This window comes from Phoxinus phoxinus, assembly GCF_949152265.1.
Source record: "Phoxinus phoxinus genome assembly, chromosome: 19".
In the NCBI taxonomy this organism is placed as follows: domain Eukaryota; kingdom Metazoa; phylum Chordata; class Actinopteri; order Cypriniformes; family Leuciscidae; genus Phoxinus; species Phoxinus phoxinus.
The window spans coordinates 6,195,201-6,248,311 of NC_136894.1; the positions used below are offsets into that span (position 1 = coordinate 6,195,201).

The 53,111-nt window shown below is 37.8% G+C and overlaps 1 protein-coding gene across 1 annotated transcript; it reads right to left on the minus strand.

Moving 5' to 3' along the window:
- Positions 1-22,507: 22,507 nt before the first annotated feature.
- On the minus strand, positions 22,508-51,322 carry nxph1 (neurexophilin 1). Its single transcript, XM_079591287.1, has 2 exons — positions 50,932-51,322; positions 22,508-24,402 (listed from the first exon to the last, which is right to left on the minus strand). The coding sequence occupies exons 1-2, from the start codon at positions 50,983-50,985 to the stop codon at positions 23,638-23,640; spliced, it is 819 nt and encodes a 272-aa protein (XP_079447413.1). The 5' UTR covers positions 50,986-51,322; the 3' UTR covers positions 22,508-23,637.
- Between the last annotated feature and the right edge of the window lie 1,789 nt (positions 51,323-53,111).

A 53,111-nucleotide genomic window follows, 5' to 3' on the forward strand; every position in this document is an offset into this window, starting at 1 on the left:
AATGGGAGTGGGGGAACGGATTCCGACAGCTGTTTATTTTACAGGGGGAACAGAATCCGACGGCCAAAAAACAGCCGTCGAAATCCGTTCCCCCTGCATTTCTTACACAAGGAGGATCTTCTAATATCTATCAAAGTGCTTTATTTACAATGTTGCCACAGCCTAGTGGTCCAGTTACTGACATTTAGAGCCAAAGATTTTTAGGTGACCCAAGTTCAAGTCCCGGCTCGCTGGCTTTTTTTTATCCAATATTTTCCTTTCACAATAAAAGGTAAAAACTCGAAAATATATTTCTTGAAACTGGTGCCAGGTAAGCTCCATCCCCACACAAAATAAAATAAGATTTTTTTAAGCCACTACAACGCCTCTCATAATGGGAGTGGGGGAACGGATTCCGACAGCTGTTTTTTTTTTTCAGGGGGAACAGAATCCGACGGCCAAAAAACAGCCGTCGAAATCCGTTCCCCCTGCATTTTTTACACAAGGAGGATCTTCTCATATCTATCAAAGTGCTTTGAATTCCAAGGTTGGCACAGCCTAGTGGTCCAGACATTAAGAGCTGAAGATTTTTAGCTGACACAAGTTCAAGTCCCGGCTCGCTGGCTTTTTTTTATCCAATATTTTCCTTTCACAATAAAAGGTAAAAAAAACGAAAATATATTTCTTTAAACTGGTGCAAGGTAAGCTCCATCCCCACACAAAATAAAATAAGATTTTTTTAAGCCACTAAAACACCTCTCATAATGGGAGTGGGGGAACGGATTCCGACAGCTGTTTATTTTACAGGGGGAACAGAATCCGACGGCCAAAAAACAGCCGTCGAAATCCGTTCCCCCTGTATTTCTTACACAAGGAGGATCTTCTAATATCTATCAAAGTGCTGAAAATTATTAGGCCTCCACAGCCTAGTGGGCAATGCACTGACTTTAAGAGCTGACAATTTATAGGTGAAAAAAGTTCAAGACCTGGTTTGCTCACTTTTTCTGATTCCATATTTTCCTATCACAATAAAAGGCAAAAACTCTAAAATATATTTATTTTACACTGGTGCCAGGTAAGCCCCATCCCCACACAAAAATATAATCAGCATTTTTTAAGCCACTACACCAACACCTATTATAGTTGGAGTGGGGGAACGGATTCCGACAGCTGTTTTATTGCCGTCGGATTCTGTTCCCCCTGTATTTCATACACAATGAGGTTCTAATATTTATTAAACTGTTGCTGATACATTGACCCCTATAGCCTAGTGGTCAGTGCACTGGTGTTAAGAAGTGTAGGGCTTTGGGTGACCCGAGTTCAAGTCCCAGTTTGTGAATTTTCTTGATCCTGTACTCTGCTCTCAAAAAAAACTCCATAAAATTATTCCTTAAACTGATGCACTTATTTAAAAGGTGAAACTAATATATTATATAGACTCATTACATGCAAAGTAAGACATTTCAAGCCTGTATTTGTTTGGATGATTATGGCTTAAGTTAGGCCTACAGCTTATGAAAACCCCAAATAAAAAATGTGAATATTGTGAAAAGGTTTTCATAGTAAGCCATAAATAATCATAAAAATTATAACAAATAAAGGCTTGAAATATCTCACTTTGCATGCAATGAGTCTATATAATATATTAGTTTCACCTTTTAAGTTGAATTCTTGAAATAAATGAACTTTTGCACGATATAGTCTAACTTTTCGAGTTTCACCACTCAATTTTTTGGCGAAAATATAGGCTTATATTAAATTATAACTATAGGCTTACCATAGTGAATCAGGGTAAGACAAAAAGCACATTTGGGAAGAAGGATTGATGATGTACCGACTTGTTTTGCTGATTTTGAACAAAATAAACGCTATAGCACAGCTACCTTTAAAAAACTTAAACCAAAAGCGTTGAAACCCTGAATAAATAACAAACCTGGTCCTCAATGGTATAAACAACCGAGCTGCACAAACAGACTGTGTTTAACAGTGCCGTGTGAATGTACGGTCCACAAGAGGAATGATGTCCCTTTCAGGCACAGGTCTTCGAGAGGGCAGGTCAACATCCTTATCGATCCATTCCACACAGTGGGCTGTTTTCTCAGAGGGTCTTCCATGCCTCACACACCTCGAATGATGTACAGTATCAGACTTGCACAGGCAGGTTGAGACCAAAGGCACAGTTACCGTGGTGATTAATTAGGTGCTTGAATGGTGATGTAGAGACTATGAAGGAACATGGTGTAACAGAAGGGGTCAATAAGCTGGTGTAGTATACTATACAAATGGCCAAGTAAAGTCTGTTATGTAGCCTAGATCTATATTTTAGATCCCATGTGATGGAATTCATCCCATTTTTCAGTGTTTGCTTTTATATTTGTCTGAGCTAAAAATGAGGCTGAGATGCACAAAAGCTTGTTTATTTTCCTGGTTTCATTTGAACATTTAATTAAGTTGAGAGATCTAGCTATTTGCAATCGGAGAAAGATAGAGAGGGATAAAAAAAACTAAAAAACATCATCATTACATATACCTCCAAACTGGGGGTTGAAGCACACCTTTTTCTAATTAGAGAGAGGGATCAAGAAAATGAAATCTCAATCTCATAAAGGTTAAACTTTATTCTCTGTTTGGCAAAGAGATGAGAGACGTGAGTGAATCCCAATGTGCTCTTTCATTACCAGACAGATTGATCCACTGATGAGTCGAGTCGCAAAGATTAATCAGAAGGATTCCCCAAAGCTAATATTCTCCAACTCAGGTAATGTATTAATGCTGAAGTCACATTTTAATTGGACTGAATGATTCAACTCTTTTTCCTGTTCAGGAAAAATATGTAATAATATGCTAGTAATACATATAAGCCAGCCGCTATCGCAAAATATACCCCGATATATACATATACTGTATGTGTTTAATGACACTACAAGTTTGATCAAACCATCAAAATATGAGGAAATGTTTTAGATTTTTTGAATATTTTCAATATGGTTGAGTTATTCATCTGACTAAATTATTTGTCAAATTATTTTATATATATATAAAAAAAAATGCACAACAAAATGCTCACAGGAAAAAAAACATACATTGACTAGAGCAAAACAAGTTATTTTATTGTATCTCTCTTGTTTTTGCATGTGTTCATAATTTCTGTGCATTTTACATTATTTTATTTACATTATTTACATTATCACAAAAAAAAGAATATTGACTTTCTGCACAACTACACAATATCTTTAACAAATGTATTTGAATAAAGGGTGTGAAGACATCTATTTTTATACATTACTTCTGGCTACATAATTATATATATATAATATTTAAAAATGTATACAGAAGTCTATGGTAGCTGGTATTCTGACATGGACAATGATCAGATAAACGGTACTGTTAAAGTTTCAGTCATTATACAAAAAATGTGATTGACCAATCAGAATCAAGCATTTGAGAGCCATGGATAAAATAATCATTTGTAATTTTACTGCAATGTAACTGCCAAGTATTTAGCCATGTCTGTATTTCATGGAAAAAAAAAAAAAACGGATAATATACCCACACAAAAATTATCTCATAATGAATTGCTTCAAACAACTGAAACACTGGTGAAAATCCAAATGTTGCTCATTCACCATCAGCGAATTATAATGAAGAGCCTGCAATATTTCAGCACTTGCAGAGGAACCAATGTCAGCCTGCCTTTGATAATCATTTAGCAACAGAATGTAATTATAATCTATTCATACAATGAGAGCTTTATTTGCTTTGTTTCTGGGCATCACATTACAGCATGGATTTTTCCAATATGTGTTAATTATGCAAAGAAACAGACTAAGAGCCGCCTGCAGCCAGAAAATCAACGACTACTTAAAGCCGAACGCGTTTTAATCTGTGGCACGTCTTGAATGGCGGGCTGATCCTCCTCAGCCTTTGGTTTGCCTGCAGTCTCTGAGATCCTTGCCGGCTTTGGGCCCTGTTCCCTCTAAGTGACTTCCTGTGTCTCATTTCCTCCTGAAGCGAGAGTGGCTTTGGCAAACGCAAATACAATTAATCAGATGATGAGGATTTTTCATTTCCTGTCATGCCAGTCTGGCCGCAGTACATGCCTCCATATTAATAGGCTCGAAGTGATGATTCAATATCTTAATTCCTGAGTAATAAAGTGAGAAAGTCCTCATCTCTGTCCAGCATCTTGTGTGACGATGTGTCTGTTATCTGCTGGTTCTAGCTCACGTTTCAGAGTATTTTAAAAGCACTGTGGTTTAACCGGAGCAGGTTGCATGAAAAGTTTATGTAATTTTGACAAAAATTAAGATAAAACAACGTTTCAGCCATGTTCACCAGGCAGAATCATGTAGAATATAACAGCTATAATCAATTGTGACCTGGTTTCAAACAGTAATTTTTCTTCACAGTCAAAACTTACTTAAAAATTACTAACTATTAATTATAACAGAAATATATTACTACTGGATTCTGTGGATGCAGTCTCTACCAGATCTTAGGCTAGATTCATAGTGTGTGTGTGTGTGTGTGTGTGTTCATATTTTTTATAAAACCTGGCCAAAAATTATGTCATTATCACAAATAAAACAATTGACTCAAAGCACAGCTACGCAATATGCTTACACATATTTTAATCACTTTATTCAAACAATATTTGGAAAAATGGTATAGGGCTGTTAAACGATTAATCGCATCCAAAATAAAAGTTTGTGTTTACATAATAAATGTGTGTGTACTGTGTATAATTATTTTGTATATATAAAAACACACGTTCATGTATAGCCTATATTTAAGAAAAAAAAAGATTTATATATAAAATATTTAGAATTTATATATAATCTAAATTATATAGAGGCTAAATCTATATACAGTATATACATGCAAATATTTCAAGCATGTGTGTGTATTTATATACATAAATAATTATACACAGTACACACACATTTATTATGTAAACAAACTTTTATTTTGGATGTGATTAATCGCGATTAATCGTTTAACAGCCACATATATATAGGCCTACATATGATTTAGGTAAAGCGAGCAGTGGCAGAGATGAAGATAATACATGTAATGTTGGATAGTACTTTATTTTACAGTCAGCAACATCTAGCAGCAAGAAGCAGGTGAACAAATAAGCAGTTCCTGTCTCAGAGACAGGAGGAGAAAACATGCAATTAACTCACAGTGAAGAGAGGGAAAAACAGATGCGAGGAAAACACAGTGTTCTCAGCAGGATCTGGCAGCATCCAGCTGTCTGTTTGCTGGATCTAAATGGCTGAAATTATTAGTATCACTGTCCACTGATAAATGGGTTTTTCACAGGACTTTCATGTTGGCTTCCTTCACACATCGGAGCATCATCACCAGTAACATGTGACCGTTTTTATGCTTATGAGTACAATAAGTATGTTAAAGGGGTGGTATAAAATGCCCTTTTCACAAGATGTTGTCCCGAGAGTGTGTATGTGAAGTTTTAGCTCAGAATATCACACAGATATTTTTAAATACCATGTTAAAATTGTCATTTTTTGAGGGTGAGCAAAAACACGTTTTTGTGTCTGTCCCTTTAAATGCAAATGAGCTGCTGCTCCCGGCACAGAGGGCGGAGCTTCAAGAGGTCGTGTCCTTTTACCTCCCACATGCACTGAAAATGTAAAAATTTAGCCTTTTATGTTCAAACCGGAGTCAGACAAAGATGGAGAGACTCAAGAAGAAGTGACAATGTAGACAACAGTTCTAAATGGTTAGTTGATGAATTTATGTAGCTCATAGTTATCTTTTAGCATATTTTGTCATGGTCATTTATAAATCGTGTTCCCGGGGGCGGGGTTTATGTAAATTTTAGGGTTGATGTCACTAACCCGGGAGGAAGCTTGTGGAGTCCCTACCAGCCGTTTGTTGTAGTCCTTAAAAAGCAATTTCTTTAAAATAAAATATCTCCCTTTGCTTTGAGCGTCGTAACTTTGCAGATGTTGTTTATGCTTAAACAGCAACATTACACACTAACTAAAGTTAGAAAAGGGAAATCATAATCAACCACCCCTTTAAACAAAGCAATATGCAACAGAATAATGTTAGGGTGAATATTGCACTGCTTTGAGGAATCAGTGCCATTATATTTCACTTATATATCAGCAACAAGAGAATTTCATTTCATATTTATATTTAGATTAGCACCAAGCAACTGAACCATGTTTAAATCACCTTTTACACCGATATGTGAAACCTACATAATGGAGCACTAAGTGATGGCTTTTATATTCAGCTCTTATGTTACTGTGACACAATAATTATGTTTGCTTTATGTTGCTTGTGTGAGTCTGGTAAGGCAACAAGACAACAATATTTGAGAGTTTAATCTAAACTTTGTAGAAAAGTAAATAAATGCAGATAGACCAGACCCACTTCAGAAATGACTGCTGGCTTTGACATTTCAAATACTTTCCTATTTCTTATGCTACGTGCTCAACCCTGTCCAGTTTAAGGAGACTGACAAACATTTTACATTATCTACAGTACATATACACAATCCATTTACACTTACATTAAATGTGTCCAAATGGGGAACAGAACAGCATAAGCAAACATGACATGAGATAAACACCAAAAATAAAATGCAGGTGGATATGTGTCAAATCAACCAAATTTCGAAAAGTTCCGCAGCTCAAATTTTTTATTTTGTTCACATTTTTTTCTGAAGATAGACAAACATCAATAGAGATGAAAGCCAAAATATTAAATTCCTTGGATGAATATTTAAAATTGTGAGTGACAATTTTCACTCAAGATTTGGAGCCAAATTACAGGTGGGTGAAAATGGCTTTAAAAAGATGGCAACATCATTATTTTTTTTTTACACATAGATAGGTAGGCCTATCATTAAAATCTGTTTACTTAAGAAATCCTTGTTGCATAATATGCCAACAGTGACAGTTTAAAAATGGCACTTTTCATGTTTTTTTTCACCCACCTTTTCGGTTTTTGGCTCTCAACAAACCTTTATTTTGGTATCTTCAATATAAAGGCCCAATAGGGTTCAATTCGAGAGATGTGGGATCTCAACGTGGCTCAATGAGTAAATTGTTAAATTGTACACATTTTCAGTGGTAAAAAACAAAACAAATGCAAGTTTACATACAAGCTGATACTTTTTTCTTTCAATGCAATAAAAATGGCAAGTTGAGGCACAGATTTGTAGAATAACATTTCGGAAACACAAAAGTGAAAAACGAACTGAACCAGCTACATAGCCATGCTTTCCCTCATTCGTATATTATATAATAAGTATATATATTTTTTGGACTCACAAAATTTTATATGTTGAGTTTTTATAGTGAACAACTATAGGCACATGTTCACTTTTAACATTATTTACTCTTCAGAGGTTCCTCTTCCAATTCAATAAGTACCAGCTCTTTGCAAAGACACCTTTATTTGGTTTTCAACCATTGAAAATTGGTAAAGTTAAACAAATTTTAGGATCTCCATATCTCTGGGAATAAACCATATAGGGCCTTAAAATACTTCTTGAGTTACAGGCATGCCAACTTTGTGGGGAAAAACATTAAAAGTGCTTCACCCCATTTTAGAACTGTCACATAATGCAGGGATACTAAATACAATAGAATTTACTAATATATACTTATCTGCAAATATTAAATTACAATTCTGCCATCTTTCTAAAGTGATTTTCATCCACCTGTAATTTGGCTTGTTGACCCCCCTGAGACTGGGACCTCTGGTTGAGTTGACAATGACTTTCAAAATGCAAGACAACAAATTTCAAAACAAAAGACTGGCCTAAACTAAAAGACATGAAACACTAAGCAGCAATGGCCATTGTTGGTTAAACAAAGGATAAATAGCTTTAGCTTTAGTCGTTTTTTTCCTGGACTTTGCATTAGTGCATGAAACTCTTTGCCGTTTTGTATTCATTTATAATTGTAATAAAGAGGTGGGCCTGCCAGTATCTTCCAATAATGTGCATATACATTTAACACATATACATCTCAGAAAGAACATATCCAGATCATATTTCACCTCAAAATCCCAACAGAAAAAGAAAATATTTTGGATAAAATTTTTAAGCCAATTATCTTATTATTTTTGCACTGTTACATTATTTTTATGAAAATCATGACATCAATAGACAGGCATTAGACAGAATCTGTGCCAGAGCACAAGACAATACATTTCTATATTATAACGGTTGATCCAGTTTAACCTTGTTGTACAAGCAATGGATATGAGCTGAAACGCACAATTATAGAACAAAGAGAGCTGACAAACTAAATGGAGTGAGAGTATAACACAATATGTGAGATGTCCAGAATATGCTATATTCATATTATACACATAATATGTACAATATGCTGTGAATTTACAACAGAATTTTTTTTATTTACCTAGTGCCTAGTCTCTGCTTGTTTTCCTTTGTTCCTGCCACTCTCTCTAATCAGCACTCCTTCATCCTGTAACCTGCAGAGATGTGTCCAAAGCCTGCTTTAGACCAGCGCTTGTCTTCAATCCCCCCCATCTGCAGCACAGCACACTGCCACCATGCACTAACCCGCTCTGCCACAATCACTTTGCCTTCATAATATCCAATTAACCACATCAAGCTTAGGAGGAAAAAAGCCTATACAGTGTTCACATTTGCGAACAAGGCAGATGTGTGTGTGGACCACAGGCGGCTTTATATGCACAAGACCCTGTGACTGCTCTGTGGCACTTCAGAACATGGCATTGCTTTTTGATGTGGATATGCAGGATAATATAGAATCAACAGCAGTAATATCAGCTAATGACTTTTAAGACACACTTTAAAGGCACAGTTATCAATCTATGCAAATGAATATTACTCATGCATACTCATACATTGCTTAAGGAGATAAGCACTATCTAGATGTGTTTTAAAGATTCACTCATACTGGAACAAAAATCTGTAAATTAATTTTTTATCATAAACTTGCAGTTCCTATACAGACACTATAGATAATTATGATGTGTCTATTATAAAATGGATGTTTTTTTTTTTTGTTAAGTCCAAAAATATACAATATTCTTAAAGGGATACTTCAGGATTTAGCATTAAGCTTGGTATCAGTAGAAAAGTATTATTTTGAAATTACCGTGCTTCCCTGCCTCATATCCCCCTGAGACAAGAGATTGATGTATTTTTTGTCTGTAAAAAATCCTCAGATGACGCAAAATGACGATTTTTGCGTCATCTGAGGATTTTTTACAGACAAAAAATACATCAATCTCTTGTTTTTTGGCCAGAGGCTAAAACCTACAGCCAGTAGAAGGCGCTAGATCCGAATGTTTTCAACTCACCCATAGAGGGAGGGATCTCACTCACAGAATAAATAGTGTCAGCCATCTTTTATTTGGAAGCTAAGCTAACAGTTTCTTATTCTGTGGAGAAAGAGTAGTAGGGGTTACCATCCTCGTTTTCCTGGACATGTCAATGGTCATTCATTGGTCCTGGTGGCCAATTTTCACAGATTTTACATTCCAACAGTTAAGACCAGAATGTGAAGGTTGAATTAACAGAGCAATAGCTAAACACAATATGAGACATTGTCAGAGTTCAGAAGAGGACAACCTGTTGGTGCACGTCTCTCTTGCTCATCCGTGACCAGGACAGCAAGTCTTTGTGGTGTGTATCAGGGCTATGGTATCCAGGGTAATGTCAGCATACTATCATTTAGGAAGAACCACATCCAACAGGAGTAACTGTTGACGCAAGAGGAAGCCGTCTGAAAGGGATGTCCGGGTACTAACTCGGATTGAATCCAAAAAACATCAAATCAGCTGCTCAACTAAAATACTCTCCTGTTTCCATCAAAACTGTTAATCTGGTGCTCCATAGGGTCAATAATCTTGGTCGGGCTGCTATAGCTAAACCTTTGGTCACTCGGGCTGCTATAGCTAAACCTTTGGTCACTCGATGGTGCCAGCAGTGCAAATCTTGGGCTGTGGACAATGTGAAACGTATTGTTCTCTGATGAGTCCACCTTCACTGTGTTTCATCTGTGGGAGTTATGGTATGGAGAAGCCCCAAAGAGGCGTAACACCCGGACAGTTACTGCCCAGAGTGAAGCATGCCAGTGGATCAGTGATGGTTTGAGTTGCAATATCATGGCATTCCCTACTGTGCTTGAAGGGCACAGGACTACCAAATCATTTATTTATTTAAATTTATTTTTAGGACTATGTGTACCTAATGGTTCAAACATTTTACCCTGAAGGGGGTGCCGTGTATCAGCATGATAATGCTCCAATACAAACAGCAAGACTTGAGACTGAATTGTTTGATGAACATGAAAGTGAAGTTAAGTAACCAGATTGAAATATTTTTGATCCACTTTGGGATATTTTGGAGGAGCAAGTCAGGAAACGTTTTCCTCAACCATCAACACAAAGTGACCTGGCCACTGTTCAGGAAGAGCAATGGCTCAGAATCCCTCTGGCCACTGTGATGGACTGTCATTCCCATTCCCAAGACTAATTGATGCTGTATTGGCCACAAAAGGAGATCCTGCACCATAATAACAAATTATTGTGGTCTAAAACTAGGTGTTTTCGTTTCATTGTCCAACCCATGTATATCATTTATTTACATTTTATAGAAATTATATTTATTTACATTTTATTGAATTAGTTTTTAATTTATATACTACCCTTCAAAAGTTTGAGGTCAGTTTTTTAAAGAAATTCATATTTTTATTTACAAAGGATGCATTAAATTGATCAAAAGTGACAGTAAAGATTTCCAGTGTTAAAAAAAATTCTGAATTTTTTTTTTTTTATCATTTAGGTTTCCACTAGATTCAGGTTTTTTATTTTCTTCAGACATGGCCTTACATTACATTTACAGGGGAGCCGAGTTATAAATCCAGCACAAATATAAGTTAAGTAAAATATAAGTTTTACTCTGAGATTTGTATTAAGGAATCTACATGAATTACTGTACCATTGCTTCAGACTGTCCTTAACTGGAGAAATGAGGCTCAACTTCTATCACACTCGAAGTCAGTTTTCATTATTAGTCATAAATGAGAGTGAATGCAGATCTGCCATTCCAGTGCTCATAACCTCAGACTGCTGATTAAGACCTCGCTGACAACTGATGTGCCGCAGCTAGACGGAGCTAAACGCCCTGGGTGGTTTTTACACTGCAAATACACAAGCTTTCTGGGTCCCTCCCCCCTCCCTAGTATGACCTTTCATATGGTTTCTTCCAGCCCTAAGGAAGACATACAGTATAAGACACTAAGATAGACTTAAACCCATCTGCCAGTGGTCCTCTCACTTTAATTACACTGCTCTCCAGCCAATTGTATTAATTTCCAGAAAGTATAAATTTCCTTAATGTGAAACATCCCATAACCACAGAGACTGTGGAAGCTTAATGAACCTTTGGAATTACAACTGCTATGGCCATAGAGTTACTTGGCCATACTGATATTACACACAGGCGTCTGTCCCCTGTGAGACAGCTCAAGGAAAAGCAAAGCAGATGAAATGTTTTCATTATGCAAAAACGTCTCCTTCAGGCATAAATAGGTAGAAAGGCATTATATCGTTATCTGCTAAAAAAATGAAGCAGTGAAGCCATTACGGCGCCGCCAGTCGAGCAACATTTTAATAAACTAATGTTCTCCCTTCTGCTTTTCATTGGATTTTAATGTCCACAAGTCACTACAATAATGAAATCTACCCCTGAAGTAACACAAATGGTGCCCCAAATAACAAAACAAGAAAAAATGACATTACAGGGTCTGCATGCGAATCCGTTTTTGGAAAGAAGTTAATGCCAGATCATATTTAACAGGTGTAAACACTGCAAAGCTGCAATATAATACTAGTAATAACTAGACAATGGAACTAGACAGCTGTTAAAATGTTGTGTACTCTTCTAAAATGTCTTAACCTTTAATAGTATGATGTTGCCTCAAGCAAAAAAATAACTATTTTCTTCACTTACCATCACAATTTATACAAGATGAAAATAAAATGGTTAATAATGAAGGGATGACTTTGAATAAATAGCTTTCTTTTGGTCACATTAAAACCTGGCAGTGTTCTTAACACCCTTTTGTGGCAAAGATAATTTCCCCCAAAAATTATTTTTTAGCCATGAAAAAAAAAGTTAGTAAGTAAACTTAAAAATCAGTCAAATTATTTGTATGTTATGAGAATTTTCTTTTAACATTTTAACTTTCTCCCTGCCATTGAGATAAATGTCCGTGTTTTTACTGTTATACGGTAAGGAGGTGCTATGAGTCTTCTGAAAGAGGTCAGCATCTCCGGATCAAAACACAGCCGAAAAAAGCAGAAACAAGCAATGCAAGCAGATGCATATGTAAAATAAAACCGCATATAAATCTGCTTAACTGTTACCAAATGATATGCGACCCAGGACGAGGTATAGGACTGTTTAAACTGTGGGAGTGTTAATGGACTCAATCTACAAAACCGCATTTTTCTCATCTTTTTACTCAAAATGTTGCTTTTTTATGAAACATCCGCATTCAAGTGAAAATGATCAAAAATACTGATGGTTGGCAACTTTTTTAAACACGCTGGCGGGGAAAGAGTTAACTTAAAAAATGGACTTAACTTCACTGTTTCTAAAAGAGGTGAGCTATAAATTGCTACGGATAACCAAATTACCACTAAATTAGAAAATAAAGAGGCCATAGAAGTTGAATGCACTGAAATCATCGGGGAAATCTTCTGCTCAAGTCATAACCTCTGATTCAGTAATTACAGAAGATCAATCTTTGACACAATTAAGTGTCAGAATCCAATAGAAAATGTTTCTAGACAGAGGAAATCAATCTTTGCGTAACTAACTTACACAGCTGACAGGCCATTTCCATCAAACACATTGTAAATAAAATGCCAAGTGAGAGGTGTGGATGATGTAACATGAAAAATATCCAGTTTGGGGCCTCAGTTACCCAACATCTCCTCTCAGAGTTAACCGTCCCCTCATCGAACGACAGAGGGAGGCACAGAGAGAGAGAGACGCTTTGACGGGTTGTCATAGAACAATGTGTCAACTCCACGGCGGCTCTCCACTGATGCTAATTACAGGTGACAGGGCTAAGTACAAGGGTTTACACATGATAACGATGACTCTAGAGGAAGTTCTTCATGGTCTCCTTTACAGCCAGGCTGACAGCCGCCATTATGCATGCTGGGATTTTGTCGGGATTCACTGATGAAGCTGGGCACTCGATGAAAGAGGAGAGAAGGACACACTTACTGTATCGCCTGAGCTGTGCAGACACTGTGAGCCTGTCAGCTCTTCAGGGTACTGTAAAAGAAAGCTTCGTTTAATATCACGATGTTAATATTATCATTTCGATTGATGTGTAGATTAGATAAAAAAACATGTATTTCTTCATCACTGAGAATTAAACACTTTCCACACTTACAGTTAAACACAGACAAAATACCACAGTCATTTCAAATGCGCATCTTGTAGAGTTCTGAGATTTCAACAATGTCTCACTCTATATGCTCAAAATTGCCCAAATACCAAGATACTAAAGTCTGCGCTCAAAAGTCCACTCAAAATTCAGTCTGAGCTCAAACATATGCTGTTCAGATTACTTTTAATCACCTCTATTCACTGTAAAAAATAAAAATAAAAAATGCTGCCTTTAATTCTGAAGCACAATCAACTTTATTTTTTCATTTAATTTATTACTTTAAACTGACTTAAAAAAAATTAGTTAAATCTCATACAACTTAAAAAATAGAGTTTAAAATGTCATTGAAGTAATGTATGTTATCATATATGTTGTCATGACTTATTGATCATGCAATTTTTTAGTGTTCTTAATGTAAGAGCGGATTCCACCAGCGTAACTTGATTGTGTCGAGGCTTCCGGTCTTGTCTGCTTTCATTTATTTTAGCTGTACAAAAACTGTCCGTTATGCTGCTTGATATTGCAAACTCTTACTTATCATATTCTTTCAATTTATTATTGTAATACTAATCATAAACACTGGTTTGTAGAGCAAATTATTTGACTTTTTAGAGCATTTTTTTTATTCTTCCTGTTGTTTCCCTATAGCAAATGAATCAGAAGTCTCCACACATTCACAGAAAATAGCTTACTTCCATGTTGAAAAATAAAGTGATTACTCTTGCTGTATGTCAACAATGCCAATTTTCATTTATCCTAAAGAAGTTTAAGACATCTGAGACATCTCAGCAAATATCTCCAAAAAGTCTCCATTTGCAACTTATGAAAGAACATACTGTACATGAGCAGGAGTAAAACCTTCCCTACATTTTTTTATTAAAATTCTGATATTGCATCTCCTGTCCTGAGAGCAACCTAACAAATGTTTTTTCCTCTGGGTTTTCAGTACAAATGACCAGACACACTTGTCTGAACTACTTCTAAACCTCCGATGGTCATCTGATGTCAGACGTGGGTTATGCACCCGAGTTTTTCTCCCTGGTAACTGGAGCAGCGGTGACTGAAAAGGCTGATAAAGTACAGCTACAGCATGTAGACCCGTGTGTTGCCTTATGTTTGTTTGTGGCATGTTGCTTTTGCATGTTGCTTTTTGTTTTATATTAATAGATTAGCCCATGTGTATGAACTATATTGCTTTGATACAGCATTAATTAGTTGTTTTATGCACATGGAAGTTAAAAAAAGAGGTATTTAAAGGGGAACATTAATTAGATTGTATCTCATTATGTTATCAATGTGTATACCAAACATAACACATAATCTAGCTTAACTTAACTCAGGCAGAGATAATTCAGAAATTGCACTCTTTGTAGCACTATAATTAAAATTAGACAGCCAACAAATCCATTTATCTTTAATTGAATCTTAAGTGCACTGGTTCTTTTGCCTCTTGCCCCACTAGAAACGGCACAAGAAATTTGCGAAATTTCGGTTCTGTCACCAAAAGAGTCGAAAGCAGCGGCTTTCACAGGGAGTATTAGCATTTATAGGGTTTGCTCAACACCTGGCTCTAATAAGCAACTTATGCAGTTCCATTCTTTTTGTTTTTATTTGCGTATGATGGAGAAATTAGTTCCTGTCCATCAAACCCAATGGAGCTGTCACAACCAATGAAGTAGTCCATTTGTTAGTGGACATACTTGCCCACTGCATTCTACAGCACTAGTAAAACAGGGGGGGCCATAAATCAATATACATTGGACACAGTCCACTTCCCACCTCAGGAGTTGACTAGAGCTGTATTTTGTGAAATCAACGATGGGGGAAAAAGCCACAACAAGCCCAAATAAGTTGCTGGATGTGTTTCAGCATGAGAAGGTCCATCATGTGTGATTACACTGAAATGATTGACAGGGCTGGATTTAAAAATGGAAACAAGTATACTGTAGGTAGTTAATATGGTCACGAATATGGTCATAGCAGCTCAAATAAACGCACATCTTCAGCCCTTCATTGATTCGGTCTGACTTAGCTAATGATTGGAAAGTCTTCCCGGGAGAGATCACCTATGACAATCAGATCACCAAGCTGTCCTGTCATTTCCTCTTTTCAGCATCTTCCCCAGCCAATCTCACTCTCTTTTACTGTTGCTCTCGCCGTAATGCCTCCTTTACCTCTGAAATGCTGACTTAGACTAAGGTGGAAAAATATAGAGCCATATTTCACCTCATTGAGTATCTTTTTCCCGCAGTCAAAAGACATCTAATTGCTAATCTATAATCCTTTTAATATGCTCTTGCCTTTTTTCGATTGATCCTCTGCCAGGCGGAACATCATGGCTGGGGGCTACATTAATCTTATTAAGGGTGGGTTTAGGATGGTGCCGCAAATCCAAACAGTGCTTTTACCCATACTATACTGCACGCCCCCCTCACTCTTTCTTTCTTTCTTTACCTCTCCTCGATACATCTCAATGCCAGACTCACCTTGCTTTGATTATCAGTGACAAACTTGACAAGCCCAGGTACAAAAGGGCTTTGTTGAGTGATGTTTTTTCATTAATATTTATGTTTACTTACGGTGAGGGTGAATGATGATAACTATAGCCGGTATTTCTCTCTATCACACACACACACATTGTAAAACATCATCATATTCTTTCTAAATAATTCAACTGTAATGTTGCGCTATACTTTCTAAGATGGACATAGAGGTCAAGTAACATTTTAGGTTATATTATTAAGGTGTATGTAAAGGTGTTTATTTGTGAATGTAGAGATTTTTTTATTTTTGGAACTGTAGCTTTCCAAACCAAAATATTTTGACAAATAGCAGCATTTAATTAAATAGTAGACGTATAAAAAGGAAAGCTGAATGTCCAATTCAGTGTCAAAAACTTGTAGGAAAAAGTGTCTTGTTACTAAAACTTTTATTTATTTATTATTTTATAGATAGCTACTCTCGCTGCTCTGCTACTACAGTATTATCATGCTCAAGTCAATAACATAATAAATGTGACATTTAATATAGCAAACAATATGTGCCTTCATGCATTTCACACATGAAATGTATTATTGTATGATTCTATTGTGTGGACCTAAATGAATGTACTAAAGGTAATTTACTGTACATGATATGTTTTATTATATTACCTGATTTATCTTCAAAGATGTGCTACTCGGTTCAAATTAACTTTGTTTAATAAAGATAGAGCTCAAAAATGTGAAATCTCCAATATTCCCTTTTTCGCTCAGACTGTGGTTTAGAGTGAAGTGGTCTTTTCCCCTATGGACCCCTTCATTAACTCTAATCCAGAGAACGAGCTGAGAAAAAGACAAATGCAGCCATGTGGAAAACAGGCATTGTTCATTTCTGCATAAGGGATCAGCAATCCGTGAAAACAATGTTCATGCACTTTTCAAGTGCTGAATTTCTCCCCTCAGTAAGGATTTGTTTTCACAGTAAGTTGTTGATGTGTGTAGACTGGTAAAAATTTAGACACAAAAAATGTCTGAGTTTCTTAAAAGCTTTGACTAACTTTTCCTGGTCAATCACTAAAGTTGCTTTAAGTGACTTGACCAAACTTCCACTAGACTATTACGGTGCATTGAAGTCCTCCTAACAAGTTACTTTGTATTTGAAGGAACCAGTGGCGAATTAGACCTTCGGGTTCAGGCGTCGTATACCTGCACCGCAGGTACTGTATGATGTCACTTTGTAGGCCAACCGGGAGTTAGCATCACACTGGTTCCCTCAACAAAAACCCAATAGGTTAATATTTTTACATAGGGTTTTGAAGTATCGCCAAAAAAAAAAAAAAAAACATCAACAGAAGTTTGATGCTTACACATTTTGTCTATCAAGATCATTTTTATAGATGAACACAACTTTTATGATTTTTGTAGCCTAAATGCAGTCACCAGAAGTAAAAAGCTAAAGGTAGGCTATAAACGAACTACACCATGATACCGAGACTTCAACATTATCATCACTTAGCTTCTGACAACTCTTTCAGTTTTTATAAAAAATAAAAAAATACAATTCCCAGAAAGTTTGAGTTAGAATAGTTTATAAGAGCCCAATTATAAGCATAATGATGCTGTAAAAACGGACTGATCTATCCTGTTAGGCGTGATGATGTCCCGACATCGCATGCAGTCCAATTTAGCCACTTACTAAAGTAATTTAGCCTTTTTCAAGACATGTTGTAACAGCTTCTAAAAAAATAAATCACAAGTGGGGTAATAATACTGATGTATGTTGTGGAATAAAACATTAAAGTGTCTTCTTGAGCTTGTGTTCATCACCACATACCTTATGTTAGCCATTTAACCAAAAACCCATAAAAAAACCCCCATTGACTTCAGGACGGAACCGGAACTGCTAAAATGCTAACTCGTTTGCGTTGGCCTACAAAGTGACGTCATGTCTGCGCCACTCTTTTTCTGTGATGTTGCAAGTCGACATGTCCCTTTCAAAGTCACAACTTGATTGGCAACTGGTATCATCTATCTAGAATTCCGAGTTTCCCATTTGTAAATACTACTTCGCTTGGTCATTCATGTTCTTGAAGCTCATAATTATGATTATTAAAACTCCACTTGATTGGCAAAAAATCGATACCTGTTTATTTGAAGATCTCTTCTCCATCCAGCGATGAAAAGCTTGACCGTCTTGCACTTTCATCTTTCTTATTTTTGGATCTGTCGCGTGCTGTTTGAACACGTCACGCTCTCAAAACTAGTAAAACTGTTCAGCTTCTGGCACGCTTTCAGAGTGCGGTTGCCCATATATGGAGTGCCTTATAGGGCACGCGACTTTATTAAATCTTAAAGTGAACTCATATTTAGTTCATTATCAGAAAAAAATCCTCACCCTTTCCCCCCAAAACGATGCATTTTAGTTGATAAAATGCACCATAATTTTAAAGAAAGAAAAAACGTCTAAAATGTTACCCAAAAAAAAAAAAAGCTTTCCCTTGACCACATAATACACGTGAATGAGAATGTAATTTAACAGTGGTGATGTGGAAAATCTATAGTAGCTATATTCACAATGAAATGTTTTAGTCCTATTCTACAAGCTTACCATAACAATTAAAATGTTTAATTTATTTAGCGCCTACAATAATAGTCCATAATTTGCACATTTACTGTAAATATCAAATATAAAAGTAGGCCTAGCTAAAATCATAAGAGTAGTGAATAAAAAAAATAGCAACTGATTCTGTGTTGAAGTTTTATTCACAATCACAAATGAGAAGTCCATACCAGATGTGGGCCGGAACTGGGCCGACACTATGTTGCTGCTGGGTTCTGACCTCCAAAATTGTATCATCTCATTCCATTAAAACTATTTTAATATGTCTTTCTGGAACTAAGTGCCCAGTAGATGATGTGTATTGTAGGCCTGGATGTTGACATAGACATTTATCTCTAATACGTCATAAAGTATCATGAAGTGAAGAACAACAAATTTTTAATTTTTAATAAATAACCATTTTTTTTGTTTGGGGAAGAAGTTTTCTGAAATGTAGGGCATGTTCTAATAGCAAAATGAAATTTGTGCAGGTGAAATGTTTAAAAATTGAAACATCCAATAAGATTCCACAAACCCTGGTCTGGTTCACATGGTTCTGTGACATTGTCTGGTAATTAATGATCACTTTTTATAGCTGTAGTACAATGTCCATGAAGCAGAAGGTGACTGAAACAAAGCTGGAAATATCAGTGGTGTTTGAAAATGTTGTATTGTGTCTCAAATGACACCTTCATGCATAATGCCTAATGTGGCGTGCTAACCTTCTGGCTGCTGGAGAGGGAGATGAATCCAGACAGCATGCAGAAATGGTAATGGAGGTGCTTTAGCAAAGGTTACCATCTCTCTACAGACCCAGCCCGGGCCGCTCCCTCACCTTCTTGCGCAAAAATCAAAGGAAATGTTACATCTGAATAAGCTGTAAATGCACAAAAAGTTCACATGGATGACCCGCAGTGCTACAATGAAAGCAAGGGAAGCATTTTGGTAGAGAACCGTGAATGTGTTTTCAGCTACAAAATGTCTTTTGATTCGTCATTAGGAGTGTGGACACTCAAAAAAATGTTTTATCTAGTAGAAAAAAAGACTGCATTTTTTATGTAGGACATTCTTCTATCCTAATAGCCCATATTTCATGTTCTTTCCGAATATTTAATAAACAAAAAATTCCAGCGCTGTCCTGAAATGCCCCCCTCCAGCCAGAAGTCTGTGGTGGAAATGTGCCCACCGCTGTATAGCAAACTTTCAGGAAATGATGAGTAACACTTTTAAGGAGGAGCAGTAATGGTGCGCTCGCTCTCACAGTAGCGGAGATTCAGGAGTGATTAATGAAAACAAATTTTTCATGGCAATTAAAATGATTAAAGCCGGAGGGCCTTTTTGCTGTTAGCCTGAATTGCTCTAGGAACAAGGCGGCAACAAAGCTACGAACCAAAATTGCATTAGTAGTGGAGGAGAACTGTATTAAAATGCAAATGTACAGCTGTTAATAGTTCTTCAAAAACCAATAATCCCCCACAGTCAGTCATGTGTCAGAATGGTTAATGGAAAAATATCCCAGAGGCACACAGGGTCCTTTTCCATTCCGCTTCTGATTAAAACAGAAATTCTGCAGAGGCAAAAGCAGAGCTCGGGAGTGGGATGGGATTGGCTGGGATGGCTTAATGTTGGGCAGGAGACCAAAACCCATTGTTGGGAATTTCCTTGACTTTAAGGCACGCTTTGTCCCCCCTGGGATGGCTGTGAAGTGCTAAGCAGGGAAAGAAAGCTACTAAATCTGATCTGGAGGAATTAAAGCTATTTATCATGAAGGTGTTTAGCGTTTAATCTGTATTGAGCAACATCGGAGTTAAATGCACATGATAGTCAGGCCCCTCATGCGGCGGAAACGGGCTCAGCCAAAGGAAGGGGCGGGTGCGGCTGTGGGCGTCATAATTGAATAAATACTGCGTTTGGTTTTCTGTCACTTAATTATGATTCTGCCTCAGGTTGTGTTATAGAGATCGAAGTGTTCTGACCCACCAGAGGGAGAAATGCCGTTCTGTTTCTCATTCCTGCGCAGGAGGGGAGCTACCAATGGACCAAACAAGTTGATTAAAGGAATACTTCACCGCTGGAAAGATGAATGTGTATTTAAATTGGGTCATGTATGTAGTAGAAATGTGAAATTATTTTAGAAGTTGGTGCCTTCTAGACTGAGAAAAGCCAGAATATGTATTTTTGGCTCATGTGGATGAAAGACAAAAACTCCCAGAATGCACTTGCTTCGCTGCCCTATGAGGCCACTCCCAAGCCACGCCTACCAGTTACAGAGGGCAGTATCGGAAGAAATGATACAACTCGTCACGGAGATTTACGATAAAACTGGGTCTTTTCAGTTTTTCGAGTCAACATGTAGCCTAGTTGACTTGAAACTGAAAAGACGCCGTTTTATCGTAAATCTCCGTGACGAGTTAGTCCGTCCCAGCTCGAGTCTGCCCGGGCTCTTCCTCCTGACCGCCGGGCAGGTCTCGCTCCTCTGCTGCAGCGGCTGCTCCGGCCGCCTCTTGTTTCTCCATCACCGACGGCTGTTCCTCGCTGTGTTGCGGCTCGTTAGTTAGTTCACTTTTAAAATGAAAATTCTGTCATCATACTGTATACTCACCCTTAAGTTGTTTCAAACCTGTATGAATTTCTTTCCTCTCCTGTACACAAAGGAAGATATTTAGAAGAATGTCAGTAACCAGACAGTTTTTGGTTCCCATTGACTTCCATAGTATATATTTTTCCTACTATGGAAGTCAATGGGAACCAAAAACTGTTTGGTTACTGACATTCTTCTAAATATCTTTCTTTGTGTTCAGCAGAGGAAAGAAATTCATACAGGTTTGAAACAACTTAAAGGTGAGTATATGACAGAATTTTCATTTTAAAAGTGAACTAATCCTTTAAATAATGTAATAATATAGGGCGTAGTGAATGGCGACTATGGAAATAAGGAGCCGAGTCCCGGACATTTTGGGCGATCTCGAGGTCTGGTGCGCGGGTCTGATGCTCGTGGTTGCCTGTGCGGGCCGCAGTGCAGCGGGGAGCAGTTGCGGATGGTGGGGGAGCGAGAACTGCTTGGCGGTCAGGAGGAAGAGCCCAGGCAGTCCCGGCCGGACATACTGCTTTAATGCTTAACTTTGTATATTAAACAACATACAGCAAAGGGAGGAAAGAAGGAGTAGACAGACAGACAGACAGACAGACAAATAGACAGATAGACAGACAGATAGATAGATAGATAGATAGATAGATAGATAGATAGATAGATAGATAGATAGATAGATAGATAGATAGATAGATAGATAGATAGATAGATAGATAGATAGATAGATAGATAGATAGATAGATACCCTAACAGTGCAAAACCTCATCTTTTAGGATAATTAGAAAGAGGAAATTTAAGCAAAACTTCAGACAGCTCCAAAATGAGCCTGTCTGTAAAACCCCTGTAGACAGCCGATGAAGACATAAACCTTGCGCCCTCTTTAATTACTGATAAGTTGTGAGCCAGCTAAACTCAGTGGATTGTTCCCGCCGGAGGCCCTAATCACTTTACAGCGGACCGCTGATCCTAACTGCTGCAATGGAGTGTTTTGTGGCAGTCCCTGCTCCTGAAACCCACACTATCGGTCTGCAGCTCTCACCATCTCCACTTCCTGCCACATATTAGATCTGCAAATGAAAGATCTCCTTTCTCAGTAGACTATACCAAACCATGTAGCAACAAGGGTATAAAGTTCTTCTTTTGAGCTTGACTATTTCACAGTCATAACTTAAATTTCATTAGCGTACTGTTTTCACAGTAAAAAAAATAATTTCAAAAGATGAAGGAAAATGTTATATGTCAAATGACCCCTTAAACTGCATATTACTTCTGACCAAGTTTCAGGACTAGTTTTTCATGAAATTGTATGTACATTCAGTAATGGGGAACTTTTAAGGCAAGCATATAGAAAAAAACATAATTTTCATAGAACATTCTGAGTAACACACAATAACAAAGACTTCACCTGATAAAACTTTCAGTATTTTATTCATTTGTACATCTCCATCCCCTTGTTCCCCCTGAAAGTAAACATGATCATACAGATGATAAGTACTTCTAATATATATTTTTGACAGTTTTACAGTCCCTGTACACGAGAACAAGCATATATGGAATGGGGTGCTCTGAAAGAGAGAGAGAGAGAGAGAGAGAGAGAGAGAGAGAGAGAGAGGGGGGGGGGGGGGGGGGGGCTTTGGGTTAACAGACAATGAATGAAGGCATATACAGAAGCAGCTCCATCAGGATCAACTATGTACAATACAAACCAGTCATACAAATTAGGCTCTAGGATATAGAATTCATTACATTACAGTGTATTATAAGTGACAATGAGCAAGCCCTCCAACCATTCCTGGATCTTATTAAACTACAGGAGACAGCTTGGGCTGAACAATCCGCAATTTATACAGTACAGCTTCTTTGTAATAGGTAGAAAACATGCCTGTAATTAAGGCCTGTTCATAACCAGCAGAACAAAGCCATTCTCCCCATCTTTGGGCCTTTGGGCTGGGAGGAATTACTCATGAACGTATAGGGACTCCAGGGGTGTTCAAAAGTTTGCAGGTGGAGGGAACATTGAGATTCTGGTCACGAATAATTCTCCAGTGACATCGCTTCTGAGGCGAACTACCATCTAAAAATAAAAGTCCTACTGTATCTACACCCTCATGGCCTCTTGGCAGTTCTAAGAAACATATATGTACTTGTACAAATTAACTAATTAAACAAATATTCTGAGAAACCAAACACTTACACATTTCTAAAATAAAACGGAACATTACAGGACAGAATCGTGAGTTTACATGGTCATACAAGCAACACCCCAGTGGTCAAATAATATCCTAATAACATTAAAATATATAAACAATAAATTAATAATAATAAGTGCAGTAACTTAAAGGATACCAATTGGTCAAACAAAAGCACTCAAATGAAAGTGCAAACAGCCAAATTCTTCTCGTCAAGTTGTTTTAATAGATCCGGGCCATGAAAGCATGGTATGGACGGTAAGGGGAACATGTATTTGTTGTGGATGGGGAGAGAGCTCCATCCTTTGCCTCTCGTTGTCCTTCATGTAGGTGATGTCAGCAGCTACCCTTAGCCAGAGGGGAAGTAAGGAGTATCACTATGGTAGTTATAATCTGGGCAGACTTTCTGCACTAGCTTGTAGTCGGTGCTGTAGAAGGAGATGTAAATGCAAATGACTTTGAAGGGCTTCGAGCAGAGCCAGGACACATGGCTTTGCGTCTGCTCCTGGTAACATGTCTTGGACGGGTCGAAGTTGCAGAGCGTGTTTTTGGAGCCCCTCTCCACCTTCTCGTACTCGATGCGGCAGTTGAAGGACTTGGAATCCTTGGCGTCGATGACCGACTGCTGGGCCGTCAAGTCAAACTCGACGATTTTGGTGGGCGGGACCAGGCTGACGGACACATTGCCCTGGCCCGTGGAGTTATGGCGGAAGTAGACGCTGAAGGTGCCGTTGCCGTGATCGACGATCTTGCCTGTGATCAAGAGGTTGAGCTTGACCGTTTTGATGTTAGAGTGGAAATCTCCCCAGCCGAACATTTTCTTGAACTTGCCCGTCTTGACCATCGGCCGCCGTTTGGCTCGAGGCCTAGAGTCCTGCAGGTCCGTGGTATTCCTCAGCCAGTCCCACAGGTCCTGCTCTGAGTAAGGCTCCGGAGTGTCATAGTGCAGGTCCAGGGCTGTTGCGTTTTCCTTCCCATGGAGAGTCTGTGATAGAAGTCGACTGATGGACAAGTCCTTACTGCTTTCTGTCCATATATGCTTTAGTGTCGACTTGGGGGTCCCTGATTTGAGCAGCTCCGACTTCCCCGGGATAGAACCATGGGCAGTTGAAACCTAAGAAAGCAAGATGGAGAGGACATTATTGAGCCGTCTTAACCTTAAAGAGCTACAGAAGACGTATAATGCAAAGCAAGTGAGCATTTCATCCCGTGCCGCTTGACAGGAAAAAGGAATTAAGTGGATATTACTCTTGATTCGGGAGATATTGACCCCCTCACCCCCACACAATCATGTAGTCTCCTACTCAACAGACAGATCAAATGGATTAGGATGAGGGGGGAAAAAGGATAATCGATCAAGCCCGCAAGCTTCAATTTGCAACGTTGTTAGCTGACAGGAGCCGTCAGGGAAATAGAACGGAGCGCAGCGAATGAGAAAAAAGAATACAGCGATCAAACTCGTCACATCGTGCGGTGGGGGAGGGCATCTCCGCCGGCCCTCCCTGATAATACCGGTGACTATTCTTTGAGTAAAGAGCAGACTATTAACCAGCCAGTGCTCCTTGAATTGATGATTGATGAACCACTGGGTTCTCTCCATTTAGTGCAGATGAGTGGAATTAGGTCCATACAGGGCCTGGCGGAGCGCCGTGACATTGATTGCCTGATCTCTACTGTAAGACCTGACAGCAGATCCGTCTTGCGGTGGTTTTTGCATCTCGAGGGCTACCCCTGGGATCGATATTTAGAAAATAAGTTCTCGCTACCAATCTGCCCGACCCTTCGGACAGAATTGCCTCACAGCACGTGCGAAGCGTGAGGACGATGCAGGTCCATTTTAAACACAGCGCTGAGTGGGAGCGAGGCCACGTGGCTCACTTAAGGATTTAACGTTGCGAATCTGAAAGGTAATCAATATGTGACTTGAAGGGTGGTTCAAAATGCAAATTAAGATAAGTTTAACTTAAAAACTTGGGAATTGCTTGATTGCGGTCTGCTCATGCTCAGTACTAACATAAAATGTTAGTTTTTTTTTTAATGAATAAAAACACAACTATACATTCACCTCACAAGCATCAACACTAGTGATGAAGAACCTTGGGAGGAGAGTTCAGATGTGTTTCAAATAAATTAAGGAACATTACTCTTCCTCGTAAGAGGAGTAAGACTAAGAGGCCTTGCCCTGCGCTAAAGGAGAGTAATATGTTTTGCACTCTGGGTGCATGATTAAAGACAGAGTTATTATTTATTAATGGTTGATTGCTGAAGGGGCAATACAAACATTCCAAGGCTGAACAAGTTTCAAGGAGCTATTTGTGTGAAGTTCAGTGCGGCCTGACCGACTGGGAGGGCACTTGCATTAATAAATGGATCTTTATAGAGATTGTTTTAACAAAATTTTGAGGGGAAAAACTTGTATTCATGTTTATGTATTCATTATCCAATGCATTATAAACTATGGAACATACAGAGAGGATACAGTCAGCTGGTAAAAAAAATAATAATAATAATAAAAAAAAATTATATATATATATATATATAAAAAAATTTTTTTAATATATATTATTTACTTAATTGGTTTTCAAATGTAATTCTTTATGTTTTATAATAAGTTTTCTGTACTTATTTTCTTACTCTTTTATATTTATTTCTCATTTTTATTCTTTATTTTTACTGTATACTATTCTGTGACACTCATTCAGTATGTTTTTTTCCAGTTAAATATTTTTTTATGAACACTTTTTGTTATTCTGGTGGAAACCCTCTTCACATCCGGATAGCAAATCAATGACAGAAGTGGTCTATATATATATATATATATATATATATATATATATATATTTTTTTTTTTTACATATATTGTTTTTGGAAGTCTCAGGACCAAAAAATGTTCATCCAGTCATTACATTCAATCCGAATACAATGATTGGCTGTCCAACCTGCCTGTCATCGTATGTATTTCCATACCACCGCGCACCCTGCTCACACAGACATCATACGTAATCAGAGCATTCAATAAGGCTATGGAGAGTTGTAGACAGTCACCGAGCGCCGCAAACAAACAGCAGCTGCTTTTTATAGTTCCTCCTGAACTACAACACAAGTTTATACTGCATTCATGCCATGTCGTGAACGTAATTCAGAGACGGCAACCTGTGACGTTCTACTCGGAGCTGTTCAGCAGTCAGGTGGTACAAGTAAGAGGTCTGTAAGTTGGCTTATGTGTCCAACTCTTTGCCTATGGCTAGTCTGACACCTTTGGCGACCTTAAAAAGCTCAAACGTGGACGGCACAAACAGCAAAACACTGGCCAGGAGTCAGTTCTCCGGGGCATAAAGCCTGCACATAAAGCGGAAGTCTGAATGGAAGGCTCGGTCTGTCCAGTCTGTCTTGCCATGATGGGCTTGGATCCAGCCCGACTGCTGGAGCTTTACAGAGCCAGCTGCAGTGCTCACCTGAGGCAACAGTGCATCTGGTAAACACATTCGAGGGGGAGTCACGGCCAAGCCCTTCCCACCTCACCCACTGACAGCCGGCCAGCCAGGCACAAACAGCTGGACTCCCCCAGGCACTGCACTGCATCAGGTCAGCAAGAGCAGCGTGCGTACATGAATATTTGAGCCTGGTGTGAGTCTTAATGAGTCTGTCTGCTTTAAGAACTTCAAGTTAGACAGAATGGATCATATTGGCTACTTTATCCCAACAGCAAGCCAAACAACATCAAACATTCTAGAAATTAAAAGGCTTTTACAAACAAATGCAAACATTTTTCATTCAAACCATACAGGAGTCAGGACATACTGTTCATTACACCCGGGGATGTGTGAAATTACATTTGAAAAATCAACCACTTAGTGGGTTGAGTGAATGGCTATTTTGGACACAGCATCTAAAAAACACAAAAGCTATGGGACACATAAACAAACAAACAATACAATATGTGATACAATAGACAAATATGTCCATCTGAATTGTAGTGCTGTTTTAAAGGGGATGAATTTATGATTTAAGATGTAACATTTCCATGAGGGTTTTATTGTGCAAATATTCAGCAATACTTAAGCACCAATACTAAAAAAAACTATAATAAATAGAATATAATATTAGATTATTATTTTTATATTTTTATTTATTTTTATTATAAACAGTCGTGTACATAATGGTGTGCCAAATTATAAAAAGAAATATTATATATTTTTCAATTTAGTGAGCAGTTTAACGCCACTGACCGTATTTAACCTTGAAATACATGCTCTATGACTGCACTGCAGTCCTAACAAACGCAGACCCTGCTTGCCTAACATAAGCCAGAGCTGTACATTTGGTTGTAATTAATGATAGCAGATTAAATGGAATAATTATACAGGCTAATTCTGAAAATGCAATTATGTTATTGCCGCACATTTGTGTTTCATGCGAATGTTAATTTGCACTAATAAAGGCATTAATATGCATCAATAAGTCAACTACAGTGTTAGCTAGCATATTATAGACACATTGATTATATCGCCAGGGCTGTTTTAGTAAGCGAAACATTACAATGTGTTTTTTTCCCTGCGTTTTTGCAGGTGTCCACATTTTTAAACCTGGCGCATTAAAGGAGAACGTTTAAATTAACCTTTTAAAATCATAATCAGCCTCAGCTTCAGGGGGTGTCCTTTAATTTGAGGAAGAAATTAAACAGAAGAATGTGTTTCCAGTGAGTGTTATGATGAATAATGTTAAATGTTTCCTATATAAATAAGTTTAAAATAACAATAATAATTATTATAGCTATATAATTCTAATAAGTACATTTACTTATATTTCAATTAGTGTGTGTGTGTGTGTGTGTGTGTGTGTGTGTGTGTGTGTATAGTGTATATGTATAAGCACATTAATATTATAGCCTACATTTCTATTAAACATACTTTTCGAATTAAATTAAATTTTAGTTATAACCCAAGATAAATTTCCACACTTATACCTACATCATGGAGAGTAAGTACGTGCTGTGTGAAGTAACTTCCTTTCAGAGTCATACTATCTCTTTGATAAGAGTTGACTTACAAAATATCAGGTGGACTAAAGGCCTGCCAATGATGGCCACAGTTATACCAGCTTTTGTAAAGTGTCAGTAGTAGGAGAATGAGCAGAAGAAGCAGATATAACCCTGAGTAGAGAAAGAACGCCCTCAGCTGTGACCCTGACTGCACATTCCACCACTTACATTTGTGCTACAGAAATACAATAACGTAGAGTGAAAGGAGAATTACAAAAAGAATGAACAAAGGATCATAACGTCCACCTGAGGTAAATGTTCCAGAGAAAACACGGCCCTTATCAATAAAACCGCTATGTCGAGGCCAGAACCTCCACTGTGCAAAACAATATGCCATAAAACTGTTCAGCGGATCATTCCGGTACCTCACTTTAACAATCTCCCAAACAACATTTACAGCCTGGCTGATGAGATAAAACAGTGCATATCTTCTTCCTCCTCAGCAATTCGCTGCCATCCACAACCTAGACACTTAAACAAGGCGCTTCACGCTGCGGCCGTCCTGAGAGAAATGAAAAGGAAAGGCAAAAATGAAGATGGATTTCAACTAAATCCACTTCTGCTAACAAAGCACTCGCAGGCTCTTCTAACACCCCCCTTCCTTGCTGCCTGCTGCGCGCGTTTGGTTTGTAGGAGTGCGAGGCATTTGCACGGGCCCATTAGCGACATAACTAAGCACTGTGCTTTAGGATGGGCCGCTGGGGCAGAGACACGCTTGCTGCAAGAGTTGGACAGCTGCTAAGCAGCCATGGAATATCAGACTGTGACCATGCACTAGAACTGCCTAATGGTGTCATAAGAAGGCCGTTAGACGCACCATTAAAGCAGGCTGTCGTGCTCGTTGTGTATAGCAGCCAGTGTGTGTTTGTAACAATGACCGTGGACTCCCCTGATACACTGTGTTACACTTCTGTTGCAATACCTATTTGACAAAGACGTACAGAAACTAATAGTATGAGATGCATTTTCTGCATTTACGAATGGAATTACAATACAACCAAATGAGAATATTCAAATGCATGACAGAATCTCGCATCTAACACACATTCACGAAGCAGCAGAAAACGTTCAGCAGTTCTTGTATAGGGGCCATTTACACAAAATGTGTTCTTGCGTTTAAAAACGTGAGACGCTGCGATGAGGAATGGAAAATAACACATTTTTAAAAGTTAAACGTCATGTAAATGAACATGGCGCTACAAGAATGCAACTCTCATGCTCGAGACGCTGAGAGAGCAGAGACACACTGCACAATGTTACTATAATGTTCATCTAGTGTAGATTTACATTGGTAATCTATTAAAAGCGCCATAAAGTGGAATGTAAAACATGTTCTGTGTGAACGTTTTTTTTGCATTTAAAAGGCCAAGGCGAGACGTTTGTGTTAAAGAATGGAAAACGACATGTTTGTATCTTGACATGGTACTATAAAAATGCAACTAAGTTCGTCTAGCATAGATTTACATTGCTAAACTATTAAAAAGCAGTATAAAGTGGAATGTAAAATGTGTTCTGTGTGAACAAGCCTCACAGTGTTAATTCACAGAGAAGGCATTTTTGCATTTTAAAAGGCAAGACATTGCACTGAGGAATAGAAAACTAAAAGTTTTCAAAAGACGGACTTCATTTAACTTAATATGGAGCTTTAAAAACACAACACTTGCACTCGAGATGCCCGAAAGAGAAGCGAGACACTGCGTAATGCTCAATATTGTTCATCTAGTGTGGATTTGCATTGGTAAACATAAAAAGCACCATAAAGTGTTTTTTGTGTTTAATGGCGCAGAGCACCTGTCAAACACGCCCATCAGAATTGCATAGAAAAACAATGGAAAAATAGCACAGTGGAATTCATTCTGTGCGAGCGGTGTCAATTTTCAGGATTCACAGACGTGTTTTAGGGAAACTGTGTGAGGAGAACAGGTTTTAGGACCAGATGCTGTTGCATGACTCATAAACTCAATACTCCATTGATTAACATTTGACAGATGAATACGACACTGGAGACTCTGTGAGTCACACCTGTTTTTTATCATAAATACAGCTGTCATAACATTCTAGTTCTAACGAACGGAAAGAGCACATAGTACGGTAAAATTACAGACTATATTAAATATTACAGTCTATGAACTAGATCTGCACGATTCTGGATAATACAAATCCAGATTCTCCCATGATTCCGAATAAACTAAATTAACGTAATTTAGGCTACTAGAAGTTCTGACAAAATGATAATTGCTGCAGTCTATTTAAAAAAAAAGTGTTTTATTAATTTGAATTATTTAAAAAGAAATCGGGTTGAATGAATGATTCAATGACTCAGTCATAAAGGCTTTAGTTGTTTTATTACTGAATGAATCAGTGTTTTCTGATTGAATCTCTTAAATTAATAATTCAATGACAAATAAATTTTTTAACAGTCACGTGTCTCCACCTACTGGTGTAACGATGTAATTGATACAATCTTTACTTGAAGCATCAAGTTACTTTCCAGAGTAGTTTTACTCTTATTTAGATCGCTATTGTAGACAAGTATTCTTGTATCTGAACTATAAACTTTTATCCCAGTACATTTGTTGTAACTCAGAAATAATGATATTGTGTGGTTAAAAAGACTGTTTGTAAAGCTGCATACCTACACTCCAAATATGGACAAACCCAAACGTTGGGTTAAATGTAATTTAAACATTTAACCCAATGGCTGGGTTTGTCCATATTTGACCCAACCAGCATTTTTTAGAGTATATACATATCTCTGGCTCAGCGGCAGCACCAACGCAGTTATGAATGTTCACTGTGATCGTACTTGTCAAATGTTTATAGACAGCTGAATCATTGTCATTTAGGGATACGATTGTGTGGATGAATCAGATTTAATCTAAATCGCAATCTTTTAAGGATTAATCGTGAAAAACCCAACTAAAAAAACCCCCAAAATACTAAGAAAACCCCCCAAATTTTGTGTAAAATATGGACAAACCCAAGCGTTGGGTTAAAACATTTATATAAAAATTTAACCCAACGGTTGGGTTTGTCCATATTTGACCCAAACTTGGGTTAAAACAACCCAGCATTTTTAGGAGTGTATAAACCAACATTTTCTAACATTATACACAATATGCAAAATGCTACAAAAGCATAGCACATTGTTCTTTTAAAAATGGCACCCCAAAATGTAACAGTGAAAGTCTAACATCATCTTAATACTATTCCCACAGTTCTCTTCCTGAGCAATGCAGATTTTATTGAGCCAACTCCGCTGCTGAGCGCTGATATTTACTGTGGAAATCTTGAGACTAATGTGGCCTGAGGCTCCATAAATCAAAGCAGGCTTCCCTTTGTCAGCATCGCAGATGGCCCCGCCGCCCAATCACCCCAATTAAGAGCCGAGAAGGCGAGAGAGAAGAACACAGACGCAGCAAGACGCAGAGAGGAAAAGTAGAGAGCGAGAGGAAGAGAGGGCACCTGTCCCGCTGTCATATTCGGGGGGCCTCCTCTGATCAGTGATTCGGGGCCTTCCTCTTAGCCACTTCAGCGCAGAATTAATGATGGCAAACAAAAGCCAGCGCGTCGCTCCTCACAGCTATTTGTGGGAGACTTCTCTCTCTACTCTTTTTCCCTCTGAACTAATCCTCAATGTCACACTTAATGAGATTTTAGGCTGGAATAATAAACTGAAGCTGTGCTGCTCTTCTCCAAATGATTTCTTCTACTCCTGTTCTTTCTTTATTTATTTTCCTTTTTGGCAGACCTGGATCTATACCGTGCCATTAGACACCTGCGCTAGCTACTGTATCTGCAGCAGAATGACGGATTGTATAGTGCATGATGGGAAGGGGCCGCTTACAAAGCTTTTTTTTCAGTACGTTATAGTTTGTAACATCATGAATCTGTTAAAAAAACTTATATAGTGGATTTAACCCTTGCATTGGACACTTATAATCCATAGGTTAGTTAAAAACATCTAAAATATGTACATTGATTGCAGTTCTGAGTTTTTTTTTCGGGGAATGAACACGTCACACAAAAAAAAGGCCTGGTTGACTTGCGCTAGTAGTTTGTTGAAATTCCAACGCTATCTCACGACCAATTCGTACGAATTTGTACGAGTGATTAAAAGGTGGCTAATTCGTACGAATTTGTACGACCTCACTCGTACGAATTTGTACGATTTGTCTAAACCCACGTGACGGTTGGGTTTAGGGGCGGGGTCAGGAGTAGGTCATTCGTATGAATTCATACGATTTTGGAAAATCGTAAAATATGTACGATTTAGCAAAAAACGTACAAATTCGTACGAGTGAGGTCGTATGAATTGGTACGAATTAGCCACCTCGTAAAATTCGTACGAATTGCCGTGAGATCGGGTTGGAAATTCGCGTTATGGTAAAGGGGCGTGACATTTCCGAAATGCACTCGGAGTGGTTGACTAATCAGAACACACTTGTCCAGCCAACCATTCAGAGCACATTGTGCTTTTTTGGAGGAGGGGCTTCATAGAGACAGGAACTAAACAGAGCGTTACTGGAAGAGAGGTGCTGCAGCGATGTAAAAGATGTGAAAAATAAGGTGTTATTTTGAAAATTCAAGCATGAAAATCTGTTCCAGTAGACCGCCCAATAAATCAAGACTTTGTCAATATGGCATAATATGCCCTCTTTAAAAGACAACAGTGTAAAAGCAAACACATGAAGCCCTATCTCTAAGCGGAACAAAAGGCTTCACATTTCAGGAAATGTGTTTTATGTAGTGCCAAGAGTATTTATACGTGTGTGTTTTGTCCTTTTGGTTGAAGTGGTAGGAGGGTTCAAGAGTCAGGTAAAGATGCTCTCCAGGGAGGATGCCATTATAATGCACGCTCGTCGCTCAAAATCAAATTAAGCCTGTAATCCAATAAACTGCCATTTCTGCCGCAAGTGACCCCACAGGACCTCATTTCAAATCCGTGACAAGCTTTAATCAATATGATTTAGTGGTCGAGGACACAAATAGTTCAGGCGAGGAGAAACGAAGCGCTGTTCTGCCACTGTCTCTACACTGGAAATCTGCAGCTGAGTTTTATAGACGGCCTGTGGTGTGTTACAGAGCCGCATTGATTTGTGGATGCAATGTGAAACGGAGAGAGATGCGAGGGAAAAGACAGGAGCTGCTATCACGAGAACCCCCTCAAGGAGCATTTAACTGAAAGTCAGAGATCAATATGCTCATGTCCATCGGAGCGGGCCATTGACAGGGCTACTTACGGGTTACAGTATCTGCCATTGCCACTTTAACCTGCCGACAGGCTCTTTGCTTCCTGATAAAAAACAGCCCGGTTTCATCTCACGCTCATCTGTTTGGTGACAGGTAAACCAGAAGCAATCATATCTAGATAATGCTATACTGGCTTCGCTGATAGAAGGCTGATGCTTTATTTGCCCATGTAAACATTATGAATACACAATGCAATCATAGATGTTTGGGCTGGATTTGTATGATTTTCATTTTTTTTTGCACTGTGCTCTGAACAAAATGATTAAAATTGAAATGAAGAGCAAACAACGGGTTGCGCATTTGAGCCTGGATTCCCCCGTCACTTTGATTTGTGTTGTTTTGTGCACTTGATGTATACAATGAATAAAAATAAATAAAAAAAAAAGGTATAAAAAAAGGCTTTATTTTTTTAAGCTGAAGTGTATGGTTAATCATAGAAATGTGGCAGCAAATGCCGGGCAATTAACAGTATTTGACAATTAAATGTAAAATAAACACTGATCAGGACCACGACACTAAGCGGAGGGATCTTGTATCATCTTAATAGAGTTTTGTTTGCAATAATGTCCCTCTGACTGTGGATTATTACATGATTACTTAACGAGACACAGTGATGAAAATGTTTTATTGGATAAAAGTTCTGACGCAAATAGACCGGTGTTCGAATCCGCCTTTGCCGAGAAACTCGCTCTACTCCCTTTTCCCATCACATATCAGATAAAGAAAGGCATTTATAATGAAGAACATATTTGAAAAGTGGAAATAAACATCTCATGTGTGTTTAATATTAAAGTGTTTAGGGTTAGGGGTAGGTGTAGGGAGGGCTTTATTATCCCAATATCCATTTAATAATTCTAATAAATATAATAATTTACACTGTATGTTATTATTGTATACTGTGTAATGTGCAACAACACTAAGGTGCAGTTAGTATACTGTTTATAAGTATAAATAGTTTTACTACTATTACTTTTTACATACTGTAGTGTAAATAAAATCCATTTGCTATTTTCACTTAGTGTAAATATAATCTATTGCTATTTAAACAGTGTAAAAAACAGTTATTGCTATTTGTACTAAGTGTAAATAGCATCTATTGCTAAGAAAATATGCTATTTTCACTCAGTGTAAATAGAATCTATTGCTATTTACAGTGTAAATAGCATGTATCGGTGTAGGAAATTCCACATGAGCGCACAATAACGATATGTTTATTATGCATGCACACGGCAGTTATGTCATCTGCCGTTCATCGTAACACAGTCTCACCCCAAAACGTCACATACTGACGGGTCTTGACCATACGGCAACATACGACGAAAAGGGTACCCTTTAACGTCCATGTGTGACGATTCGGGTATGGTTGGGTTTAGGTATGCGTTAGGGTAGGAGGCGCTGCTGGTGCGCTTATGTCTGCGTCTCATATTGACGTTATAGGGGTACCCTTTTCGTCATATGTTGACGTATGGTCAAGACCCGTCAGTATATGACGTTTTGGGGTGGCTGTCAATGTTTAAATAATGTTTAAATGTTTAATGTTTAAATAAATCGTAGTGGACTATTTAAGCAAAAGTTTTAGAAGATTCTACAATAAATCAAATTGAAAAAAACTTGTTTCCAACTACATGTTGTTTGTGACTTTTCAAAGCAGGACCATATCAGGGCTTCAAAAAGGCCAAACAGAAAAAATAATTATAAGAATAATAAATCATTATGCCAAAGCAGTCTCATAAATTACATCAGCAAATGACCAACATCTGCAAAGAGGAACACCAATAATAGTGTTGTTGTCTTAAATTTTTAAACACAATCAACTCATTTGTATGACTTTTAAGTCATTTCAACTTAAATGACATTAAACTGGCTCAAAATTATTTGAATCGTGTACAACTTATGATTATAAAAAAGTTGAAACTTGCTTAACATATTTTGCTGAGTTAAAGCAATGTAAAAACACATGTTGTGATAACTTATTTATCATATTCTCTTCTTACAGTGTACTTGTGGTTATATGTAGCACAAATGCATTGCATTAGAAATGATTTCAGTGTCTGTAGTCCTGTCTGAAGTCTGGAAATGTCTTGGGTCTAAGATCAGGACAAGAAAAGTTAAATGATTAGGAATCATCTTCCACGCTATTTTCTACATGCTTTCCTACATCTGGAGAAATTCTACGGTTGCTTCAACCAACAGCTTGTAAAACATGGTGGGGGATCTGTAATGATACAAGCAACCATCTCACGACAGTGATTATATGATCCAAAGATTGCTGTGCATGCTCTTAAAACGCCTAAGAGATATAGGCAGTTTTATAGGACCAGGTGCACCCTGTTGTGCAAACTCCGCTTTCACAACACAAACCCATATTCTAAGATGATAATACCCATGTATTCTCAAGCGCAGTCTTGTGAACACCGGGATCGAGTCAAATGCCGTGCCTTCCAATCACCAGATCTAAATATCAGTGAGCTTTTAAAGGAAGTTCAAGAGCGTAAAAGTGCAAGATTCACTCCGTCCCTCAGATAACTAACTTTTCTCATTGATTAATGACTCAATATCTCACCGCACACTATATGATACCTCTACAAAGAAGACCGAAGCTGTCCTTAAGGCGAAAGCTGGACTTACTCCTCATTAGGTCCTTGATATTGATCGATTGCTCAATGTCTCGGTTATTTTGTCTGTCGCCTGAGGTTACAACATGGAAATGAGGGCCGAGACACAGGACAACTTTCCTTTCACTTCAGATCAATCGAAAGTACGCCAGTCAGTCACTGCGATTGTATAGAAGACTAAATATCATGATGTAATCAAAACTCCTTCAGAAATAATGCAGCTGTATTTAATGGCTGGCACTTGTAATTACCATCTATTCTAATTAATTGGAACATAAAATATTATTTGAGTCCCTGGCACTTAATTTGTTTTCGAAAAGAGATGAGAGCGAATGCTCTCCGGAAAGATGCATATTTAATTCATCCTATAAAAGAAGGACTGGGGGTAAAAGCAAATATACAAGGTGCTTTGTTAAAGAGAAGCAAATAATCTATAAAGCCATTAGTGATAAATATTTAGCAATACCCCCCTCCCCCTTCCAAAAAACAAACAAAAAAAACACTTGCTAATGAAATTTAGGAATGAATCCTGAGACAGCTGAGCTTATCACTTCCCTTCAATTACCCTTCACCAAATTGGTTTCCATTCAAGGCATGTTGCCCGATTGCACTTCTTTAAAAAGAGCACAGCCTAAAGTTCATTTCCAACAGCGTGAAGACAGACTCTAGAGTACCTGACTGCATATGAGCTCGTGTTCATTGACATAGAGAGCATGAAAAACGAAGCGTCCTGAAATCCAAGACACATGAGAGGCTGCGGGCTACACTAACTACACACACACATCTACGCATACACAAACTCCTGAATATCGTTCACATACATTTCATGCACAGCTGCATCACATCTTTTTCTGAAAGGAAACTTGAAAGGAATTAACAGCTTATTGATGCGTTACCTTTTGCCTTTTGTGTAAGTTTTGAGATTGGCATCCAGGGTTGTACGCCATTCAGAAATTTTTAGAAATTCCCATTCAAATTTGAATGTAAGAAGAATTTAAATGAAACTGAAATGCAAAGGTTCAAATCTCAGAAACAAAACACAGGGAACTAGTCTATTCCATATACCATATACCACATATACCATATACCATAATACCATATTCTACATTCTTAATTCCAATACCTAAACTTAACAACTACCTTACTAACTATTAATACGTTTATTGAGGAAAAAGTCAGTTAATAGTTAGTTAATGGTGAAAATTGGACCCTAAACTAAAGTGTGACCTAATATAATATAATATAAGTAATTACATAATTCATATATGTAAAATAATTAATAATATGTATATTCATTTATATTTCATTTTGAGAGTTCACAGTATTGTCTATTAAGAAAGTTCACACTGTTCAGAAAAAAAGAAAGAAAGAAAGAAAGAAAGAAAGAAAGAAAGAAAGAAAGAAAGAAAGAAAGAAAGAAAGAAAGTTTAGGAATTTTTACAATCATACTCAACAAGAGAGATTAGTTTAGGTGACATAGTTACACGTTATTACTTACAGTAAATTAAGCATAATTACAAGTAACTAACCCTAAACCAAACCGTAACTCTATAGTAAGTACATCAAATAATGACGTGACTACACTTGATGGGATGTGCTGGAAACACAGAATTCCCATCATGCACCACAGGGTGAGGAATCCATAATAGCTGGGATATTTAGAGTTGTGTTTCTGGGATTCATGTTCTCTCTCTCTCTCTCTCACACACACACAAACACAAACAGATGGATGAGGAGAAAGCGAGAGATTGTGTGCATGCATGTGTGTGTGTGATTGGGAATGCAGGAGAGAGAGGAAGCAGAAAAGATTAATTCAAAATGACTTGCTTTTGCGCTGGTGCAGGAGAGCAGCAGCATTACAAATGAAAGTGGATTTTGTATGCTAGATTTAACCTTAAATGGTTTCGCCACGCGCTGCTATCATTTCTGACAATTTCACAGGGAGGGTCAATGCCTAGTCTTCTTTTCTCCCAACAGGAAATGTTATTCTCCATAGACAAATTTTGTACATGTCCTTAATAGCACTTAGCAGGTGACCCCCAATCCTCACAGTGGGAACATACAGCTTCAACCAGATTGTGCATTTCAAGGGACAGTTGACCCAAAAAATAAAAATCATTTCAATATTTGTTTTCACCCTCATCATTCACCATTTATTTAACTGACTGGAAAAAACAGACTTTAAAATAATAGTAATAATAATAATATACATGTCTGCCTTTTTTCATATAAGTCAATAGGGCCTAATGTTGTTTTGGAACCTGTTGACTTTGAATGCATGGACACAAGTTGAAACTTGTAATATTATTTTGTGTTCCTCAGTTGAAAGTCATACAGGTTTGGAACGACATGAAAGTGAGTAAATAATTACAAAATAAAAATTTTGGGGTAAACTATTGTATGTAAACTAAGCCTCGGATCCAGATGATGCAACACATTATAGCAGCATTTTAATATATTGAGGAGACGCAACCTCACAGAACATGACAGTTGAATTATATAAAGATGATGTGAAATAGAAATGAGTTTTTTTTCTAAAAGCATACCAGATAAGAACATAACGTTTCTTTCTCCTATCTTAACATAAGGTAAAACCAGACATATTTTTATTGCTGTAGTTCGAGTTGCTCCCTGCATGGTGATTGCTACATTTTTACAAGCTCTTGGGATATTTTTTGAAGGAAGTGTGTGTATGTGTGTGTGTGTGTGTGTCTCAAGTGGAGATTATGAGACTAATTTCAGAAACCTCCTTCTGGGTTATCCACTGCTCTGATTACTATGTATTACTTGCTGAGACTAACTGTCCCGTTGCTCTAATGCACTTTCACAGACTAATAACACATCAAAGTAAAGCCCTGAAGATACTCAGACACGTAGAGTGTGGCGTTCTCCATTTCCTATCATCAGCTTCTCAGTGTATTTCATGTTTGTCTATAAGCTTATACCTGCATTTATGATCAAACATATTTGGAAATTTGAAATAATTTGGAGTTAAAAAAAGAAAATAAATGTCCATTTGTAATGTCCATGTTATAGTTAAACGTGCAAACACATTTATTTATCTTACAGAGCCATGCACACACACACACACACACGCACGCGCACATACACACACGCGCATACACACACATCCCATTGACTTCTATTTTTATACAGACCTAACGATGTTTCTATCCTCTACTATATATATATACATGTGTGTGTGTGTGTGTGTGTGTTTATTTCCTGTATTTGGCCCAAGTGGGTGTGAAAACTGCAAGTGTGTGTAGAACTTTTGATTACCTGGTGGGACACGGTTACAGTGTTATAAAAATGCAAGTCCTTACAGAGCTTTATTTTGATTTTTGATTTTTGAATGTGTGTAACCGGTCCAATTCAAGCCACTCCGAGCGGGACTCGAACCAGAGTCTCCGGTGTAGGAGGCGGCCGCGCAAACAAGGAAGCAAAAGACCGCAGCCTCTAGCATCATTCGCTAGCGCACTTCTTGAGGCCAGGGGAGTGAGGTTTAAACGCAAAGCTCTTACTGGCCTACGTCTGTTACACTTGCATTTTAAAATAAACTTCTACAGTAAATGTCTGTTCAGTAATCTCTATGTAACAGATAAGTGATAAAATGCAGTTGCAAAATACAAAGCTGTACAAAATACACACACTCATCTTTGCACCAATAAAATGTGCAACACTTTGTGTTTTGCTACCATATTATATGAAATATCGAATTAATTTAACTTCTGGTGAAATATTCTCCTTGGCATCTCGCAATTTAATGGCATGCAAGTTCCTGAACATGATGCATGATGGGATATGCTTAGGGTTACCATGATTCTAGCCAAGACATGTTCCTGAGTCATCATAATTTGTTGATCCTGGAACAACATTCCTCTCAGATGTTGTCCTATCTCTATTCTCTACCCTCAAACCCTAAACCCTACCTAACTTATGCCTAAAATCAGAGGGAAATTATAGTTGAACAACACTGATGTAGAAGCACCTAACCCTGATTGTAAGCCTAAACTTGACATAAACTTTAAACTTGTCCCTCAATCTGATTGGTTGATTGGAATTTTGTTCCAGGATAAAAAAAAAAAAAAAAGTGTACTTGGTGAAATCACATTCACCGGTCACACTTTAGATTAAGGTCCAATTCCCACTATTAACTAACCATTAACTGACTTTTGCCTCAATAAACTCCTAATTACTGTTTTTTAATAGTTAGTAAGATGTTAAATAAGTTGTTAAATTTAGGTATTGGGATTGAGAATGTAGAATATGGGATTACAGAATAAGGCATTAATATGTGCTTTATAAGTACTAATAAACAGCTTCCTAGTAATATGAATAGCAACTAGTTAATGGTGAGAATTGGACCCTAAACTAAAGTGTTACCACGTTCACTTAGATAGTGTGGGTTTAGTGTGTGTTAAGGGCACTGAGCTTTAGCAATTTTAAGACCTGGGACAGTCTTGTACACACACCTCCTGTTGCTTGCATGTACTGTCAAGTGGCAAAGACTGCAAGTGTGGGTATTTGTACAGGCCTGTAGAGAACGAAAGAGAGTCTCTCGGGATAAACGTCACACCTTTTGATTTTCCTGGAAAAAATATCCAGAGTTCTTCACATAAAAATCAGTCTATGGCTGAGAGACAACCTCATTTCTTGATTTGTTACAAACTGTTCACACATTGAATAGGCCTACATGTAATTTCTTACATTTAGCCCCTTTAATAGTTTTTATTTTATTTGTTTATTCTGGTGATAAATTGTTTACAAGCTGTTCAATAAAAAAATTAATGTAATTAAAATATATATATATATATATTTTTTTTAAAGACCCTTGAATAATTTATTAAAACTTAATTTATAAAATGATCCCTTGATCCCCTAAAATGTATATAACCGTTTCTTCTAACTGGATTTGAAACATTTATTGTCTATTTTTCGGCTATATTTCAGAAAACTACGAGTCCTAAAACAATGCAAAGAGAATTGAAATAGTCACTGAGCCTCAAATGAACCCAAAACTAATTTAAACAACTGTCTGAAATTTGATTTCGCATCACACCATGTGGTCTCGAAACCCTGTCAGAGAAACAACAGAGACTACCGTCATCTACATCTGAAGGAATAATGCCTTTTCCAGTAGAATCAAATTAAATCAAACTGAATAGAATTGAATGACACTGAACGAAATTTAGCCGAGACAAAGGAGTAACACATATCATAACACGCTGCCCGTTCAGGTGTGAGCGGTGCTGTCAGTCAGGACACACACACACACACACACACACACACACACACGTCCCACAGGAGCAGCGTAAGGAGAATGGTGCTCACCTGTCTGTCTGTGGCTGAGTGGCTGCTGCTATGGGCCAGGCTAATGTTTTAAGTAATGGCTTTTGAGAGCTGACAGATCGGTGGTGTTCCGGCTGCTCTGGGAGAACAGAGCACATCCATCACCTCGCCATAATTCGTCCACCCTTCAGTCTCTATCACATGCACCGCTATCAGCTTCACAAAACCAGGGGAAATACTTTGACATGAATGACACTCTCACATGTCAATTCATCACAAGGATTTTTCTCTGTGTAATTACGACGCAAGGATTCGAGGCGTGAGAATTAAAGGTGAATCTTTACAGATCAGCAAGGTGTGTTGGATCGTAAGGAAAGAAAACTAGAGAAAGTCAGAATCAGAAAACTGCGTAGTAAAAAATAAGCTGAATAAAAGGTGTTGATAGCAAATAAACAGTCATATTCATTCACTGATTGCCATTGTTTTCTTCCTTTAGTTTTTCATGTTTTAATTACTTGTGAATTTGTAAAGTTGGGCCTTTTTTAAAAATAAAAATAAGTAAATCATATAATATAATAATATTAATGATAAAAGTACATAATACTAATTATTAACATCAGCAACAACAAATGTTAATAAATACATTAAACCATTCTGAAAATAATAAGAAAAAAAATGTGATTAAATAATAATTAGTAGGATATAATAATAATAATAATAATAATAATAAGGATATGCATAATAATAATAATACATTTGAACCATTGTTAATAAATACATAATCAAGCAAACAAACAAACATTGTTTTATTGGGAAATTATGATTTTTATACTGTTCAAACTATTTATCCAATCCCCTATCCCTAAACCTACCCATCACAGAAAACATATGCAAAAAAACATCTATACACCCAACAAGGACAAAGATTTCAGATATTGCCATCTACACACACACACACACACACACACACACACACACACACACACACACACACACACACACACAGAACAGAACAGCCAGTAGGATGAAAGTAGCAGAGTGAAAAAGTGATGAGGATGGAGATTAAGACAATAAAATTGAATAAAGTGGATTATTCTTCCTTAAAAACAGATGATGCTAATGAATCTCAGAATGAATCTCAGCTTATTGACACGGGTCGGAAACTGTCAGTCAAGAGACATCGGTCCCTCAATCTACTGTACTGCTTCCATGCTCAAAATCTTCAGCATGTCCTCCTTTTTTCCTTCCAATGATTTTTCTCGACACCTCGCGTTGGCTGCATGCCCACACAGGCTGAGGAATAATTGTGATTCTGAAAATCAATAGAAGTGAAATCCAGCCGGCCCCAGCCATGTAATGCAATACTGTCATTCACTGCATGAGGAGTGATAAGCGCTCCGATTGGTCTGTTCCTCTGGTTAGCAGTCATGAAGCGTCCTCATGCACTTGCCACACGCATGCCATCTCATCTAGCTTCTTTTTTTCTAACTTTCACTCTCCATCTAATTCTACAGGAGTGACGTGTAAAAAAAAAAGTATTACTTATTGACTGATCGCCTCAAGATAAGTAAAACTGATTCTGAGGGAAGAAATGTAACTCTGGCCCTGTAAAATAAACTTGACACACACGCGCACACACGCACACACGCACACACGCACACACGCACACACGCACACACGCACACACACACACACACACACACACACACACACACACACACACACACACACACACACACACACACACACACACAGTGGAGTGGTGAGCCACCTAATGCAGAGCAGCTGAACCGGACACAGAGAGTAGCTTTGTGTCGAGTTTATGGGATTTATTTCTATCCACATGCCAGCTAATTAACTTTATTAATTGCACAAAGACGACATAAGAAACTGTAATGTCCAAGTCCACCATGGCTAAATCTCCTGCATTCAGCCTAAGCTGTACACATGTAGATTGTGATTGTGCAGACAGGTTGTGTTTACTGCGTTGAACATAAATTAGGATAAATTGGATCATTCAAACAGTCCGAATAGATACTTGGATGTGGACATTCAGTGGTTTAAGAAGTATACTGTTTTTTTTTCTTCATTTTCTTATGCTGATCAAGGCTGCATTTATTTGATCAAAAACACAGTTTTAAAAAACTATTTTCAATTTCATCTATTTGAAAATGTAATTTACTCCTGTCATGGCAAAGCTGAAGCATCATTACTCCAGTCTTCAGTGTTGCATTATCCTTCAGAAATCATTCTAACATGATGATTTGATGCATTACATTTAATCATTTAGCAGACGCTTTTATCTACATCAACTTACAAATGAGGAGAGCAATATAAGAATCAAGCCAACAATAGGGCAGCAATTTGCAAGTACTGATGGCATATTCATATCTTACTAGATTGCAAAGTTTTTTTTATTATTATTATTTTAATAGTAAATATTCTGATGCCTGCATTCAACTTCCTCACCAAGTGGAACAGCTAGGAGCAAATCTGAGGAGAAATGCAGCAAATATCATGCGATAACATGAAAAAACCAACACAAACCCCCGAATATGTCAATAAAATGCTCATTATTTGCAACATCTGCACTCATTATATACACAAAAGCATCTTGAACAAGTGACAGTGCTCCACCTATAGGCAAAGACAGGTAATTCCTTTAAAAGACAGTAATTGTCCATTGAAGCAACTATAGATAATGAGTACAGGTTGTCTTCTTACAACAAAAACGGTCATTTTATTATCCGATATGCAATAACGGGAGGAGAAAGAGACTGTCTACGGCTTCCTGCATCTCTGTCCATAAAACAGCCACCAGACAGACTCAACATGCGTTTATATATAATACATGAACAGCTCTCGCCATGCTTCAATTCAGCGGCGCAACTACGAATCTGTTCTCGTTTCTTTGAGAAACGACTGCAGACGTGCATCCAAACAGTCTGGGAGTGTTTTCCTTGTAATCCACGTCTATTGTTGTCTGACTGACGTTTATGGTTCAGAGATTTCCTCTTTCATCTCTCTAATTCCAGCCTCTTTAATGCATGAAAGAAACTTCAGAGTCCCACAGCATTTTAAGATAGACGGGAGGTAAGGCGGGGGTTATCTGGTCCTGCCTGCCTCTCCGCAGGCTTTGCATGGAGTAGTTAGACATGTTTCTTTCACCAGACCACACCGCTCCGCCGGGGATGCGATTGGGGAGGATGCTTCTATATATAGTGAGACGGGAAAAATAGCCCCGTTGAGGTTCAGGTCAGTCTGGGGTATAATTTTCCAGATCCATTGCCATTCTCGGGGTTGAGTTCAATGCTGACCTCTGACCTGTGTAGGTGACTGAAATTCAGGAGCGGTTTGTGGAAAGAAGAATGGAGACCGTGGTAATAAATCAAAGCAACCTTGTCCTGTCTCCACCCCGTGATGTGTCCTTAGCTTGACACTGAGTGTACGTGTGTGGAGGGTCAGAAGAGGAGCTAGTTTAAAAATGAAATGTGGGAAAGCCCGTGCAGGGCCATACACAGGTCAGGATGGACACTTAAAGGACACGTCTGTGGGCAAACGAAGAGCATACTAATGATAATTAACTTTTGCTTTGAGAAAAACGTGAACATGGTTAATGGAGCTGGAGAATGCTAAATAAACTGCTTTTGTGAGGAAATAGATGATCAAATAATCAATCTCGTGATTCAATCAATGAACATATTTGCTATTAAACATTACTTTTTTAATAAAAAAAAAAATGCTGGTTTAGTATAAGAGAATTCACAGACAATGTTGTGACATTTAGGCACTTCACATTCATTATTATGTATCCGCAAACACTGACTCTTTAAATTCAATGACGTCAAGGCTATAAAGTGATTGGTTACACTGTTATGCTTTGTCCAATGGAGTCACTTTTCTCCATGAGCCACAGATATTTATATATGTATACATACAGGTGAAACTCGAAAAATTTGAATATCGTGCAAAAGTTCATTTATTTCAGTAATTCAACTTAAAAGGTGAAACTAATATATTATATAGACTCATTACATGCAAAGTGAGATATTTCAAGCCTTTATTTATCATTTTGATGATTATGGCTTATAGCTATGAAAACCTTTTCACAATATTCTAATTTTGAATTTGGGGTTTTGAGTCTATATAATATATTAGTTTCACCTTTTAAGTTGAATTACTGAAATAAATTAACTTTTGCACGATATTCACATTTTTCGAGTTTCACCTGTATATATATATTAGGGCTGTGCAAGGATTAATCGTGATTAATAGCATCCAAAATAAAATATTATGTCACATTTCCATATGTAATCCAATATTATGTTTGTGTTTACATAATATATGTGTGTGTACTGTGTATATTTCTTTTGTATATATATTATTTTGTGTATATATATATATATATATATATATATACATACACACATGTATATATTTAAGAAATATTTGCATGTATACTGTATATATACATTTTCATATTTTAAATAAAATATAAAATATGAAATGTATATGTATATAAATCCTTAAATATATACATATATGTGTTTGTAATTATATATACAAAATAATGAATTAATCACAATCAATCGTTGTGCAGCCCTAATATATATATATATATATATATATATATATATATATATATATATATATATATATATATATATATATATATAATTTCCCAGAATGCATTTAAATCCCAATTCAACTTACTTTATGTAGTGACCAACTGAATTTAAATTCCAATTTATGAATTTAAAATATATAATTGATATTGAAATCATGTATATACTATATGTACAGTATACTACTTCTAGACTAACAACCTGTATAAACAAGGTCAATTATGCTTCAAAAACAATAAAACAGCTTCCTCTACAGTACAGTTTCAACTTACTCTTGGCCCTCTAAGAAGTCATTCTGATAAGCTTTTCCTTTCATTCACATTAAAAAGCGAGCTCATCATAGTCAATAAGATGTATAGTTTGTGTTGTGGTGCTTGTTGTTAGAAAGCATTGGGCTGAGAGCAACGTCCTTGGCATAGGTGTAAGCCACTTGCTGAATTAAGGTCACCTTCAGAAGTCAATCCCACTACATCAAGACACTACATCATTCACTGGCCCCACGCTGCTATCAGCCCGCACACACACACACACACACACACACACACACACACACACACACACACACACACACACACACACACACACACACACACACACACACACACACACACACACACACACACACACACACACACACACACACACACACACACACACACACACACACACACACACACACACACACACACACACACACCAAAGCTCAGCATCTCTCTCAAGGGTCAAAGGTCAGGTGTCCCAAAAGGGGTCAAGGATCCAGCGTTTGCTGCATTTGGTGGCATGTTCGGCTCATCTCAGCCGTGATTACTGCACAAAGTCTTCCGAAAATCCTGTTTCTCCAATTATCTGGTGCAGAACTGCTGATGGTACCATTTACCTACAGACGTGCATTAACATAATGCAGATGTCCTTAACTGCAATACGGAGGCACTTCATGAAACTCATAGAGTTGGGATAAATGGACTGTGGCACTGATGTGAACACAAGTCTATTAAACAGCGGATATGAGTGTGTGTGCGCCATGGGAGGAGGGCAGATTACATTGCTTTGCACACTAACTATACAGCCCTGGGCTCTCTCTCTCTCTCTCTCTCTCTCTCTCTCTCTCTCTCTCTCTCTCTCTCTCTCCCTCTCTCTCTCTCGCTCTCTCTCTCTCTCACAGACCCCACCACTCCTCTTCATCTCTTCAGAGCTTAACATCACTCAGCCTTAACACACTTCATTGACACTAAATCACCACCCAAAATCAAAGCCTATCCTGAAGGGGAAACATTGACAAAAATATATATATGAAAACAGACAAACATTATTTCAGATTCAACCGAGAACCCAATTTTAACGGGACAGGTCGCCGCTTCAGTCAATTGCTGACCTATGTTTTATCATAACAGGGCAATATTGATTGTATCACTTAAGTTCTTATTAATTTAAGGACCTCGAGAGGGTGATTAAAGGGCATTTGTGTTGAACTCATTTAAAGAGACTGACAGCCAGCATGTCAAAATGTCTCCGTTGGGACCCGGGTCAGGTGACTTACGGGTGGTTTCTGAAGCGTAGGTGAGGTTTAATGGACTAAGGGCTGATGATTTTTACTTGAACCATTTCACACCATCTCTCCGCCAATCATTAGACACAAGAGGGTTAGTTCAGACCTTGAGCATATATCTTTCCACTGGAGTCTTAAATGGAGTGGATGTGCGGTAGCTGGCCGAGCAACACACTCATCGGGGTTAAAAACAGCCGAGCAGACCGAGGACCGTTCCATCCTCAAGTGTATTAATAATAAGGTACATCTGTGTGGCTTGTGAGGATAATGAATCTGTGCATCCATATAGTTCCAGAGCATATTGTTTATATGCAGTTGTCCTGGAAACGTAAAGTGTGCTTAGAAGAGCACGTCTGGATGATTCATGCGTGTAGTTTCCAAAAGCTGCATCTTCTTTAGGCAATGTGGCATTATTTATATATATATATATATATATATATATATATATATATATATATATATATATATATATATATATATATATGCAGCTCAATTGCAATGCCAGATGGTAAAAATTGGATCAATGTATCAGACGGTCCTAATCAACTTGTAAACTACACTTAAGTTATGTAATCTAAAAAAAATATTAATGTAAAAATGCTAAACCAAAAACCGGTTCATTAATTAACTGCATGCAAGTTACTTTACCATGTACTGTATGTTCAGGAAAATAAATGCAATTTTACTGCAGTTTCTTATTTTTAAAAGTAGTAAAATAAATACGAATTACCTTATTTGCAGAAGTAGTACAGGAGTCCTTGTAATGTCATTTTTTGAATGCTATTTAAAAACAGTTTCTTCTTGTTGTTCTCAGTTATGCACACTGGAGTGGATTATGTGGTTCATATCCTTTGCATTATTTTAGGGTCGTGTTTGTAGTTTCATGTTTGTGTTGGGCAGAATGGGCACACTGTGCTATTGCTGTTATCACGTGACCTTATACAGTATGTCCATCTTTATTATTACCAGTAGAGTAGAAAAATGATTGTAATGGATTTTACTTTTTAAAACGCACCTGTACACAGCTAATAACTTTAAAATATGTATATTCTTCGATAAAGTTCTCTAGTATACAGCAAACTTTTTTCCCTTTTACCGTGAATACATTCATTTATTTTACCGTGCAATAAACAAATGATTATTTGTTCTTTTTTACAAAGAAAAAAAAAATCTGAAGCATAGCGAAAAATACTAGCTTAATAAATGAAATGTGCGATAGGCTACATAAGAAGACGCGTTTGTTTAATTGTGTCGTACAGCTGCTCGTCCCCTCATGCACGCGCTCCGCTGTTATCAGGGTCAGGACGAGCTGACACACACAAGAGGCTTAAACATGAAATACAGCAGCCAAGTTCAACTCTAGCACTCGAAGGTGCGGACAGGCCTAGCCACGGGCTTCAATCTTCTCATTAACGGTCACATTCCGGTCATCCAATGATTATGTCTGACGTTTCAGATAATTATTTTCATAATTCGTAATATAATAGGACAACTGAACGATTTCAGATGGGTAAAATGGTGATGAAACCATTGCGCCATTCTCGCACACAGAAAACGCGCGTGGTCTGTATGAACACTATAGACAAATATTACCGTATGTGTGTGGTCTGTATGTTTTGAAGACATAATGAAAACCTAAACATTACTGATGTGGTATCCTGTACCAACCACTCAGAGATAGTGCTCAATATCTAAAGTGAATCAAATAAAATTGAAGATGTATAAGATATGCAAGTAGATATATAAAGCAGAGTGTTTGGCAGAGGTCGGACTGCGCTGTCCGTGGTCCTGAACTGCCTTATGAACACGAGGGGACACACTCTTCAGAAAATCCAGTGTGTTTTGGCCTCTATAATATACAATACGCGAGCGAGTATAACCAAAAACACATGGAGACGATCTACTGTCATTTCATCGGTGAATGGACACAGTTTGACAATAATGAAATATAAACGCGCCCTTCAAACACGCCTGGGGCATGTTTATAATGAATAAATCAATCAATCAAACATTCAGACAAATTAAATTAAAATTAAATTAAAATGACATGCATTTTGTTAAAACTCTAACTGCAATGTAATAGCTGGACACATGAGATTGAGATTCAGGTCTCCAACTTTAAAATGACTCAAATTTAAAGTACACTGACCAGGAGGAAAGTTGGAGGAAATTACGAGGAGTTTATGTGAAAAAATTACAGTTAATTTATTATTAAAAAACGATTTAAGCCACGAATCATTCTTTTGTGTTACGCTGGCCATTTAGTCGAATAAATTTGCTTAAATCAGAGCAGGATCTCGTACAGGTAAAATCATTTTTAAAACATGTTTCAGGTGTAAACGCAAACATTACAATATGTCCTTAATTTAAATAGTTAAAAACGTTCATTTTTCTTATTTCAGTGTGTGTGCGCGCGCACGGCATCTCTAAAACTCTTCAAATGTGAAAAAAACTAATTTTTCATCGTGACTATATTAATGTTAATTATAGGCATAGTTTGAAAAAAAAAAATTCACTTTTATCCAATTAAAAAAAAAACATTCTCACATTATTAAACAAATCCAATAGTAAAACGTAAAGCATACAATTGACCTTCTGCGATTTTCATCTATTTGAATATTTAAAATGTATGCTAATTTGCCATTTCATCAAATTGAATTATGTGGTCACGGTAAGTTAATTAGAAGTCGTAGTCTATTTTCTTTTTTCTTGATTTATTTTCAATAAAGTGATTAGTCAGAGTGTAAAATGTAATTTGTTGCAGACATGGCTTGAGTGTGGATTGAGTGGTGGAAATCAAAGAGACTCTCATCATCAGGGTGCAGGACTGTCACTGCTGCTTCATTCGCGCAGGGGGTTTTCATTTGTTTTGGCGCCCCCGTGAGGCCGAACACTGAAACACAACTCTCGCAACTGGATGTCGAGACCAGAAACAGAGGAAGGTTTTGTCCGCATGAGACGCGCTTTTAGAAATAATAACTAAAATAGCAAAATATATAGAAACACATATTTTGATTTAGTAAGCTCTGAGAGCACAGTTTGAAGTAGGCTATTTCATACACGATTTGCAACGCAGATGCGGTTAAAAGTCTCTATATTACAAAAAATTAGGGCATAAGTTTTTTTATAACCTGGAAAGCATAATTATAAAGTGTAAAGCATCGCAGCATTGCTGTCGTTCCAAAGTGCCACAATTTCATGAGCATATTCTAGACTATAGTAACAGGTTAAAAAAAGAAGAGAAGAAAAGAAAAGAAAGAGAGACTCTTACCAGGTAGACAGCCGGAGTGAGGAGAAAGACGGCACACCAACACGTCGCCCGCATCCTCCCTTATCTCAAACTTCCACTAATTTCCCTGCGCTGTTTCTTTTGTCTGTAAGGAACATAGATCCACTTGGTATCCGCTTTAGACCTTTAGCCTAGGCAAAAATGACATTATAGACCCCATGACCACAGAATAGGCTTTAAACTTGGACACAGATAAGGGAGGGAGAGCAAAATGAACGGTTACATAGGCATTAATCCAGTCAAGGAGTGAAGCTCAGTCATATTTCATTAAGATGTCATGGGAGATGCTCGCCGGTCTTGCTGCCTGGAGTGACTGCGGAGTAAGTCCTCTTAGAAACAAGGACAGAGGCTTTTCACGCGCGCGCTGTCACTCAGCGGTGGCTTTATATCGCGCGCTGAGAGCCACGCGCGCACTACTACATCCGGAGAGAGGCTCAGAGGGGGTGGGACGAGAGGAGAGAGTGTGTGTGTGGGGGGGGGGGATTAAAGAACCGGACGAGATTGGTCCAAGAGACGACGGGATCACACGATTGCGACGACTTAAAAGAGACTCACAGCCCACCAGAGAAGCTTTTTTTTTCGTGCGCGCGAGAGGACGTGTCGCGGTGTTCCAGGAGCGCGCCACAACTCGCCACGGATCTTGTGCGCTATTGCCATAAGAAACTGAACGCATCTAAACCTGTGAGGTAAATTTGACTCACATTGACAGCCATTAAAAAAAGCAAGTATTCCTGATCACAGTATAATGGGTTTTTAAAAAGTGTATTGTTTTTAAAATGATTTAATGTTTATAGAGAGACAATTTGTGTAAAAGAACTGTACAACTTAAATTGTCCGGGTTCATATCACACACACTCACACACACACACACACACACACACACACACACACACACACACACACACACACACACACACACACACACACACACACACACACACACACACACACACACACACACACACACACACACACACACACACACACACACACACACACACACACACACACACACACACACACACACACACACACACACACACACACACACACACACACACACACACACACACACACACACACACACACACACACACACACACACACACACACACACACACACACACACACACACACACACACACACACACACACACACACACACACACACACACACACACACACACACACACACACACACACACACACACACACACACACACACACACACACACACACACACACACACACACACACACACACACACACACACACACACACACACACACACACACACACACACACACACGTCCTGTACAAATTATACACTGTAAAAAATGTGGCTGCGATTAGTTAAAATTTGTTGAGATAACTTAAATATCCAACTTAACCAAACTAAACTTAAGTTAACTAAATTTAATATTTTAAGTCAAGCTTGAACACATACTTTTTAAAGTTGAAACAATGTTGGATTTTAAGTTGTGCTAAATAATCGCAGCAAAATTTTTTACAGTGTATATTATATCCCCTTACACTGACCCTACCCCTAAACCTTCCCATTAAAGAAAACTTTCTGCATTTTTACATTAAAAAAAACAACATAATTTAGAATGATTAATAAGCTGTTTTCCTCATGGGGGCCAAAAAAAAAGTAAATTATTTGTCAATCCCAAAAGGACAATTATTTCCAGTTTAGCCATATTTTTCCCCATAATGTAGGGTTTAGCTGAAACACACACACACACACACTATATATTTACTAAAACTTTACAATGATACATAAGATGCTGACAGATCAAAGGTGAAAGGTTATGAATAGCTGATCTGATAAACATCACAGATGGTTATATATATATATAAATAACTCATCACTCAAGATTCAGTTATACATTATAAGGAGGTTTAGGTTAAAGACAGGCTCCCATGAATAGGATCTAGAAAAATTATGGATCAGCATATGCTGACAGTGTGGATTTTTACACAGCTGTATACTGTATGCCTGTAAAAAGAAGAGAACCAGGAGAGAGAAAAAGCAGCAGGGGTCTGACTTCATAAATCTGTTGTGGTCTCACTGCTACAGCACGGCAGCGGTCGGAGGTGTCACAGTAACTCAGGCAGCGGCTGGGATGGGATGAGGCTGTGAATGGCCGCGGTGGCCTTCA

What these genes read in the sequence shown, in the direction of transcription:
- nxph1 (XM_079591287.1), bottom strand. Translation starts at nt 50,985, where the DNA reads ATGCGGGCGACGTGTTGGTGTGCCGTCTTTCTCCTCACTCCGGCTGTC. An exon ending in TCACTCCGGCTGTCTACCTG is followed by an intron (nt 24,403 to 50,931) that starts GTAAGAGTCTCT and finishes TTGCTTTCTTAG; the next exon opens with GTTTCAACTGCCCATGGTTC.